General features: G+C 45.1%; 1 protein-coding gene and 1 pseudogene across 1 annotated transcript; both read right to left on the minus strand.

The window, feature by feature from the left end:
- Window positions 1-29,854: 29,854 nt before the first annotated feature.
- Window positions 29,855-35,473, minus strand: LOC137360599 (histone H2A.J-like). Its single transcript, XM_068025991.1, has 3 exons — window positions 35,099-35,473; window positions 31,611-31,785; window positions 29,855-30,051 (listed from the first exon to the last, which is right to left on the minus strand). Exons 1-3 carry the CDS (start codon window positions 35,471-35,473, stop codon window positions 29,855-29,857), a joined length of 747 nt encoding a protein of 248 aa, XP_067882092.1.
- Window positions 35,474-50,141: 14,668 nt separating this feature from the next.
- Window positions 50,142-50,276, minus strand: LOC137360619 (U2 spliceosomal RNA; annotated as a pseudogene).
- Between the last annotated feature and the right edge of the window lie 21,813 nt (window positions 50,277-72,089).

Consider the following 72,089-nt stretch of genomic DNA (forward strand, 5'->3'; position numbering starts at 1 on the left):
TAATAATCATTATGAACGGCCACAAAGGAACCCCAGGGATACAAACATTATCAAATATTTGACTCCACTGCAGTACTGCAGCACTCAGGGTCTGTATCCTTGGAGTATTGGGCGCGATGACAACAATGTAATGATATGTAGACAGAGCCCAAACCCTGCACTGTTCCATGAATGGAAATATCCGATGGAGCAGAGACGTTTGCACTGGTCAGATTTCCATTTATTGCTCCCATGGCATTAACCTGTTTAAAATGAGCCTGTCTTAGGTCTCACCTGGCGACTTACAGATGCTCTTTGTATAACTCCCCACATTCTTCCTCTCTGGCTCTGTTTCCGCTCTTCACTGTCAAATAGCAACAAACCGGCTGAGACTGGAACTAAACCAGGAATATTCACTGCTGGTCTGGGGAGAGGAAGCAGCATTGAATTTCAATAACAAATTCTTCCCATTCTGTCTCCATCCCCTTGTCCACACACGCTGAGAATGGTCTCTCCCTTCCCCCACTCACTCCATGTTCCGGGACCAGTTCCTGCTCCATTCCGCCTCTTACAAACAGCCCCCGCCTCTCCCTGAACTTGACCCCGGACTCGATGCTGATCTCTGAGTCCATCTGCGGATACGGTCCCAAAGCGATGTGCTGCTGTTTGCTCCCTTCCCCCGGGACCTGGATCTTTTCATTCGCGGCTGTTTTAAACCATCTTCTTCCGCTCACAGGCAGTGCTGGGGGAGGGGAGCGCAGGCGCAGATTTCTGCAACAATTCCGCAAACAGAAACATGGAAAATTTGGGGCAAACAATGAGTCCATTCGGCCCATCCTGTCCACGCCAGCGCAAAGGGAGCGATTCATCCCATAGTTGTTGTTTTTGGACCGTGAAGTGTGGAAACAGAAGCGGACAGTCAGGATGTGGGGAGTTACACAAAGAGAATCTATTATCAGCACCAGGTGAGAAGTGTGAAGGACACATTTTAAACAGTGGCTGTTTGGTTTCATTTGAACGGTTAGACCATGGGAGCGGGAACTGGAAATCTGACCTGTGTAAAAGTCCCTGTTCCGTCGGTCAGTCCCATTCATGGCCCAGTGGATTGTTTCTGGATGTCATTAAATTGTTGTAAAATGGCCAAAGCCCCTGGTATGCAGTAGCTGGGGGCTGCAGGACTGCAGTGGAATCAGACACTGACTCTGTTTGCATTGCTGGGTTTCTTTTGTGATTGTTCATAATGATTATTCATTGAAAAATTGTTTTGGTCACTTTTGTATCTTCTACCACATCTCTTCCTGAATTATAATAAATACCTTTTCTTTCTACAGGCAAATACTTGAAGGAAGTAAAATAAATGTAATGATTCCTCGACACAAGGGGAAGTGCAGCCAGCTCCTCACACACAGTAAGTACAGGATCACTCACAGAGAGCAGAGACATCAATTCCACAGTCACTGACAGCAGAAGTAGTCAGACCGGCACTGATCCCAAGTTCCAGAGACATTTACTCAATCCAACAGTCACACAGAGCAGGAAAGACTGAAGTTGTTTCCATTTCACCCCAACTCAGTCCTACTCACAGGTAGATACATCAATCCCAGTCCAAAATCACACCCACTATCAGATTGCAAGGCATTGTGTCACTCTTACAAGAGAGCAGCCTGAACTACAAATTCAATGTCAGATGGAACAGACAAACAGTACCTGATTGTAAAGTACAGAATTAATCTCAATAATGTACCCAGACTGCAGACTGAGCTCCATGTTACACACCACTCCACAAATCTCACAAATAGTCAGAGTGGAAGACACAGTATTCATTCCATTACTGCAAACTGAATGAACCTGATCTTACATACAACAGATTATAAGATGAACGGCCACAGACCTGAGAAATTAACTCTGCTTCTCTCTCAACATATGCTGCCTGACGTGCTGGGTATTTTCAGTATTTTATGTTTTTATTTCAGATTTCCAGCATCTGCAGAATTTTGCTTTTATTTTAGGGTTCAAGAAACATTGCATTGTGAGGTGAGAGTGACTGCCCTTGACATCAAGGCAGCCATTGACCTTGTATAGCATCAAGGAGCCCTAGCAAAACTGGAGTCAATGGGAATTAGGGGGAAAACATTTTTTTTAATTAAGAAAGTTAATACCAAGCATAAAGGAAGATGGCTGTGGTTGTTCAGGTCAGTAATCTCACTCCCAGGACATCACTGCAGTAGTTCCTCAGGGTATTGTCCAAGGACCAACCATCTTCAGCTGCTTCATTAATGACCTTCCCTCCATCAAAAGGCGAGAGGTGGGGATGTTGGCTGATGATTGCACAATGTTCAGCACCATTCATGACTCCTCAGATACTGAAGCAGCCCGTGTCCAGATGTAGCAAGACCTGGACAACATCCAGGCTTGGGCTGATACCTGGCAAGTAACATTCGTGCCACATAAATGCCAGGCAATGACCATCTCAAACAAGAAAGAATCTAATCATCTCCCCTTGATGTTCAATGACATTGCCATTGCTGAATCCCCCACTATTAACATCTTGGGGATACCATTGACCAGAAACTTAATTATACCAGCCACATAAATGCTGTGGCTGTAAGAGCAGGTCAGAGGCTAGGAATTCTTCAGCAAGTAACTCACCTCCTGTCTCCCCAATACCTGCCCACTATTTACAAGGCACAAGTCAGAAGTGTGATCAAATATTCTCCCCTTGCGTGGATGAATGCAGCTTTAACAACACTCAAGAAGCTCGACGCCATCCAGGACAAATTAGCCCGCTTGATTGGCATCGCATCCGCCACCTTAAATATTCACTCCCATTACCACTGATGCACAGTGACAGCAGTGTGTACCATCTACAAGCTGCACTGCAACAACTCACCAAGGCTTCTTGGACAGTACCTTCCAAACCCGCCACCTCTACCACCTAAAAGGACAAGGGCAGCAGACACATTAGAAAACCACCATCTGAAAGTTCCCCTCCAAGCCACACAGCATCCTGACTTGGAACTAAATTGCCAATCCTTCACTGTCACTGGGTCAAAATCCTGGTACTCCCTTCCAAACAGCGCTTTGGTTGTACATACACAGCAAGGACTGCAGTGGTTCAAGAAGGCAGCTCACCACCACTATATCAAGGACAATAAGGAACGGACAATAAATGCTGGCCTGGCCAATGATGCCCACAACCTATGAGCAAATGAAAGAAAGGTAAGGAAATGGTGAAGGGCTTTGATAGGGTACACGGAGATATGTTTCTACTTGTGTTGGTGTCCGAAACAAGAGCCAAAAATATAAAATCATCATTAATAAAACCATTGAGGAAATCTTGAAAACCCTATTTATGTAGTGAGTGGTGAGTGGAATCTGGAATTTGCTATCACAAGGAGAGGATGCGGCGGATAGTATTGACACATTTAAGGGGAGGTGGAACACGTGTATGGGGAGAAAGGAATTGTGGGATACACACATTGGGCTTTATTTTTCTTTCAATCATTCATATGAAGCAGGATGGCTGGAAATATGTGTGGAGCATAGCGCAGTTGGGATGTTCCCAGTGCAGTGTTTTGTCTGGATGGATCTGCCCAGAACACTTGTGTTGCAGGAGCTGGGAGCTTCAGTACTTCAGTGGAGGCAGACACTGACACTGGTTTTCATTTGTGGCTATTATTAATGATTATTCGTTGAGAGATTAAATTGATCACTTTGATATTTTACACATCACCTGTTCTTGAGTTATAAGATATACTTTTTCTTCTTCCAGGCAAATACTTGAAGGAATCATGATGAATGTGATGGTTGCTGCACTTGAGGCACAAGGAACAGTGCAGCCAGTTCCTCTCACACACAGTAGGTACATTATCACTCAGAATGCAGACCCACAGTTGGTTCATCAGTTCCACAGTGTCAGACTGCAGAAGTAGTCAGGCCCACATTGATCCCACGTTCCAGAGACATCATTTCAATCCAAGAATCAAACAAAGCAGGAGAGAAAGAAGTTGTTTCCATTTCACCCCACTTCAGTCCCACTGACAGTCAGGTACATCAATCCCAGGTCAAAATCACACCCACTAGCAGATTAAAATGTAATGTGTCAATCTACATATAATGCAGACTTAGCTATCAATTAAATATCAGATAGAATTGGCACATGGTACTGATTGGATGACACAGAATCTAACGTAATGGTATACCCTGACATTTAAATTAAATACCATAGGCAAAGTTCACATCGATTGATTATAAAGGATGTTTAAACATCCCCATAGTGTACCTGAAGATACAAGTTACATACAAGTCCAACATTCATTACAGTGAAATATTTAAAGCAGCTGAAAGATATTAGAACCTGAGACACAAATTAGATGCCAGTTCAGAACTCACCCACACTGTAAAATTGAAAGATACAGAATCAATTCCATTAGATCTAAACATTATATACCATTCTAAAAACTCAAACAATATCAAACTGAAAGACAGTATTGATTCCATTCATATAGTTTGATCTAAACAATACCAGTGCAAAAATCACATGCAGTATCAGATTGAGCAATGCTGATATGAAGTCTAAACTGTGATGTAAATTAGATGCCAGTGCAGAACTTACCCAGACTGCGGAATTGAAAAATACAGTAGACTGAGATACGGATTATTTACCAGCCAAAAACATCTCATACATTATCAGAGTGAAATAGATTATCAATTCCATTTGTGCAGACTGAGCTCCACTTTACAAAGCAGTATAAAAAAATCTCATATCAGGTTGTTTTAGTTATTATGCTACAAGACGAGTAATCCAGAAGTCTCGACTAATGATCCAGAGACATGAGTTCAAATTCTACGACAGAATCTGAGTAATTTAATTTCAGTTAATTAAAAAAATCTGGAATTAAAAAATCTAGTATCAATACTAGTGACCTTGGAACTACTAGATTGTTGCAAGAAAATCCATCAGATCCAGGAATGTCCTTAAGAGAAGGAAATCTGCCATTCTGACCCAGTCTGGCCTATAAGTGATTCCAGACCCACAGGAATGTGATACAATCTTAACTGTCCTCTGAAATGGCCCAGTAAACCACTCAGCATAATTGTAAGAGTAATTACTGATGGGCAATAAATACTGACCTTGCCAGCGATGTCAACATCCTGTGAATGAATAAACAAGCAGTATCAGACTGAGAAATAACATTATATATTCCATTGGAACAGACTGAAGTACAGATAACATAGCACGCCATAAATCTATAGTGTTCGAATGAAAGATACTGTCTCAATTATTTATTGCAGCCTGAGCTACACATTACATACCTTTTTTTTTAGAATTAGAACATTACAGCGCAGTACAGGCCCTTCAGCCCTCGATGTTGCGCCGACCTGTGAAACCATCTGACCTACACTATTCCATTTTCATCCAAATGTCTATCCAATGACCACTTAAATTTCTTTAAAGTTGGTGAGTCTACTACTGCTGCAGGCAGGGCGTTCCACGCCCCTACTACTCTCTGAGTAAAGAAACTACCTCTGACATCTGTCCTATATCTATCACCCCTCAACTTAAAGCTATGTCTCCTCGTGTTTGCCATCACCATCCGAGGAAAAAGACTCTCACTATCCACCCTATCTAACCCTCTGATTATCTTATATGTCTCTATTAAGTCACCTCTCCTCCTCCTTCTCTCCAACGAAAACAACCTCAAGTCCCTCAGCCTTTCCTCGTAAGACCTTCCCGCCATACTAGGCAACATCCTAGTAAATCTCCTCTGCACCCTTTCCAAAGCTTCCACATCCTTCCGAAAATGCGGTGACCAGAACTGCATGCAATACTCCAGGTGCGGTCTCACCAGAGTTTTATACAGCTGCAGCATGACCTCGTGGCTCCGAAACTCGATCCCCCTACTAATAAAAGCTTACACACCATATGCCTTCTTAACAGCCCTATTAACCTGGGTAGCAATTTTCAGGGATTTATGTACCTGGACACCAAGATCTCTCTGTTCATCTACACCACCAATAATCTTCCCATTAGCCCAGTACTCTGCATTCCTGTTACTACTTCCAAAGTGAATCACCTCACACTTTTCTGCATTAAACTCCATTTGCCATCTCTCAGCCCAGCTCTGCAGCCTATCTATGTCCCTCTGTTCCCTACAACATCCTTCGGCACTATCCACAACTCCACCGACCTTCGTGTCATCCGCAAATTTACCAACCCACCCTTTTATACCCTCTTCCAGGTCATTTATAAAAATGACACACAGCAGTGGCCCCAAAACAGATCCTTGCGGTACACCACTAGTAACTAAACTCCAGGATGAACATTTGCCATCAACCACCACCCTCTGTCTTCTTTCAGCTAGCCAATTTCTGATCCAAAGCTCTAAATCACCTTCAACTCCATACTTCCGTATTTTCTGCAATAGCCTACCGTGGGGAACCTTATCAAACACCTTACTGAAATCCATATACACCACATCCACTGCTTTACCCTCATCCACCTGTTTGGTCACCTTCTCGAAAAACTCAATAAGGTTTGTGAGGCACGACCTACCCTTCACAAAACCATGCTGACTATCGCTAATGAACTTATTCTTTTCAAGATGATTATAAATCCTGTCTCTTATAACCTTTTCCAACATTTTACCCACAACCGAAGTGAGGCTCACCGGTCTATAATTACCAGGGCTGTCTCTACTCCCCTTCTTGAACAAGGGGACAACATTTGCTATCCTCCAGTCTTCCGGCACTATTCCTGTCGACAATGACGACATAAAGATCAAGGACAAAGGCTCTGCAATCTCCTCCCTTGCTTCCCAGAGAATCCGAGGATAAATCCCATCTGGCCCAGGGGACTTATCCATTTTCACACTCTCCAAAATTGCTAACATCTTCTCCTTGTGAACCTCAATCCCATCTAGACTAGTAGCCTGAATCTCAGTATTCTCCTTGACAACATTTTCTTTCTCTACTGTAAATACTGACGCAAAATATTCATTTAACACTTCCCCTACCTCCTCTGATTCCACACACAACTTCCCACTACTATCCTTGATTGGCCCGAATCTAACTCTAGTCATTCTTTTATTCCTGATATACCTATAGAAAGCCTTAGGGTTTTCCCTGATCCTATCCGCCAATGACTTCTCGTGTCCTCTCCTTGCTCTTCTTAGCTCTCCCTTTAGATCCTTCCTGGCTAGCTTGTAACTCTCAAGCACCCTAACTGAGCCTTCACGTCTCATCCTAACATAAGCCTTCTTCTTCCTCTTGACAAGCGCTTCAACTTCTTTAGTAAACCACGGCTCCCTCGCTCGACAACTTCCTCCCTGCCTGACAGGTACATACTTATCAAGGACACGCAGTAGCTGCTCCTTGAAAAAGCTCCACATTTCGATTGTTCCCATCCCCTGCAGTTTCCTTCCCCATCCTACGCATCCTAAATCTTGCCTAATCGCATCATAATTTCCTTTCCCCCAACGAGAATTCTTGCCCTGCGGTATATACCTGTCCCTGCCCATCACTAAGGTAAACCTAACCGAATTGTGATCACTATCACCAAAGTGCTCACCTACATCTAAATCTAACACCTGGCCGGGTTCATTACCTTGTACCAAATCCAATGTGGCATCGCCCCTGGTTGGCCTGTCTACATACTGTGTCAGAAAACCCTCCTGCACACACTGGACAAAAACTGACCCATCTAAAGTACTCGAACTATAGTATTTCCAGTCAATATTTGGAAAGTTAAAGTCCCCCATAACAACTACCCTGTTACTCTCGCCCCTGTCGAGAATCATCTTTGCTATCCTTTCCTCTACATCTCTGGAACTATTCGGAGGTCTATAAAAGACTCCCAACAGGGTGACCTCACCTCTCCTGTTTCTAACCTCGGCCCATACTACCTCAGTAGACGAGTCCTCAAACGTCCTTTCTGTCGCTGTAATACTCTGCTTGATTAACAATGCCACCCCCCCCCCCCTTTTACCATCTTCTCTGTTCTTACTGAAACATCTAAATCCCGGAACCTGCAACATCCATTCCTGCCCCTGCTCTCCCCATGTCTCCGAAATGGCCACTACATCGAGATCCCAGGTACCAACCCATGCTGCAAGCTCACCCACCTTATTCCAGATGCTCCTGGCGTTGAAGTAGACACACTTTAAACCAGATTCTTGCTTGCCACTGCCCTCTTGCGTCCTTGTAACCTTATCCCTTACCTCACTACTCTCAACATCCTGTACACTGGAACTACAATTTAGGTTCCCATTCCCCTGCTGAATTAGTTTAACCCCCCCACCCGCCCCGAAGAGCACTAGCAAATCTCCCCCCCCCCAGGATATTGGTACCCCTCTGGTTCAGGTGAAGACCATCCTGTTTGTAGAGGTCCCACCTACCCCAGAAAGAGCCCCAATTATCCAGGAAACCAAAACCCTCCCTCCTGCACCATCCCTGCAGCCACTTGTTCAACTCCTCTCTCTCCCTATTCCTCGCTTCGCTATCACGTGGCACGGGCAACAACCCAGAGATAACAACTCTGTTTGTTCTCGCTCTAAGCTTCCACCCTAGCTCCCTGAATTTCTGCCTTAAATCTCCATCTCTCTTCCTACCTATGTCGTTGGTGCCGATGTGGACCACGACTTGGGGCTGCTCCCCCTCCCCCCTAAGGATCCCAAAAACATGATCCGAGACATCACTATCTAAAATCGCATACAGTTTCAGACTGAGATACAGTATTTATTCCATTACTGCAAACTGAGCTACTTGTTTCGCAGAAGTTCTAAATACTGAACAAGTCTGGTCTCTTTTGTTTGGAAAAGAGGAAGCTGAATGATCACCGAATAGAAGCACTGAATTATATGAAAGGATTTGATAGGGTAGAGGTAGAGATATTTCCCATTTGTGGTGGAGTCAAAAGCTGTAAATATGAAATAGTCAGGAATAAATCAAATAATTAATTCAGGAGAAACTTCTTTACCCTGCTTTGGACCTGGTTAGAATCTGGAACATGCAGCACTTGGGTTGATGAGAATTGTTACATTTAACATCAAATTAAATGATTGATAAATTAAATATGAGGCAGAAAAGATTTGAGGGATTTGCAGATACAATTAGAGGAGGTAAGGTGGGAGGAGGCTCATGTGGAACCAGCAGCACTTGGGCAGAATAGCTTGTCTCTGTGTTGTAAATTCTATGTAATTGTGTGTAGGATGAATTCTGAAATACAAACTATCCCAGAGATTAATGATTTCTGAATGCATCCCACACATAGAGTACCAGAGACTGACAGACACTGAACAAAACTCTCACTTATCGGCAGTACCAGAAACTGACAGATTCTGAATAAAACCCACACTCATAGGCAGTACCAGAAACTGGCACATACTGAATAAAACCCACACTCATAGGCAGTACCAGAGACTGACGGATGTTAAATGAGCCCAGATTCAAAGGTTTACAGTGGCAGAGAGGTACAACAGCAATCCTACTCTCACACACAGTACCAGAGGCTGACTGATACAGAATGAATCACACAGTTACATACTGCAACAGAGACGTATTGGCAGTGTCTGAATCCTAAGCTCACAAACAGAATTAGAGACTGACTGACGGCAGCATGAATTCCACATTCTCTTTCAGTAACGGAAACTGACAGATCGCCACAGATAAAGAATGATTCTTACTCTAAGGTACGGGACAACAGGCTCACTTATTTGGCACAGGGTCATCACTCATGTTTGAGCTAACTAAATGCAATAACAGCTCGTCTTGTTTCTTCGTATTTCTAAATCCCATCTGTCCAACAAAAGCTGAACAATTATTGCAGGTTGTGTCTGACTGTCTGATCTGTAAACTGCACTATATCACAAATTGCTGACGTTTTCTAGCTAAAAGTGAGAAATGCAACATAGGGGCAGAAATTGACATGGTCTGTCAGTGTTAAAGAAGCAGGTAATGTGAGGTAATAGATTTTTGTCTGTAAGTGCTACACTGATATTGCTTCATATATTTATATTGAAAATAAAGATAATTGATTCGTAATAAAGGCTGTCTTCGTTGATCCGATGATTGTAAATGTGCCCTGTTATATTTTACCAGTATTTACCATTGACCAGTATTTCTGTCTGTTTTTTCAGGATAGTATTTACATTACTTCAAATAAAGAATACATAACTACGCAAAGAACTGAGCAGAATGCTGAAAATTTCACAGCAAACAGTTAAAATAGAAAGCGATGAAATACAGAAAGATAAAAGCTAAAATACTGAAAACACTCAGCCAGTCCGGAAACAACTGTGGAGAAGTAAAGCTCGGGTTAATGGTCCAGTTCTGCGACCCTTCAATAAACCTGAAACGTTGCTCCTACCTTCCTCTCTCCACAGATGCTGCGGGAAGTGCTGAGTGTTTCCAGAATCTTCTGTTATTATCCAGATTTCCAGTGTGTGCAAAAAGTCTCTTTTTGAATAAAATATTCCCTGGGAAGGAATTGTAAGATTTAGGTTCTGTGTTCACAGATACACAAAGAAGCGGGTCGAGCTCATAATGTCGAGCTCATAATAGTTTATTAAGAAGCAACAGTTTAAATATAATATTAAGAAGTAACAGTTTATATATGAACAGTTTAATTATGGTAATGCATAAGCCAAACAGACAGAAAAGACAAACGACCCGTAACAGATTGAATGGATGACCGGTCCCGGATCATACAGTGGGGAAGAACAGTGTTGACAGTCTCCCCGACGATGAGGCAGGTGAGGTGTTGGTGTCCTCAGTCTTCTTGAGCCAACCAAAGTGTCAATCTGAAGGCGACTCTTTCCCTCCCGAGCACCCAAAAAAGTGGCTCAACTTAGAGAGGCCGGAATGTGAGAAACTGCTGAGAATAAGGGACCCTCGCAGCCAGGACACATTTCCCGGTGGATTTTCCAATAGAAACTGCGACTGGAGAGAGTCTTTGGGAAATGGAATTCCTGAATGGAGTGAAAGAGTTAGTGATTGGTTTGTAGATGTTAAATCTGATTGGATGGCTGAAGAGACCAATTGTAGTATTACAATATAAAACCGTTGTGACATCATTGCCAATCGCCCAATCACAATCTTAACTTTCCCCCATCCCTCATTTGCATAGAGCTGTGGGATTGTCTATTTAATCCGCACTCGGAAGGGGTTTGGTTTATTTCTCTGTCTGAAATTGAATCTGAAAATGCCTGAAGAGAAGAAAACAGCTGCTAAGAAGGGCGCCAAGAAAGCCTTAAATAAACCGTCAGCAAAGGGCGGCAAGAAGCGGAGAAAGTCGAGGAAGGAGAGTTACTCCATCTACATCTACAAAGTGATGAAGCAGGTTCACCCCGACACCGGCATCTCCTCCAAGGCCATGAGCATCATGAGCTCGTTTGTGAACGATATTTTAGAGCGCATCGCGGGTGAGGCTTCCCGCCTGGCCCATTACAACAAGCGCAGCACCATCAGCTCCCGGGAGATCCAGACCGCCGTGCGCCTGCTGCTGCCCGGGGAGCTGGCCAAGCACGCCATGTCGGAAGGGACAAAGGCGGTGACCAAGTACACCAGCTCCAAGTAAAACTGCACAATGGACTGAAAAACATCCCAAACACAACGGCTCTTTTAAGAGCCACCCACAATCTCTCTGAAAAGCTACATCATCTCAATGGTATCGATTTGTTTTTTTTTATGAAGAGTCTGGAACTTTCTAATTGCCTTTCTGATCTCTGTTTTAACCCCATGGATTCTGGGTGATTCACTTTCACTGTTGAGATCTTTGTGTCTCTACTTATTAATGCCGTGTAAATTAATTACTGATCACTGACCCCAAGTGCGCTTGGATCTTGGACGCGTTCATATTCGACCCCTTTCCTGTATCTCGTTAATAAAAGCTGACAGATCAGTTCTCAGTCACTTGTTTCCCTTGTTCAAGCTCGGCCTCAATAATTAATAAGTACATTATCTGGAAACCCCGCTGTTGTAGGAACCCTCAGTCTCACATTTCAACACCTGACAGTAAAAATCTTCTCTCCGCTTTTGTCTCCCACAAATAGGTTCAATCTAGAATCAGTGATGCGGTATCTTGACAAAGATTGATCTGAATTGTGTCAGCTTGCAGAATGCTGTGAATGAGACTTTCTGCCTCCGCTTACAGACTGTTTCAAAAAGGACTGAGAATAAACCCGAATAGATACCGGATTGTAAAAGTGTATCTGGAACTTGTGACAAAGTGTAGAATAATACAAGAGGAGAAAGATTTTAAATTTTTTTGCTGTGAAATGAAATTGCCTGTTAATGCGATATTCTATATTGAAGCTTCTCCTTGTTTTACAGATATATTAGCGGGCTTTTCAAATTAAAAAAATCGGTTGGAGTCTGACAATTTAGCGCCGTTATTTTCCGCCGTTATTCAGCGTGGAATCTCCGGATTGGTGAATTAAGCAGCTCTGGGATTGGAAACATGAACCACATCATGAGATGCAGTAACAGAGTGACCAATCAGCAGCCTCCACCACTAACATCCCAGCCCAGAGGGACCAATGTCAGCGGATTTCAGCATTCTTTGTGAAAGTATTTGTGAGATTGTGGCCTGAGCAGACTGCGAAAGTCATTTGGCAGAATACCTCATCACCAGAACTTTCAAACAAGCACCAAGATGTAGCTTGGCTGGTGGTGAGAAGAGCCCTCCCCGTCAGATCCTTCCTGCATGCCCGAAGTCTCACCCCCTCCACACAATGCCCTCGAGGTGGCTGTGGTGGGGAAGAGATGGTTGCCCAACTCCTCCTGGAATGTGTCTTTGCAAAGCAGGTGTGGAAAGAGATGCAATGGTTTTTGTCGAGGTTCATCCCAAGCAGCTCTGTAGCACAGGGGTCTGTGCTCCACGGGCTGTTCCCAGGGACGCACACCGAGATAAACATCAACTGCTGCTGGAAGACTATCAATTTGGTGAAAGACGCCCTTTGGTCTGCACAAAACTTGCTGGTCTTCCAGCGCAAAGAGTTGTCCAGGACCGAATGTTGCGGACTGGCACATTCCAAGGTCCAGGACTACGTGCTGAAGGACGCACTAAAGCTTGGGGCAGCCGCAGCAAAGGCTCAATGTGGAAAGATCACAGTGTAAGGTCCCCCCAGCAAAGTGAACGGAGGGGCTGGACCAATGGGAAACCCCTCAACTGTATCCAGAAAATATTTGGTTTGCTGTAAAATGTACATAGCATGTAAAATGAAATGGAAGGGTTGTGAGGCAACTCACTCCTGTATTGAAAGAAACTAATCTCATTTGCACTCCTTGTATTTTTCGACTTTGTGCTTTTTGGAACTGTTTGGTAATCTATTTTTTTAATAGTTTTTTATGAATAAAGTATACTTTGGAAATTTAAAAAAAGTGTCTGGAAGAGGGGCAGCCACTGCAAAGTCTCAATGAGGTATAAACACTGTGTAAGGTTCTCCCACCAAAGTGAACTGAGGGGCTGGACCCATGGGAAACTCCTCGGGCTGTATACACTGAATATGGGTTTGCTGTAAAATGGAAGGGTTGTGAGGAAACTCACTCCTGCATCAAAGAAAACTGATTTCCTTTGCACTTTTTGGGATGTCAACTTGGTGTTATTTTGAACTGTTTTGTACTGTATTTTTTTACAGATTTTTATGAATAAAGTATATTTTGGGGGAAAAGAGGAAGAAGAAAAGACCAGCGGGAAAGCTCGGGCCAGGGCCAAGGCCAAGTCTCACTCCTCCCGGGCTGGACTGCAGTTCCCGGTGGGCCGTGTTCACAGGCTCCTGAGAAAGGGCAACTATGCTGAGCGTGTGGGTGCCGGAGCCCCGGTCTATCTGGCTGCTGTGCTCGAGTATCTGACCACTGAAATCCTCGAGCTGGCCGGTAACGCGGCCCGGGACAACAAGAAGAGCCGCATCATCCCCAGGCACCTGCAACTGGCCGTCCGCAACGACGAGGAGCTCAACAAGCTGCTAGGAAGGGAGGCCACCGCTCAGGGCGGTGTGCTGCCTAATATCCAGGCCGTGCTGCTACCCAAGAAAACCAGCGCTCAGAGCTCCCAGAAAAAGTAAAGCGGCCAAAATGTCATCTAATAAACCAAAGACTCTTTTCAGAGCCACCCACAGTCTCTGTGAAAGGGTTGGTTACTGTCAGGAGGGAGTCAGAGATGGAGTTATTGTAATGGTGCATTGACCAGTTTCACATCTGTCCAGGTGTGTTTTCCGTTCCCTCTCTGGATTTCGCTCTGCTCCTCTGCTCACACATCCCCCTGCACCCTTCCCCCCACCCCCAATTAAATGAAGAACTGAACTACATGATGTCAATCAACAATTTAATAAATGCCGCCACCTTCAATTTCATAAATTTGGAGACCCTCCCGGTGCATTGATGATAAGTGGTTTGGTGCTGATGAATTTATTTAATCATGGAAGTATCTGGGTCAATTCTGGTCTGTTTTTCATTGAGACAGTTTGAATTCTTTTTTCTCTCTCCGGTGATCAATGAGAATCTGCTCCCGGAACAGAGCAAGTGCAGGAAGGAAGAGGCCATTCTCGGGCTGTGTGTGGACAAGGTAAGGGAGACAGAACGGGAAGAATCTGCTATTGAAAATCATTGTTGTTTTCTGTCCTCAAACATGTAATGCACGTTCCTGGTTTGGCTTTAGTTTCACACTGTTTGTTGTTCTTGAACAGTGAATAGAGGAAATAGAGCCGGGCAGTAGGGATGTGGGCAGTTATGCGAACAACAACTATTGCTGTCACTCGGTGAGAAGTATCGAGGAAATATTTTAAACAGCGGCTGTCGATTTCGGTTGAATGGTTGGTCCAATGAGAAACAAGGAAATGGCAGAGACTTTGAACAAGTATTTTGACTCAGTCTTCATGGTAGAAAACACTAAAAGCATCCAAAGAATAGTATAAAATCAAGGGGAAAAGGAGGGAAGGAACTTGAAACGATCATTGTCGCTGGAAAAAATGTATGAGGAAAACTAATGGGACTAAAATCTGACAGATCCCCTCGACCTGATGGCCTGCATCCCAGAGTTTAAAAGAAATGGCTCCAGCCATAGTGGATGCGTTGGTTGTAATCTTCGTCAATTCACGAGATTCTGGAACAGTGCCAGTGGATATTAAAACCACAAATGTAAAACCCCTATTCAAAAAGCAGGTAATGATAGGCCTGCCAGCCTAATGTCTGTCATTGGGAAAATGCTGGAATCCATGATTAAGTAAGTGGTAGCAGAACATTCAGAAAATTAAAGTACAATCATGCAGAGTCAACATGGATTTATGAAAGGGAAACCATGTTTGACAAAATTATTAGAGTTCTTTGAGGATGTAACAAACAGGGTATATGAAGGGGAACCAGTAGATGTAGTGTATTTGGATTTTAAAGGCGTTCGATAAAGTGCCATGTAAAAAGTTACAACACAAGATAAGAGCTCATGGTGTTCAGGTGTAATATGTTAGCACGGATAGAGGATTGGCTAACTAACAAGAAACAGAGAATTGGGTTAAATGGGTCATTTTTCAGGTTGGCAAACTAACTAGTGGGGTGCCACAGGGATTGGTGTTGGGGCATCAACTACTTACAATCTATATTAATAACTTGGATGAAGGGATCGAGTGTATTGTAATCAAATTTGCTGGGGATACAAAGATAGGTGGGAAAGCAAGTTGTGAGGAGGACACAATGAGTTTGCAAAGGGATAAAGACAGGTTAAGTGTGTGGACAAAAATTTGGCAATGAAGTATAATGTGGGAAAATGTGAGGTTATCCACTTTGGTATGACGTATAGAAAAGCAGAATATTATTTAATTAGAGAGAGAATGCAGAATACTGTGGTACAGAGGGATCTGGGTGTCCTCATATATGAATCACAATATGTTAGCATGAAAACACAGCAAGTAATTAGGAAGGCAAATGGAATGTTGGTGTTTATTGCAAGGGGGATGGGGTATAAATGTGCAGGTTGTTGGTTCGACCACACCTTAAGTGTTGCATGCAGTTTTGGTCTCCTTATTTAAGGAGAGATATATTTGCATTGGAGGTAGTTCAGGTAAGTACCACTAGGTTGATTTCTGGGATAAAGGTGTTGTGTTATGTGGAAAGGTTGACCTGGTTGTGGTGCACTCATTGGAGTTTAGAAGAATGAGAGTCAATCTTATTGAAATACATAAGATTCTGAGGGGGCTTGACAAGGTATTTGCTGAAATGATGTTTCCCCACATGAGGGAATCGAGAACTATGGGGGAACAGTTTCAAAATAAGGAGTCTCTCATTTTAGATGGAGTTGAGGAGGAATTTCTTCTCACAAAGGGCTGCTATTCTTTGGAATTATCTACCCAAGAGGATGGTGGCGGTTAGTCATTGAATATATTCAAGGTTGAGTTCGACTGACTTTTGATCTACAAGGGAATAATTGGTTATAGGGGCAGGCAGGATAGTGGAGTTGAGGCCATGATTAGATCTGCCATGATCTTATTGAATGGTGGAACAGGCTCGAGTGGCAGAATAGCCTAATCCTGCTCTTAGTTATTATGTTCTTATGCTATAATGCCAGATGGAAATAAAAATCTGACAGAGACTGCAATCTGAAGACAACAGAAGGCAGGTCTCTCTCTCTCTCTCACACACACATGCAGAGTCCCAGAGACCCATGGGAGTAGCTCAACCCTCAAGACAGAAGACCAGCGAAACAAGTTTGAAAGTGTGCACTGGTCCCCAACAAGAACTGCAAGCCATAACAGCAATCAAAGACTTTCCATCAAACCCAAAGAAAGCAACTGAACTCCAGCTATTGCTTCAAATCTTTTCCCCTTTTCCGTTTCTATTTGTGTGTCTGTTTATCACATATGCACGCTAGCGTGGTTGTGCTGCCTATCTTTATTCATTTTAACTGAATTAGATTTTTAAGGTTAATAAACTTACACTGTTCTTTTTTAAATCTGAGAAAACATGCCTGGTTGATTTCTTTGCCATTAGAATTAGGGAGTAGTGAAGCTAAAACATGGTGTTTTAAAAAGTTAAACCCTGTTACAGGTAAGGAAGAGGCTGAGAGGGGGAGCCTTTCTCACCTGGTCGTAACAATGACTTTTCTAGCTAGTACCTCAATTGATCTTGAGTTACAGAGATATGTTTCTTTCTCCCTGTAGGCAAAAGCTTGAAGGAACCTGAAGGAAGGTGGTGATTCCCCAGCACAAGGAAAAGTGCAGTCCACTCCTTCTAACACAGAATAGGTACATTATCACACCCAGAGCACAGAGACACAGACAGGCCATGAGTTCCACAGGCACAGAGAGCAGAAGTAGTCAGACTCGCACTGATCCCAAGTTCCAGAGACACATTTTCAATCCAGCAGACAATCAAACAATGCAGGAGTGGCAGAAGTTGTTTCCAATTCACCCCAACTCAGTAATGCTGAAAGGTAGGTCTATCAATCTCAGTTCAAAATCACACCCACCATCAGATTGAAAGGCACCGGATTAATCCCACAAAAGTGCAGCCTAAGCTACAAATTAAATATCAGGTAGAGAAGCTGATGGAAAGGTACAGAATGAATCCTTAGCATGTAGCCCAGACTGCATACTCAGTGACAGATTACAATGTAGTACAAACATCTCATACAGTATCAAAAATAAAGTTATAGTATTATGTCAATTAGTGCACACTGCACTACTCATTTCATACCAGTCCAATAATCTCTGTAAGAGCTGTAACGAAAGATAGAGTATCAATTCAATGATTCTAATTGTACTGAGCACACCATTTGTGAGTTTGAAATATATGCCATCATTCACAAATGTGTTCAGTTACAGACTAAATATTCGTCCAAAACAGATAGCAATGAGGAAAAACCTCTTTACTCAGAGTGTTGTTAAACATTTGGAATTCTGTACCCCAGAGGGCTGTGGAAGCTCAGTCATTGAGTATGTTTAAAGCAGAGAGTGACAGATTTCTAAATACAAATGACATAAGGGGAAATGAGGATAGTGTGTGAAAAAGGCATTGAAGTGGATGATCAGCCATGATCCTATTGAATGGCAGAGCATGCTCAATCGGCTGAATTTCCTGCTCCTATGATCCTATGTTCCTAAAATTCTCACACCACAACTCAATAAAACACACAGTTAAAATGTGATCCATATTTTGAAATACAAATGAGGCAAGCAAATCGTGACACATTATGGCATTAAACAAATAGTTCTCAATACCATCACTGAGATACATATTAAGTGCAGATACAGAGGAATCCTCTACCAGAATTTCATAGATACACAATGTATCACATTTGCAGACAATGGCAGTAGCTGAGAGATACAAAATTAATCCCACTGTAACTGACTGTCTGAGAAACAGACACATAAAAAATGAATTGTAACACACATTCAGTACCAGAGACTGCCAAATGCAGAATGAGCCCTGGATGTGCACATGCAGAGTGTACCAGAAATTGACTGATACTGAATGAGACCCAGACTCATATGCAGTACCAGAGACTAACAGCTGAAGAATAAAACCAACATTCACTTCCAGTACCAGAAAATAATATATGCATAACAGATATCACTCATGTACAGTAGCAGAGATTGACAAACAACAGAATGCAGTTTGACAGTCGGGAAGGTGCGAGAGCGAGCTTACAGCTGGGAAGTCAATTTCAGTGGAAGTTTAAAAGTTAATTCCCTTTTGTTTTCGGAGGACCAGGGGACTGCTGGGTAAGTAAAAACTATATATTTGGGTGGTTTATAATCTCTTTCTTTTAGTTTTGGTGACTGCAGCTTGACAGTAGCGAAGGTGCGAGAGCGAGCTTGCAGCTGGGAAGTCAATTTCAGTGGGAGTTTAAAAGTTAATTCCCTTTTGTTTTCGGAGGGCCAGGGGACTGCTGGGTAGGTAAAAACTATATATTTGGGTGGTGCCTGTACCCGAGACACTACACGTGTAGTGTCTCCCACCCACCCTCCTCCTCTAACAAATAAAAAGGACTCTGTTGTGTTGATAAGGTAAACTTTTTATTTAAGAAGTTCTGTCCGTTGGATTGCTAACCTAACAAGTTTTGACAGTGTTTTGGTTTTTCAGTAGATTTGTTGGGAATTTAGAATAGAGGGAATGGAAGTGAAGGCAGTTGTATGGTCCTCCTGCGGAATGTGGGAGGTCAGGGTCGCCAAGAGTGTCCCTGCTGACTGCATCTGCGGGAAGTGCACCCAACTCCAGCTCCTCGAGAACCGCGTTAGGGAACAGGAGCTGGAGCTGGATGAACTTCGGATCATTCGGGAGGCGGAGGGGGTTATTGAGAGGAGTTATGGGGAGGTAGTCACACCTCAGGTAAAAGTAGGTAGATGGGTTACCGTCAGGGGAAGGAGAGGGAACCAGCAGGCAGTGCAGGGATCCCCTCTGGCCCTTTCCCTCAACAACAGGTATACCGTTTTGGATACTGTTGCGGGGGACGACTTACCAGGGGTAAGCAATGGTGTACAGGTATCTGGCACAGAGTCTGTCCCTGTTGCTCAGAAGGGAAGGGGAAGAGGAGCAGAGCTTTAGTCATTGGGGACTCCATAGTTAGGGGAACAGATAGGAGGTTCTGTGGGAACGAGAGAGACGCACGGTTGGTATGTTGCCTCCCAGGTGCCAGGGTTCGTGATGTCTCGGATCGTGTTTTTGGGATCCTTAAGGGGGAGGGGGAGCAGCCCCAAGTTGTGGTCCACATAGGCACCAACGACATAGGTAGGAAGAGAGATGGGGATTTAAGACAGAAATTCAGGGAGCTAGGGTGGAAGCTTAGGGCGAGAACAAACAGAGTTGTTATCTCTGGGTTGTTGCCCGTGCCACGTGATAGCGAAGCGAGGAATAGGGAGAGAGAGGAGTTGAAGATGTGGCTGCAGGGATGGTGTAGGAGGGAGGGTTTTGGTTTCCTGGATAATTGGGGCTCTTTCTGGGTAGGTGGGACCTCTACAAACAGGATGGTCTTCACCTGAACCAGAGGGGTACCAATATCCTGGGGGGGGAGAATTGCTAGTGCTTTTCGGGGGGGTTTAACCTAATTCAGCAGGGGAAGGGGAACCTAAAATGTAGTGCCAGTGTGCAGGATGTGGAGTAGTGAGGTCAGGGATAAGGTTACAAGGACGCAAGAGGGCACTGGCAAGCAAGAAACTGGTTTAAAGTGTGTCTACTTCAACGCCAGGAGCATCCGGTACAAGGTGGGTGAGCTTGCAGCATGGGTTGGTACCTGGGATCTCGATGTAGTGGCCATTTCGGAGACATGGGGAGAGCAGGGGCAGGAATGGATGTTGCAGTTTCCGGGATTTAGATGTTTCAGTAAGAACAGAGAAGAGGGTAAAAGAGGGGGGGGGGGGGGTGTGGCATTGTTAATCAAGGAGAGTATTACAGCGACAGAAAGGACGTTTGAGGACTCGGCTACTGAGGTAGTATGGGCCGAGGTTAGAAACAGGAGAGGTGAGGTCACCCTGTTGGGAGTCTTTTATAGACCGCCAAATAGTTCCAGAGATGTAGAGGAAAGGATAGCGAAGATGATTCTCGACAGGGGCGAGAGTAACAGGGTAGTTGTTATGGGGAACTTTAACTTTCCAAATATCGACTGGAAATACTATAGTTCGAGTACTTTAGATGGGTCTGTTTTTGTCCAGTGTGTGCAGGAGGGTTTTCTGACACAGTATGTAGACAGACCAACCAGGATGCCACATTGGATTTGGTACTGGGTAATGAACCCGGCCAGGTGTTAGATTTAGATGCAGGTGAGCACTTTGGTGATAGTGATCACAATTCGGTTAGGTTTATCTTAGCGATGGGCAGGGACAGGTATATACTGCAGGACAAAAATTATAGCTGGGGGAAAGGAAATTATGATGCGATTAGGCAAGATTTAGGATGTGTCGGATGGGGAAGGAAACTGCAGGGGATGGGAACAATCGAAATGTGGAGCTTATTCAAGGAGCAGCTACTGCGTGTCCTTGATAAGTATGTACCTGTCAGGCAGGGAGGAAGTTGTCGAGCGCGGGAGCCGTGGTTTACTAAATAAGTTGAAGCGCATGTCAAGAGGAAGAAGAAGGCTTATGTTAGGATGAGACGTGAAGGCTCAGTTAGGGCGCTTGAGAGTTACAAGCTAGCCAGGAAGGATCGAAAGGGAGAGCTAAGAAGAGCAAGGAGAGGACACGAGAAGTCATTGGCGGATAGGATCAGGGAAAACCCTTAGGCTTTCTATAGGTATATCAGGAATAAAAGAATGACGAGAGTTAGATTAGGGCCAATCAAGGATAGTAGTGGGAAGTTGTGTGTGGAATCAGAGGAGGTAGGGGAAGTGTTAAATGAATATTTTGCGTCAGTATTTACAGTAGAGACAGAAAATGTTGTCGAGGAGAATACTGAGAATCAGGCTACTAGGCTAGATGGGATTGAGGTTCACAAGGAGGAGGTATTATCAATTTTGGAGAGTGTGAAAATAGATAAGTCCCCTGGGCCAGATGGGATTTATCCGAGGATTCACTGGGAAGCTAGGGAGGAGATTGCAGAGCCTTTGTCCTTGATCTTTATCGTCATTGTCGACAGGAATAGTGCCGGAAGACTGGAGAATAGCAAATGTTGTCCCCTTGTTCAAGAAGGGGAGTGGAGACAGCCCTGGTAATTATAGACCTGTGAGCCTTACTTCGGTTGTGGGTAAAATGTTGGAAAAGGTTATAAGAGACAGGATTTATAATCATCTTGAAAACAATAAGTTCATTAGCGATAGTCAGCACGGTTTTGTGAAGGGTAGGTCGTGCCTCACAAACCTTATTGAGTTTTTCGACAAGGTGACCAAACAGGTGGATGAGGGTAAAGCAGTGGATGTGGTGTATATGGATTTCAGTAAGGCGTTTGATAAGGTTCCCCAAGGTAGGCTATTGCAGAAAATACGGAAGTATGGGGTTGAAGGTGATTTAGAGCTTTGGATCAGAAATTGGCCAGCTGAAAGAAGACAGAGGGTGGTGTTTGATGGCAAATGTTCATCCTGGAATTTAGTTACTAGTAGTGTACCGCAAGGATCTGTTTTGGGGCCACTGCTGTTTGTCATTTTTATAAATGACCTGGAAGAGGGTGCAGAAGGGTGGGTTAGTAAATTTGTGGATGACACGAAGGTCGGTGGAGTTGTGGATAGTGCCGAAGGATGTTGTAGGGTTCAGAGGGACATAGATAGGCTGCAGAGCTGGGTTGAGAGATGGAAAATGGAGTTTAATGCAGAAAAGTGTGAGGTGATTCACTTTGGAAGGAGTAACAGGAATGCAGAGTACTGGGCTAATGGGAAGATTCTTGGTAGTGTAGATGAACAGAGAGATCTTGGTATCCAGGTACATAAATCCCTGAAGGTTGCTACCCAGGTTAATAGGGCTGTTAAGAAGGCATATGGTGTGTTAGCTTTTATTAGTAGGGGGATCGAGTTTCGGAGCCACGAGGTCATGCTGCAGCTGTACAAAACTCTGGTGAGACCGCACCTGGAGTATTGCATGCAGTTCTGGTCACCGCATTATAGGAAGGATGTGGAAGCTATGGAAAGGGTGCAGAGGAGATTTACTAGGATGTTGCCTGGTATGGAGGGAAGGTCTTACGAGGAAAGGCTGAGGGACTTGAGGTTTGTTTCGTTGGAGAGAAGGAGGAGGAGAGGTGACTTAATAGAGACATATAAGATAATCAGAGGGTTGGATAGGGTGGATAGTGAGAGTTTTTTTCCTCGGATGGTGATGGCAAACACGAGATGACATAGCTTTAATTTGAGGAGTGATAGATATAGGACAGATGTCAGAGGTAGTTTCTTTACTCAGAGTAGTAGGGGCGTGGAATGCCCTGCCAGCAACAGTAGTGGACTCGCCAACTTTAAGGGCATTTAAGTGGTCATTGGATAGACATATGGATGAAAATGGAATAGTGTAGGTCAGATGGTTTCACAGGTCAGCGCAACATCGAGGGCCGAAGGGCCTGTACTGCGCTGTAATGTTCTAATTCTAATTCTAAGAATGAATCCCACAATCTCATTCAGTGCCAGATACTGACAGGTACAGAATTAATCCCACCCGTACACACTGTACTAGGCACTGAAAGACATTGGAAGCATTGCACATTCACATACAAGAGCAAACATTGACAGATATTGTAGGAGTCACATGCTCACAGTCAGTACCAGATACTGTTGAAAAGAGAATTAATCCCACACTTGCATTCATTGCAAGAGACTGACAGTTACATAAAGGTTTTCCCACACTCACATAGAGTAACAGAGACTGACATGCAGAACTTGATCCACACCCATATATAGTACCAAAACCTGAAAGATATTGAGTCAATACCACAATCAGATACAGTGTCAAAGACTGACAGCCATATTATAGAGTTCACTTCCATAGAATACCAGTTATTTACATGTGCAGAATGCATCTTGTTTCACATTCAGTCTGGATACTGACAGATACACAATGAATCACGACAATCATACTCAATACCAAGTTCAGACAAACACCATATATATCCCCCAATTATTCACAGTATCATAGACTGACAGACACAGAGTGAATCACAAAATCAATTAATTTCATAGACCAGCAGATAGAGATTTAATCTCACTGTCACGGAAAGAACCAGAGAGTGACAGATATACAATGAGACCCAAGCTCACATAAAGTGACACACATAATTAATACCACGCACATACATAGTACCTTATATTGACACATTGAGAATGAATCAAACACATTCTGACAATAAGATTGATGCATACACAATGAAGCTCACACTCACATTTAGTTCCAGACATTGACAGATACAGAATGATATCCACATTCAGCCACAGTAGCAGATAGATACAGAAGCTGCCCCACATTCCCATACAACACTCATGAATGACATACAGAATGAATCAAACAATCACATTTAGTTCCATAGACTGACACTCAAATAATCTCACACTCAGACACAGTACCACAGAGATATATTTAGAATTAAATTCACTGTCATATAATGTACCAGAAAGTGTGGCAAAATTAATCTCATACAGTACAAAGGATGGATGGAATTTGTCCCACACTCAATGTAATAGGTTTTAAGTAAGTGAAGTGGGGTTGTCGGAGGGATGGGGGTGGAGGTGGGGAAGAGAACAAAATGGAAGGTATGTGTTAGGGCAGAGGGCAGGAGAGATTAACTGACAAATAGGTCATGCGGTAAAGGGAGAGTGCTAAGGGTGCAGTGAAAGGCAAAACATTAGTATCGAGAGAGTGTTAATGACAGAATAATGAACAGTTCTGTCCAAAAGCACAAACTTGAAAAATCAAGATTAAGGCAGACACATGGTGACAAAAAATGATAAAATAAAATAAAATAATCTAAAAGAGCCAGTCATGCTCTGAAATTATTGTACTCAATGTTCAGTCCGGAAGGCTGTTGAGTGTCTAATCAGAAAATGAGGTTCTGTTCCTGGAGCTTGCTTCACTGGAACACTGCAGCAGGCCGAGGACAGAAATGTGGGCATGAGAGCAGGGTGGTGAACTGAAATGGCAAGCAACCGGAAGCTTGGGTTTATGCTTGCGGACTGAGCAGAGATGTTCCGCAAAGCAGTCACCCAATCTATGTTTGATCTCCCCAATGTAGAGGTGGCTGCATTGTGAGCAGCGAATACAATGTATTAAATTGAAAGAAGTACAAGTAAATCACTGTTTCACCTGGAAGGAGTGTTTGGGGCCTTGGATGGTGAAGAGAGGGGTGGTAAAAGGACAGGATCTATGCCTCCTGCAATTACATGCAAAGATGTCATGGGAAGGGGACAAGGTGTCAGGGGTAATGCAGGAGTGGACAAGGGTGTCACGGAGGGAACAGTCCTTTGGATTGCTGACAGGGGAGGGGAAGATGGGTTTGGTAATGGCATCACGCTGGAGGTGGCAGAAATGGTGGATAATGATCCTTTGGATGTGCAGGCAGGTCGGGTGGAACTTGATTGCAGTTCTGGAAGGGAGGAGAAGGGATGAGGGTACAAGTGCAGGAAATTTGTCAGACACGGTTGAGGGCCCTGTCAACCACAGCTGGGGGGAAATCCTCGGTTGAGGAAAAATGAAAACACATCAGAAGTGCTGTTGTCGAAGGTTGCATCATCAGAAATGATGTGTCTGAGATGGAAAAACTGGGAGAATGGAATGGAGTCCTTACAAGAGGAAGGGTGTGAGGAAGTGTAGTTAAGGTAACTGTGGGAGTCAGTGGGCTTAGAATGAATATTAGTGGACAGCCTTATCCTCAGAGATGGAGACAGAGAAGTCACAAAGGGAAGGGAAGTGTCGGAGATAGATCATGTGAAGGTGAGGGAATGGTGGAAATTGGAAACAAAGTTGATGAATTTTTCCAGTTCGGGGCAGGAGCAGGAAATGACACTGACACAGTCATCATTCTACCAGAAAAAGAGTTGGGGGGTGGGGTCCTGAGTAGGACTGGAGAAAGGAATGTTTGACATACACCACAAAAAGACAGGCATAACTAGGACCTATGCGGGTATCCATAGCAAAGCCTTTTATGTTATTCTCTGAGTAACATACCTTCTGACTCACCAAACCCTGTCCATCATCTACAAGGCACAAGTTAGGTGTGTAATGGAATACTCTCCACTTGCCTGGATGAATGCAGCTCCAACAACACTCTGGAAGCTCGACTCCATCCAGGACAAAGCAGTTCACTTGATCGACACCCCGTCCACCACCTTAAATATTCACTCCCTCCACCACTGGTGGACAGTGGCAGCAGCGTTTAACATCCTAGACATCACCTTCCAAACACCCGACCTCTACCACCATTTTTTTTACAAGATGCACTGCAGCAACGCACCAAGGGTCCTTCGACAGCACCTTCCAAACCCGCAACCTCTACCAACTAGAAGACAAGGGCAGCAAATGCATGGAAACGCCACCAACTGCAAGATCCCCCCAAGTCACACACTATCCTGACTTGGAACTATATCGCAGTTCCTTCACTGTCACTGGGTCAAAATCCTGGAACTCCCCTCCGAACAGCACTGTGAGTGTACCTACCTCACATGGACTGCAGTGGTTCAAGACAGCAGCTCACCATCACCTTCTCAAGGGCAGTTAGAGATGGGCAATAAATGCTGGCCGAGCCAGCGACGCCCACATCCCATGAATGAATTTTAAAAAGGTGCACACTGCTGCCACTGTACATCAGTGGCGGAGGGAGTGAATGTTTGTGGATAGGGTGCCAATCAAGTGGGCTGTTTTGGCCTGGATGGTATCGAGCTTCTTGAGTGTTGTTGGAGCTGCACCTATCCAGCAAGTGGACAGTATTCCATCACACTCCTGACTTGTGACTTGTCGATGGTGGACATGCTTTGTGGAGTCAGGAGGTGAGTTAATTGCCGCAGGATTCCTAGCCTCTGACCTGCTCTTGTAGCCACATTATTTATTTGGCGACTCCAGTTCAATTTCTGGTCAATGGTAGCCCCTGGGATGTTGATAGTGGGGGATTCGGCGATGGTAATGCCATTGAATGTCAAGGGGAGATGGTTAGATTCTCTCTTGTTGGAGATGGTTATTGCTGGCACTTGTGTGGCATGAATGTTACTTGCCACTTATCAGCCCAAGCCTAGATATTGTCCAGGTCTTGCTGCATTTCTACACAGACTGCTTCAGTGTCTGAGCAGTCATGAATGCTGCTGAACATTGTGCAATTATCAGCGAAAATCCCCACTTCTGACCTTCTGATTGAAGGAAGGTCATTGATGAAGCAGCTGAAGATGGTTGGGCCTTGGACACTACCCAGAGGAACTCCTGCAGTGATGTCCTGTAGCTCAGATGATTGACCTCCAACAACCACAACCATCTTCCTTTGTGCTAGGTATGACACCAACCAGCGGAGAGATTTCCCCCTGATTCCCTGGAAGGACAATAGAGCAGATACATGGGAACACTGCAACCAGCAACCTCCCCTCCAAGCCACACAACATCGTGACTTGGATCTATTTTGCCGAGGGCATATCAAAATCCAGGAACTCCCTCCCTAATAGCACTGTGTGTGTACCTATAACATGTGGACTGCAGTGGTTCAAGTAGGCAGCTCACCAAAACCAGGGCAATTAGGGATGGGCAATAAATGATGGTCTTGCCAGCGATGCTTACATCCCATGAAAAAAATAGCAAAAATGAAATGGAGTTAAAATCTCTATGAAAGAAATCTTTATAAAATTCTGCAATCAGTCCATGTGACCAGGAGATCCCCACCCCCTTCATTCCAGTTCCTGCTAATTTTACTTGCATTGATTCCACTTCATTGTCACACACGATTCTCTCATCCTCCTTTAAACCCTCTTCAATAAAACCACTCACTTTCAATAATTTGCAAATGGATTCATTTGCACATAACTCCTAATAAATAGGAGATACTGGAACGGCTGGCTGTACTTCATGTTGATAAGTCATTAGGACTGGATGGGATGGAACCAAGACAGCTGAGAGCTGTCAGGGTGGAAATTGCCAGAATCTTCTGAATTTTATTTTTTGGATTGACAGCTGCCAGCCATTTGTTTGTCCCAGGACACAATAACGAACTAAAATGAATCTGCACCGAGCAAATATTAACGTCGCACATCTGCAGGTTTCTTCCAAAACATCAGGAATTTCAGTTTCAATCCTCGGACCTTTTATGTTCTGTTCCATTGATATTTTGTCCCCTGATTAAAATTGATCCTGGGAAGTCTGTCCTCTGAGCGGCCTGGCACTCCGAGTTCCTCTGCAGACATCCGGTTGCTGTTGGTGGACCAAAAGATCCCGAAAACCCGAGAAGAAACGTCTCCCAAACCCCTCCGAGTGTGTCTCCATTAGACCATGCAACCACTACCTGTATAATGGATAGCAATGGTGAGGAGTATGAGTTATTTCAGTGCCTGCGTTTTGTGGAAATAGAGGATTAAAGATTTAAAATAATTAAAATCACTGAATAGATCTTCTGTGAGCAGGACTTAAACCAAACTGGGATAAGTCCAGTGGATTTCAATGTTGAAATCTTTAACCACTGGACCATGGCAGCTGAAATCACACCCCTTTTATACAGACCGAGAATCATCCTACACTGATCCACTTCTGTTCATTTTTGTGTCCTGGGACAAAAAGTTATTCGTAGCTGTCAATCAAAAAATGGTTGGAAGGAACTTCATTTTTTCAAATACCAGCAGTCGCCAGTTGTCAATGAACTCAATCCCTTCAGCAATAGACAGGGATAAAGAGAGAGAGAGACTGTTAGAGAACTTCCTGCATTCAGTCCTGACCCTGTCACACTCAGCAGTTTCTCACCCAGACCCTACTCTCATCAACACTGAACATTGTTACTGAGACCCTTCAAATACTGTTTATAAAATGAATAAAGGTTCAAAGTTTATGACAGCTGGATTGAATGGAACCAAGTTTAATAAACTTTTCACTCTGACTTGATAACCACATTAGACAGTCCTTCAATTGGTAGCAAAGTTATCAGCTGTAAGAATGTTTTTACTGAGTTGAATAATTTCTGTGTGAGGAATGTTCCAGCATCATAAACCAGGGGAACGTGCTGACTGAGCTGTGTCTTCATCACTTCTGGGCAATCAGACAGTTCATCCTTCATTCTGTTCTGATTCACTTTCCCAACGTGGATCTCCAGATTCTCAAATCTGGGGACAAGGATTTCTTATTTGCTTCTTTTCAGTTTTTATCATTCTCAACTGACAATATAATCCAAAACTCGGACAAATCCTCCACCTTGCATCGTGTCCCAGACTCAGTAGAAAGCAGCACATAGTGACGTGAACACACTGACAGATACAATCCGTCACCCTCTGATTCAGTGAGATTAATGTCAAGAGTGGTTTCCAGATCAAATGCAATGATGAACAAATTTCTCTCAAAGGAGGTGTGGTTGACTGAGGTACCTTTATAGTATTTGCAGTGAATTTCTGTACAAGAAGGGACAATCGTCAAACATCCATTCCGAAATCCTTCGCTCAGCAAAGACAGATCGAGTCCTGTTTTAAATAAAAACAGAAAGTGCTGGAAATATTCAGCAGGTCTGGTAGCATCTGTGCAGAGAGGAGCAGAGTTAACATTTCAGCAGTTCTGATAAAATGTCACAGACCTGAAAGGTTAACTCTGCTTCTCTGTCCACAGATGCCACCAGACCCGCTGAGTATTTCCAGCACTTTCTGTTTTCATTTCAGATTTCCAGCATCTGCAGTATTTTGCTTTTGTTACTGTCCTGTCTTATTGTGCTGCTCAATAAAGTAGTTGGAAAACCAAGTTACAGTCAGGCTGAAAGGGGATTTGAATCCAGGATTGATCTGTTCATTAAAGAGGTACTTCGACCAAGTAAGTCAAAGGGTCAAAATACAGTGTTTGAGTTTTTTGAGCTACAGATTAGTGCAGATCTTTCTAGCTGTGCTGAACATTGATTTCCATCTCCGGGTTCTTTCTGAATCTGTGAGTTTGCAGTTCTTTGCGAGTGAGTGGGAGACATGGAGATATGTTTAGACGATTTCCTGGCAAATCATTTGCAACTCCATATTTTTCTGAAATTTGTACGAACACATTAATGACATACGTCACGCCGTGAAATTTCTCCACAAAACACTGAAAGGTGACATTGTTAATTGTGAGGGGGGTTTTTCACTTATTCAGACATACATTTGGAAGGAGTGATCAGAACGTGATTCACACATGACGTGATGACGTAATGGCGTGAAGAAACACTTCCTTGAACTGGCCATATTTGGTATCCATTTTTTCTGCTCGACCCACCTGAATATTATAGAGAAAATGGCAACAAGGGGAAGATAAAGTCTGTAAATATAGGCAGAAAACAGCAGCAGGGACTGCAGAAAACAAGATCAGCCAGTTCCTGGTGACTTCGTTGCTCGGATAGTGAAGAATTTAGATGGGTTGTGGACAGCCTGAGCCTCAGACCGTCTCCTGAGTTGAATAGGATACCGCACGGTCTTCGTGCTCATTGAGGAAATTTGGCTGTACTCATGGGATACAGCTGAAAGATGGCAACGAATGAGAGGGTTTGAGCAACATTCTGTTCCTGTATTGAAAGAATGGGCATGTTTTTAGAGTTAAGAATATTTTGGGACTGGAAGGTGAGGCGGTCAAGACTCAGAATAAGGCAATTCCTGAGCAAAAGAAAACAATTTTGCTTGTGGAAATTGGCCTGGAATTGGTATGACATGCTAACAAAGCTTCCTGCTCTGAACAAAGCAAAATATGTGCCAGTCAAAACAAAATCACCAATTTGGAGGAACATTTCAATCCTAAGCCACTAGAGATAGCAGAATGCTATAAATTTGGAACCAGAAATTAGAAAAGTAGTGAAGCAGTATGTGAGTATATTGTGGCACTGAAGAATTTTTATTACGTTGCAACTTTGGCACATTCTTAGACCGGGCATTATGAGACATATTTGTGTGTGGATTTGTGAACAAAAGAATCCAATCGAAGCTACTAAACACACAAAATCTTACATTTGAGATCGTGTGTAAGATTGCTGTTTCCATGGAGATGGCATCAAAGAATGTTAGGGAATTTTGTCCTATGCAGGTAACTAGTACAGGCTTCTGTCCACTGTTAAAGTGCTTCAGCCAAGTCTAAAGTGGACAGACATAGCCAGAAGAGTGCCAATGACAGCAGTTTAGTGTCGTTATCACCATCAGGGCAACCACACAGCCCAATCATGTCAGTACAGAAATGCAAAATGTTTCAATTGTCAAGCAGAGGCCAAAGAAGGAAAGGGAACTAATTCCAGTGGTAATGGAAAACGGTGATGTTATAAGGGTGGAGTTCACAATCTTGAAGTGAATCCAGAGTGCCTAACCAAAGAGGAGCAAGGGCTGTACAGCATTTATGCCACTAGCAATCACTCAAATGATGGAGACTTTTGTATAATGTTGTTGGTAAATAAACAGTCCATTGCTACGACCATGGATTGCTCCATCATGAGTAGAGAAATGTATGGGAGCAAAGTCAGTGATGTCCGTCAAACTGAGAGCACCAGTCAATTGAAAACCTACTCTGGTGAGGTGTGAGAAATGTGTGGGCAAATGGAGTGCAATATCCAACATAAGGGCAGGCCCCTCAAGTTACCCATTGTTTAAAAAATTAGGTCAGTGGAAGTAGGCATCACTGGCAAGGCCAGCATTTATTGCCCATTCCTAATTGCCCTTGACAACTGAATTGCTTGCTAGGTCATTTCAGAGGACAGGTGAGAGTAAACCAAATTGTTGTGGGCCAGCATCACATACAGGCCAGACCAGGTAAGCACAGCAGATTGCCTTCTGTGAAGGGTATGAGTGAACCAGATGGTTTTTAATGAAAATCAATTATAGTTGCTTGGCACCACTGCTCAGATTTTATATTATTCATTAATGAATTGAATCTGAATTCCACCAGCTGCCATGGTGGGATTTAAACTCATATCCCCAGGGCATTAGTCTGAGTCGTGAGATTATTAGTTCAGTGACATTACTGCTATGCCAGCCTCTCCCCTACAAGGTAGTGAGATATGTCAACAAACCAATAATAATGGGGAAAGACTGGCTTTGAAAGCTGAAGTTAGACTGGAAGCATGTTTTTTCAAGTTGAAACAACCAAGGAGCTTGATCAGGCATTGAATTGTTACAGGAACACTTTCGAGGACAGCTATGAAGGCATAATCAGTGTGAAAGCTCACATCTGAACCAGGCCTGATACCAAACCAGTATATTGCAAAGTTTGGCTGCTTCCTTATGCTTCCAAAACCCAGGTTGAAGAGGAGCAAAAGAATCTGGAGAGATATGGTGTGCTGGTGAAAACTGATCACTGTGATTGGGCAAACCCAATTGTCATTGTGCCCAAGTCAGACAAAACCATCAGTCTATGTGGGGACGACAATGTCACAATGAACCAGGCAGTGGATTATGAGAAGTATCCACTCCTGATCTCGAGATTTGTATGCGGAGTTAGCAGGATCCAAGCTATTCACAAAGTTGGATTTATTCCATGCTTATGCACAGCTCAATGTGAATCAAGTGAATCTGCAGTATCTCACGATAAACACACACATGGCGTTATACTCCTACATAAAGCTGCCGTACGGTGTGAAGCCTTCTCCAAACTTCTTCCAAGTTACAATGGGTAAGATTTTACAAGGAGTGCTACATTGCTTGTGCAATCAGGATGATGTGTTGATCATGACTGTAACAAATGAAGAGAATTTTCAAGTGTTGGATGAAGTGTTAAAAAGGCTCAATGATCACAATGTGTCAGTTGAAAAAGAACAAGTGTGCCTTTGTACAATCTGAGGTGGTGTACCTTGGCCTGATAATCAATGAAAAGTACTACAGCCAGTGAAAGAGAAGATAGAGGCTATGGTCAAAGCCCCGAAGACAAAAAGATGTGTCTGAGCTTAGATCTTTTCTACGCATGGTCCAATACTACTTGCAATTTCTGCCTGAGCATGCAATGGTGTTAGCTCCACTACATGAGTTGTTGAAGAAAGATGTGAAATGGAAATGGTCTAAAGCACAACAAGATGCTTATGATGCATGTAAGAGAAGCTTGACCAGTGACACACTACACATTCATTACCACACAAATGGTGAACTGAAGCTAGCTTCAAAATATGGAGTTGGAGCAGTAATCAGTCATGTTGTGGATCATGGTCAGGAGAAGCCCAGAGCATTTGTGTCACGTACCCTGACCAAGAGTGACTGGAACTACACACAGATAGGAAAGGAAGTGTTTGGAATCATCTTTGGAAACAAAAAGTTTCACCAGATTTTGTTGGGTGGAAACTTTACGCTAGTAACAGATCATAAACCACTAATAGCTATTCTGGGACCAAAGTCTACAATACTGACAATGGCAGTATCAAGGATGCTGCAGTGGGCTGTACTTCTCTCACTGTTTGACTGTAACATTGAATATCGTAGTTCAAAGGAGAATGCTATCGCTGACGCACTGTCACATTTACTGCATGAAGATTTAGATGTAGACTGTGAAGGTGCAATCTTCATAATAGAAATTGTGGCCATGGCTGAGTCGACCAGTCGGCAGGTTCACTGTGAGCCGATAACACTGCCGGGTAAAGGCCGCTTTCCAACTCCAATCTTAACACAGGACATTCCCCAAACAGCTGTAATAAGGTGTTTGCAAACTGCTGGAAGCGGATGTGTGTGGAAATGGTGATGTTACTGAGGAGGTTTCTTAGTATCGAATGGATTGTGTTTCGGTGGGAACATTACTGAGTGTCAATTGTAGCGGGACCATATTTAAAAGCTCCGGCTTTCTGGAAGGCTTTGACTACGAATGCCGAGTCTGGAAGGGTTTGTGTGGAGAGCTGGGTTTCGGTTCTACTGTTAATAAAGGGTTTGAAATTGGCAGCCCGGAGGAAACTGGAGGTGGATCTGAAAGATGAGGGGCCGTTCTCTCTCTGTCTGTCACTCTGGGTGTCTCCTCCCTCTCGCTCTCTGTTTAATCCTCACTCTGTCTCCTCCACTCCCTGCTCTCACTCTGCCTTTCTCAGCCAGGTCCAGGGGGTCTGTATACAAAGGATCCTGAAGGATTCTGTTACTCATGTACTGCAGTGATCTGAGTGAAGAATCATCATGTCTGGCAGAGGTAAAGGAGGCAAAGGACTGGGCAAAGGCGGAGCAAAGCGGCACCGCAAAGTGCTTCGTGATAATATCCAGGGCATCACCAAACCAGCAATCCGCCGCCTGGCTCGCCGTGGCGGGGTCAAGCGAATCTCGGGTTTGATCTGTGAGGAGACTCGCGGGGTGTTGAAGGTTTTCCTGGAGAATGTGATCAGGGATGCGGTCACCTACACTGAGCACGCCAAGCGCAAGACGGTCACTGCCATGGATGTGGTGTACGCTCTGAAACGGCAGGGCCGCACTCTCTACGGATTCGGCGGTTGAACAACTTGACCCTTTCCAGCAAACGCACAACAAAGGCTCTTCGAAGAGCCACCCACCACCTCACAGAGAAAGCAGTGACCTGGAAATGGGAGCTGGGATAGGCTGTTCAGAACAGTTCAATCAATCTGCTGTGTTCGGGATACAAAACTGGAATCCCCGAGTTTGATATTTCAGTTGTAGCAAGGATGTGCAGTGGATTTGATTTTGTAAACGCGCTGTGTAAACAGTGCCCGAGACTCTCCAGTTAGTTATTTCCCCAGTCGACACATGCCCTCAGTTAAAAGCCACATCACTCCTCCAGAATCACTCATTGTTTTCATAGAATTTCAAAATGATTTCGATGCAATGAGAGAATCCGGGAGTTTTGCAGCAGCCGTTGAATCGGTCACTGGAACCAGACCCACTTGTGATGTTATTTCTCCCGAGACGGTGTTTCCTGCACTGAAACTGACAGGGTTTGTGAAACTGATCAGTTTCAGCTCAATCATTCAGGGACCTGGAATTCCCGCAGTTTGAGCCCGAGCCCACTTCTGATTGGTCACCCTCTTCCCATTCGTATGTCTTAACCAATCGCAGAGCTTCGAATTGGAAAATGCAGCAAATCATTGGCTTAAATTGTCGACCTGACAAAGTTTGAATTCGAAAAAGCCGCCAATTTCAGTATCGGAAAGAAGCGATTACTGGAAAATCTATCCAAAGCTGACCGTTTTATATATATATATATATATATATATATACATGTATGAGCATTAAAAAACATTTATATTCCGCTTTTATCAGCAAATTCCTGGCACCATTTTAAAGCTGTTCGTAAAATAGCGCCAGGAAATTGTGCTGATAAAAGCGGAATAAAAAATAAGATTTTGGATGGTTATGTCCATATTTTACGAACAGCTTTAATCTGTAATATTATTGGTTACTCATCTGTAACTGCCGGCAAAATGTAACGGGACAAATAACTCAAATTCGGTGTGGAAGTAATACATTGGACAGGGTTTCGGGGGACAGTGAGAAGTCACTGAAATAGTTGCTTGAACATTGTAAATAAATCTGATTCGGTCCTGTTACTGACATTCTGGAATCAGACAGTAATCAGCCCTTTCACAGAGACTGTCGGTGGCTCTGAAAAGAGCCTTTGGTTTATTCGATGATATTTTGGCCGCTTTACTTTTTCTGGGAGCTCTGAGCGCTGGTTTTCTTGGGCAACAGCACGGCCTGGATATTAGGCAGCACCCCGCCCTGAGCGATGGTCACCCCTCCCAGCAGCATGTTGAGCTCCTCGTCGTTGCGGACGGCCAGCTGCAGGTGCCTGGGGATGATGCGGGTCTTCTTGTTGTCCCGGGCCACGTTACCGGCGAGTTCGAGGATTTCAGCGGTCAGATACTCGAGCACAGCAGCCAGATAGACCGGGGCTCCAGCATCCACACGCTCAGCATAGTTGCCCTTTCTCAGGAGCCTGTGAACACGGCCCACCGGGAACTGCAGTCCAGCCCGGGAGGAGCGAGACTTGGCCTTGGCCCGAGCTTTGCCGCCGGTCTTTCCTCTTCCAGACATTTTCACAAATTCTTTCACGAAGAATGGATATTTTCCACTGCATTTACTGTACTTACAGACTGAAAACTCTCCTCATTGGTCGGTACTTAATTCACCTTATTTGCCTATATTCATCACCAATCAGGTCACTGACAACAGAAGAGGGCGGGATTTACCCACCACAACCTCAGAAACAGAATTTGTCAATTTCAAAAAGCCCGCCAATTTCATTTTCGGAAAGGAGCGGTTTAAAATAAATGTCATCCTTCGTCAAAGATTTAAAATCCCTTCTCTTTATTTTCTTTTATTCAACTCCTTTCATCACCAATCAGAGACGCGGGTTTAAAATGTTGTTTAAATTGTGGATCTTCCCACAATCGCTTTCAAACTGTCCCGGGAGGTACTAAATCCCTGTTCACAGCATTTCCCTGAAGCGAAACGTTCAGTTTATCTTCAATCAGAGCCCAGTGTCCTTCTCTGAAAAGAGGGAGCCGGATCGAATCCTCAAACTGCCCTTAATCTGCTCTCTAATGATCCTATTCCGGGCTGTTACACTGCGGAGAGTTACTGTTAATAAAATGATGAATCAGTTCACATTTCAGGAATAGAGTGAAGGAACGGAGGTCTGACTCTTCCCGCTGAAAGCAGCTGTTAAAGCGGTCATTCAGGGGCTGTGCAAAATAAATAACAGCTTAAAGCAAAAAAGGAAAGGCGAATGAGCGCATTATGGGTTCATGGGACAGGAGACACAAACACAGTATATTATACATTATCTTAAAATGATTTAATTGAGATGTTCGGATGCAGCTTTTTCAGAGAGATTGTGGGTGGCTCTTCAAAGAGCCGTTGTGTTTGGGATGTTTTTCAGTCCATTGTGCAGTTTTACTTGGAGCTGGTGTACTTGGTCACCGCCTTTGTCCCTTCCGACACGGCGTGCTTGGCCAGCTCCCCGGGCAGCAGCAGGCGCACGGCGGTCTGGATCTTCCGGGAGCTGATGGTGCTGCGCTTGTTGTAATGGGCCAGGCGGGAAGCCTCACCCCCGATGCGCTCGAAAATATCGTTCACAAACGAGTTCATGATGATCATGGCCTTGGAGGAGATGCCGGTGTCGGGGTGAACCTGCTTCATCACTTTGTAGATGTAGATGGAGTAACTCTCCTTCCTCGACTTTCTCCGCTTGTTGCCGCCCTTTGCTGACGGTTTATTTAAGGTTTTCTTGGCGCCCTTCTTAGGAGCTGCTTTCTTCTTCTCTTCAACCATCTTCAGTCTCAATTTCAGACACAGAAATAAACCAAACCCCTTCCGAGTGCGGATTAAATAGACAATCCCACAGCTCTATGCTAATGAGGGATGGGGGAAAATAAAGATTGTGATTGGGTGACTGGCAGTGATGTCACAAAGGTTTCATATTGTAATTCTCTAATTGGTCTCTTTCGCCATCCAATCAGATTAAACATTTGCAACCAATCACAAACACCCTTCCTGCAATCAGGAAGTATATTTCCCAAAGACTGTCTCCAACCCCAGTTTCTGTTGAAAGAGCCGCTTCTTATGTAAAGCTCCCTGGAAATGTCCTGGCTGTTGTTGGGAAGACACATATTGGCTGATTCTGTGTCCTTGTGTCTCTGCTATTGCATGTGAGCGTGCAATTAATTTCATTTCTTTTTTCTCTGATCCTGTGTTTGAGCGTGTTGTGTAATTCGGTAGCTCTCAGTCTCTGGTGCAGTAGGGATTCATTCTGTATATTACAGACTCTGGTACTGTGAGTGTGACATCCATTCTGTATCTGTCAGTCTCTGGTACTGTGTTTGAGTGTGAGGAGATGAGGTGGAATGTTGCAGGGAGGAAGATGGAAAAGAGCTTTGGTGCGATGACACAGCCTTGCTTGAGCCCAGTTTACATTGGGATTAGGTCAGTGCTAGGTCCGTTGCCAATGATTACATGTCATGCAGTCGGCAGACGATGGTGCCGAATTTCTCCGGGCAGCCAAATTTGAAGAAGATGTTCCATAATCCCTCCCAGTTTGGAGAGTTGAAGGCCTTTGTCAGGTCAGAGAAGGCCATGTAGAAAGGTTGCTGCTGCTCCCTACATTTTTCTTGGGAATGTCTTGCTGTGAATATTATGTTCACTGTGCCTCTTGATTGACAGAATCCACATTGTGATTCCAGTAGGAGCTCTTCAGCCATGGGGAGGAGGCGGTTGAGAAGGACTCTTGTGATGACCTTCCCTGTGACGGACAGCAGGGCTGCCCCTCTGTAGTTACTACAGTCGGGGTTGTCACCTTTTTTGAAGATGGTCACAATTACGGCATCTCGGAAATCCCTGACATGCTCTCTTCCTTCCACATGAGAGACGTGAGACGATGTATTTGTGTCAAGAGTGCTTCTCTGCTGTATTTTCGAATTTTGGTGGGAATTCCATCTATGCCGGTGGCCTTATTTTTTTTTTAGCTGTCAATCTCTGTCAGTCTGGGATTGTGCTGACGTCATGGTGGGTAGCATGCTGTGGAATGTAGTCAAGGGCACTCACATCAAAGACGGCATCGCAATTGAGGAGATATTCAAAGTGCTCCTTCCAATGAGTGCTGACTGCCTCTCTGTCCTTGATCAGTGTCACTCCATTTTTTGCTCTCAGTGGGGTAGGTCCTTTGATACTTGGGCCGTGAATGATCTTGACAGTGCCGAAGAAGCCACATATGTCGTGGCTTTCAGCAAGTTTTTGTAGTTCCAGCGTTCTTTCAGCCCACCAGCTGTTGTGTCAGTCGATCTACTCTATAGTACGAGTTGGAAACTATTGAACTGACTTTGCCTCCAGTCCAGAAGCAAGGCCATTCCAACATCTGTCATCTAGCTGCAATACGCTGACAACGCCTGCGGGTGCGCACACCCAGTGACCAAGCTTCAAACCCTGATCGATGCATTCATTGAGGCATATGAAAGAATTGGCCTTAAGCTAAATATCTGGAAGACAAAGGTCCTCTGCCAGCCTGCTCCCCGACACTGCCCCTCTATATCAAGATCCATGGCGAACCACTGGACGATGTGATCACTGCTCATCCCTAGCGAGCATTGTCTCATCAAGGGCAGCCATCGACAACAGGGCAGCACAGTGGTGCAGTGGTTAGCACTGCAGCCTCACAGCTCCAGCGACACGGGTTCAATTCTGGGTACTGCCTGTGTGGGGTTTGCAAGTTCTCCCTGTGTCTGCGTGGGTTTCCTCCGGGTGCTCCGGTTTCCTCCCACATGCCAAAGACTTGCAGGTTGATAGGTAAATTGGCCATTATAAAAATTGCCCCGAGTAGAGGTAGGTGGTAGGGAAATGTGGGGATGTGGTAGGAATGTGGAATTAGTGCAGGATTAGTATAAATGGGTGGTTGATGGTTGGCACAGACTCGGTGGGCCGAAGGGCCTGTTTTAGTGCTGTATCTCTAAACTAAAGACAATCCAACATCCCAGGAATCAGCCTTGTGAACTTTCTCTGAACTGATTCAAATGCATGTGCACCCCTCCTTAAATAGGGAGACCAAAACTGTGTGGAGTCCTTTAGTTGGGATGTCACTAATGCCCTGTACAGTTATAGCAAAACTTCCCTACTTTTATACTCCATTCCCCTTGCTAAAAATGCCAATATTCCATTTGCCTTCCGAATTACTTGCCTTAGCTGCATGCTAACGTTTTTGTAATTCATGTACCTGGACACCCAGATCCCTCGGTACAGCAGCATTCTGCAGTCTCTCTGATGCAAGTAATATTCTGCTTTTCTATTCTTCCTGCCAAAGTAGACAATCTCACATTTTCCCGTATTATACCCCATCTGCCAAATTTTTGCCCACTGACTTAACCCATCTATATCTCTTTGCAGACACTTTGTGGCCTCCTCACAACTTGCTTTCCAACCTATCTTTGTACCGTCCATAAATTTGGCAACAAAACACTCAGTGCCTTCATGCAATTATTAATATAGGCCATAAATAGTTGAGGCACCAGCACTGATCCCTGTGACACTCCATTAGTTACAGTTTGCCAATCTGAAAATGCCCCATTTATCCCCACTCTCTGTTTCCTGTGAGTTAGCCAATTCTATATCCATGTGTGTGTAGTTTTCAGATTGTGTCTGTCAGTGTCTGGTACTCTGAGTTTTGGACTCTTTCACAATCTCTCAGTGCTACTATTTGTGTGTTAGGTTCCTTTAGATGACTCAGGCTGAGATACTGTGAGTGTAGAAATCAACCTATACAGTGGCGCAGTGGTTAGCACCGCAGCCTCACAGCTCCAGGGACCCGGGTTTGATTACGGGTACTGCCTGTGTGGAGTTTGCAAGTTTTCCCTGTGTCTGCGTGGGTTTTCTCCGGGTGCTCTGGTTTCCTGCCAAAAGACTTGCAGGTTGGTAGGTAAATTGGCCATTAGAAATTGTCGCTAGTATAGGTAGGTGGTAGGGAAAGGTGGGGATGTTTGGTAGGAATATGGGATTAGTGTAGGATTAGTATAAATGGGTGGTTGATGTTCGGCACAGACTCGGTGGGCCGAAGGGCCTGTTTCAGTGCTGTATCTCTAATCTAAAAAAAAAACCTTTCAGCATCTGGCACTTAGCATGTGTTTCAGACGATAGAGGTCGAGGTCAAGGAGGACCTCCATGAGGTGAAGAGTCAGGAGGCCTCACTCTTTGCCACAGAGGCCTCCAAAATCATCTTCCGGTCCAGAGTCCACTCCATCGAACAGGATGAGATGTGTTTGCACTACCTCTTCCAAAAGCTTCACACAGCTTCATCAGAAGCCTGAAGGAAGAGGATGGCTCGGTAACGTCTTCGCAGTCCGACATACTAAGAATTAGCAAATCCTTTTATGCCGGGCTGTCTGACGCGAAGCGCACAGACAGCAGAGCTTCCTGTGATCTATCACAGCTGTCTTAGATGATAGCATGAGGGAGAGACTGGACATGCCGCTAACTCTGGACAAGCTGACAAAGGCCGTCAAGTCCTTTGAGACGAGTAAAACTCCCGGAAGCGATGCCTTACTGGTTGAGTTGTATTCGGCCCTGTGGGACTGGATCGGCCCAGACCTGCTGGAAGTATACGAGAGTATGCTCCTGGCCGGCAGCATGTCAGAATCCATGAGGAAAGGCATCATCACCCTCATCTCCAAGCGGAAGGGGGAGAGGGCAGGAATCAGAAATTGGCAGCCCATCTCACTACATAATTTTGACTACAAGATGCTGTCCAAAGTCATAGCCAGTCGAGTCAAGTCTGCTCTGGAGTTGGTGATTCACCCTGATCAAACCTGTACTGTACCCAGCAGGAAGATCTCTGATAGTCTCGCGTAACTCAGGGATACGATCGCCTATGTACGGGACAGGAGGGTGTACACCTGCCTCATCAGCCTGGACCAGGAGAAGGCTTGTGACAGGATATCGCACACCTTCATGATGGATGTGCTTTCCAAAATGGGGTTTGGGGAGGGAATCTGCAATTGGATCAAACTGCACTTCACAAATATCAGGAGCGCTGTCTCAATCAATGTGTGGGAATCAGAAAGTTTTCCGATCCAATCTGGAGTCAGACAGGGCTGTCCTCTCTCCCCGGTCTTGTTTGTTTGCTGTTTGAACCCTTTGCTGAGTATATTAGGAAGGATGTGATCATAAGAGGGGTGACAATCCCAGGCAGCAGAGCCACTCAGGTTAAAACCTCCCTGTACATGGATGACGTCGTCGTCTTCTGCTTGGACCCGCTGTCTGTGTGCATCTGCAACCAGTTCGAACTGGCCTCCGGGGCCAGAGTTAACCAGGGCAAGAGCGAGGCCATGTTCTTTGGGAACTGGGCTGACCAATTCTTTGTCCCCTTCACCATTAGGTCACAGTACCTGAAGATGCTGGGGATATGGTTCGGAAGGGCCGGGGCGTGCACCAAAACCTGGGAGGAGTGAGTAGCCAGGGTACAACATAAGCTGAGCATGTGGGAGCAGCGATCTCTCTCCAATATGGGTAAGAACCTGGTCATCAGATGCGAGGTGCTCACGTTGTTGCTGTATGTGGCGCAGGTCTAGCCCATACCCCACTCCTGCGCTCTGGTGGTCACCCAAGTCATTTTCCACTTCATCTGGGGATGCAAAATGGACCGGGTCCGGAGGGACACGATGTTCAAACCTCTGGATAAGGGCGGGAAAAATGTACCCAACGTTGCCCTCATCCTGATGACTACCATCGTGTGCGGCGGCATCGAGCTGTGTGTAGATCCCCAGTACGCAAACACCAAGTGTCACTATGTGCTGAGGTTCTATCTGTACCCGATGTTGAGAAGGATGGACTTCGTCACATTGCCGCGGAACGCTCCATCCTGTTGGGCCGTGCCGTACCACCTATCCTTCGTGGGAAAATTTCTGCAGAAAAACACCTTTGACCACCAACCCATCAGGCAGTGGTCTGCATGGAATGTCCACAAGGCCCAACGGGAAAAGGAGATGGTGGATCCTGTTGGATGGTTCCCCAAGCAGACTGCCAAAGTCATTAGACAGAATGCCTCATCACCAGAACTTTCAAACAAGCACCAAGGTGTAGCTTGGCTGGTGGTGAGAAGAGCCCTCCCCGTCAGATCCTTCCTGCACGCCCGAAGTCTCACACCCTTCGCACAATGCCCTTGAGGTGGCTGCGGTGGGGAAGAGACGGTTGCCCACCTCCTTCTGGAATGTGTCTTTGCAAAGCAGGTGCGAAAAGAGATGCAGTGGTTTTTGTCGAGGTTCATCCCAAGCAGCTCTGTAACACAGGAGTCTGTGCTGTATTGGCTGTTCCCAGGGACATACACAGAGATAAACATCAACTGCTGCTGGAGGACTATCAATTTGGTCTGCCCCACGAAACTTGCTGGTCTTCCAGCACAAAGAGTTGTCCACGACCGAATGTTGCAGACTGGCACATTCCAAGGTCCAAGACTACGTGCTGAGGGACGTACTAAAGCTTGGGGCAGCCGCAGCAAAGGCTCAATGGGGAAACACCACTGTGTAAGGTCCCCCCACCAAGCTGAACTGCAGGGCTGGATCCATAGAAAACCCCTCGAACTTTATCGGGAAAATATTTGTTTGATGTAAAATGTACATGGTACGTAAAATGAAATGGAAGGGTTGTGAGGCAATTCACTCCTGTATTGAAGGAAACTGATCTCCTTTGCACTCTTTGTATTTTCTGACTCGATGATGTTTGGAACTGTTCTGTATTGTTTTTTCTTACAGATTTTTATGAATAAAGTATATTTTGGAAATAAAAAAAGTCAGGAAGAGGAAAGACCAGCGGGAAAGCTCAGTCCAAGGCCAAGTCTCACTCCTCCCAGGCTGGACTGGAGTTCCCAGTGGGCCGTGTACACAGGCTCCTGAGAAAGGGCAACTATGCTGAGCCTGGCTGCTGTGCTCGAGTATCTAACCACTGAAATCCTCGAGCTGGCCGGTAATGCGGCCCGGGACAACAAGAAGATCCGCCTCATCCCCCGACACCTGCAACTGACCATCCGCGACAACGCAGAGCTCAACAAGCTGCTGGGAGGGGTGACCATTGCACAGGGCGGGGTGCTGGCTAATATCCAGGCCGTGCTGCTGCCCAAAAAAACCAGCGCTCAGAGCTCCCAGAAAAAGTAAAGCGGCCAAAATGTCATCTAATAAGCCAAAGGCTCTTTTCTGAGCCACCCACAGTCTCTGTGAAAGGGCTGATTACTGTCTAATTCCAAAACATTTGTAACAGGAATGGCAACTATTTAAAATGTTTAAGCAACTATTTCAGTGACTTCTCACTGTCTCCCTGAAGCCTGTGTGAAGGGGAATTACCAATTGTCCATAATTTATTAATTCCAAAGGATGTAGGTGCTTTGGAGAGGGTGCAGAGGAGGTTCACCAGGATGTTGCCTGGTATGGAGGGCGCTAGCTATGAAGAGAGGTTGAGTAGATTAGGATTATTTTCATTCGAAAGACGGAGGTTGAGGGGGGACCTGATTGAGGTGTACAAAATCGTGACAGGTATAGACAGGGTGGATAGCAAGAAGCTTTTTCCCAGAGTGGGGGATTCAATTACTCGGGGTCACGAGTTCAAAGTGAGAGGGGAAAGGTTTAGGGGGGATATGCGTGGAAAGTTCTTTACGCAGAGGGTGGTGGGTGCCTGGAACGCGTTGCCAGCGGAGGTGGTAGACGTGGGCATGATAGCGTCTTTTAAGATGTATCTAGACAGATACATGAATGGGCAGGAAGCAAAGAGATACAGACCCTTAGAAAATAGGCGACATGTTAAGAAAGAGGATCTGGATCGGCGCAGCCTTGGAGGGCCGAAGGGCCTGTTCCTGTTCTGTAATTTTCTTTGTTCTTCGTTCTTTGTTCCACACGGAGTTTGAGTTACTTGTCCCATTATAGATTGCTGAACAGAGTTGTTTCCCGCCAGTTCGAACAGTTGACAACAATTGACAAATTAAATCTGCTTGTGAAATAGCGCCCGGAATTTGTGACAGTAAAAGTGGAATATGGAAACAGGTTTTTAACTTGTTACTGGACTTTTTTTTATTATTTCCAAAATATGCATTATTCATAAAAATCTGTAAAAAGTACATGACTAAACAGTTCTAAACAGCACCAAGTCGAAAATTACAAACAGTGCAAAGAAGGTCAGTTTCCTTCATTGCAGGAGTGAGCTGCCTCACAAGCCTTCCATTTCATTTTCCATGCCATATACATTTTACAGCAAACGAAAATTTTCCTGATACATTTCGAGGGGTTTTCCATCGACCCAGCCCATCCGTTCAACTTGGTGGGGGGACCTTACACAGTGGTCTTTTGTCATTGAACATTTGCTGCGGCTGCCCCAAGCTTTAGTGCGTCCCTCAGCACATAGTCCTGGACCTTGGAATGTGCCAGTCTGCAACATTCGGTCGTGGCCAACTCTTTGTGCTGGAAGACCAGCAAGTTTCGGGCAGAACAACGGGTGTCTTTCACCGAATTGATAGTCCTCCAGCAGCAGTTGATGCTTATCTCAGTGTGCGTCCCTGGGAACAGCCCGTAGAGCACAGACTCCTGTGTTACAGAGCTGCTTGAGATGAAGTTAGACAAAAACCACTGCATCTCTTTCCACACCTGCTTTGCAAAGACAAATTCCAGAAGGAGGTGGGCAACCATCTCTTCCCCACCACAGTCACCTCGAGGGTGTTGTGCAGAGGGGGTGAGACTTCGGGTGTGCAGGAAGGATCTGACTGGGAGGGCTCTTCTCACCACCAGCCAAGCTTCATCTTGGTGCTTGTTTGAAGGTTCTGGTGATGAGGCATTCCGCCAAATGACTTCGGTGGTCTGCTTGGGGAAGAGGATCCACCATCTCCTTTTCCTGTAGGGCCTTGAGGACATTCTGTGCAGACCACTGGCTGATGGACCGATGGTCAAAGGTGTTTTACCGCAGAAACCGCTCGACGAAGGATAGGTGGAATGACACAGTCCAACTGGATGGAGCATTCCGCGGCAATGTGACAAGGCTTCGCAACACCGGGGACAGATAGAACCTCAGCACGTGGTGACACTTGGAGTTTGCGTCTACACACAGCTTGATGCAGCCACACACGAAGGTAGTCATCAGGATGAGGGTGATGTTGGGTACATTTTTCCCACCCTTATCCAGAGGTTTGAGCATCGTGTCCCTCCGGACCCGGTCCATTTTGGATCCCCAGATGAAGCGGAAAATGGCTCGGGTGACAGCCACAGCGCCGGAGTGGGGTATGGGCCAGACCTGCGCCATGAACAGCAACAACGTGAGCGCCTTGCACCTGATGACCAGGTTCTTACCCACATTGGAGAGAGATCGCTTCTCCCACATGCTCAGCTTGTGTTGTACCTTGGCTGCTCGCTCTTCCCAGATTTTGGTGCACACCCCGGCCCTTCTGAACCATATTCCCAGCACCTTCAGGTAGTCTGAGCTGACGGTGAAGGGGACAAAGGATCGGTAAGCCCTGTTCCCAAAGAACATGGCCTCTCTCTTGCCGTGGTTAACTTTGGCTCCCGAGGTCAGTTTCAACTGGTCGCAGATGCTCATCAGTCTGCACACAGACAGCGGGTCCGAGCAGAAGACCGCGACGTCATCCATGTAGAGGGAGGTTTTAACCTGAGTGCCTCCTCTGCCTGGAATTGTCACCCCTCTTCTGCTCACATTCTTCCTAATAGACTCAGCAAATGGTTCAATACAGCAAACAAACAAGACAGGGGAGAGAGGATAGCCCTGTCTGACTCCAGATTGGATCGGGAAACTTTCCGATTCCCACCCATTGATTGAGACTGCGCCACTGATGTTTGTGTAGGGCAGTTTGATCCAATTGCAGATTCCCTCCGCAAACGCCATTTTAGAAACACGTCCATCATGTATGTGTGTGATATTCTGTCAAAAACCTTCTCCTGGTCCAGGCTGATGAGGCAGGTGTCCACCCTCCTGTCCCGTACATAGGCGATTGTATCCCTGAGTAGTGCGAGACTATCGGAGATCTTCCTGCCAGGTGCAGTACAGGTCTGATCAGGGTGGATCACCAACTCCAGAGCAGACTTGACTCGACTGGCTATGACTTTGGACAGAATCTTGTCGTCAACATTAAGCAGTGAGATGGGCTGCCAATTTCCAATTTCTGCCCTCTCCCCGTTCCGCTTGTCAATGAGGGTGATGATGCCTTTCCTCATGGATTCTGATATGCTGCCGGCCAGGAGCATACTCTCGTATACTTCCAGCTGGTCCAGGCAAACCCAGTCCCACAGGACACAATACAGCTCAACCGGTAAGCCATCGCTTCCGGGAGTTTTATTCATCTCGAAGGACTTGACGGCCTTTGTTAGCTCATCCCGAGTTAGCGGCTTGTCCAGTCTCTCCCTCCTGCTGTCATCTAAGACCTCTGTGATAGATGACAGGAAGGACTGGGAGGCTCTTCTGTCTGTGGGCTTCGCGTCATACAGCCCAGCATAAAAGGATTTGCTGATCCTTAGTATGTCGGACTGCGAAGATGTTACCGAGCCATCTTCTTCCTTCTGGCTGCTGATAACAGAGCTCTCTCTGTGTACCTTTTGGAAGAAGTAATGCAAGCACATCTCATCCTGCTCAATCGGGTGGACTCTGGACCGGAAGATGATATTGGAGGTCTCCGTGGCAAAGAGCGAGGCCTGCTTTCTCTTCACCTCTTGGAGGTCCTCCTTGACCTCAACCCCCATCGACTGTAGCCGGAGCAGATTTTGCATACTTTTCTGGAGTCAGGACATTTCCCTCTGTCTCTCTCTCGCTCTCTGAACACCTTTTGAGGAGAAAGAACCTCTTGATGTTCTCCTTGATCGCGTCCCACCTGTGAACTGGAGACTCAGGAGGGGTTTCACGGTTCTCCAACCTTTGTAATCCCTTTTAAGTTCCTCAACGTTCTCTGGGTTTAGCAGTGTAGCATTGAGCTTCCACGTCCCTCTGCCAACCCGCTAGTCGTCCTGTAAGTGACAGTCGGCCATTACGAGGCAGTGGTTCGACAAGAACACCGGCTTGACGTCAATGGATCTGACCGTGACGGCATGGGCCACAAACAGGAAGTCAATCCTGGAATGGGCAGACCCGTCCAATCTTGACCATGTCTATCTACGCTGCACTCCGTCTGCAGGTTTGCTGAATACGTCGTGCAGTTTTGCATCTTTTACTGTTTCTATTAGGAATCTGGACAGAGCGTCCAGTTTGCTGCCGTCTCTGCCAGATCGCCCAGCTGCATCGATGATGCAGTTGAAGTCACCGCCTAGGATGACTGGCCTGCACGTTGCCAGCAGCAATGGTTGATGGCAAATGTTCATCCTGGAGTTGAGTTACTAGTGGTGTACCGCAAGGTTCTGTTTTGGGGCCACTGCTGTTTGTCATTTTTATAAATGACCTGGATGAGGGTGTAGAAGGGTGGGTTAGTAAATTTGCGGATGACACGAAGGTTGGTGGAGTTGTGGATAGTGTCGAAGGGTGTTGTAGGGTACAGAGGGACATAGATAGGCTGCAGAGCTGGGCTGAGAGATGGCAAAGGGAGTTTAATGCGGAGAAGTGTGAGGTGATTCACTTTGGAAGAAGTAACAGCAATGCAGAGTACTGGGCTAATGGGAAGATTCTTGGTAGTGTAGATGTACAGAGAGATCTTGGTGTCCAGGTACATAAATCTCTGAAGGTTGCTATCCAGGTTAATAGGGCTGTTAAGAAGGCATATGGTGTGTTCGCTTTTATGAGTAGGGGGATCGAGTTTCGGAGCCACGAGGACATGATGCAGCTGTACAAAATTCTGGTGAGGCCGCACCTTGAGTATTGCGTGCAGTTCTGGTCACCGCATTATCGGAAGGATGTGGAAGCTTTGGAAAGGGTGCAGAGGAGATTTATTAGGATGTTGCCTGGTATGGAAGGAAGGTCTTACGAGGAAAGGCTGAGGGACTTGGGGTTGTTTTCGTTAGAGAGAAGGAGGAGGAGAGGTGACTTAATAGTGACATCCAAGATAATCAGAGGGTTAGATAGGGTGGATATTGAAAGTCTTTTTCCTCGGATGATGATGGCAAACACGAGGGGACATAGCTTTAAGTTGAGGGGTGAAAGATATAGGACAGATGTCAGAGGTAGTTTCTTTACGCAGAGAGTAGTAGGGGCGTGGAACGCCCTGTCTGCAACAGTAGTAGACTCGCCAACTTTAAGGGCATTTAAGTGGTCATTGGATAGACATATGGATGAAAATGGAATAGTGTAGGTCAGATGGTCGGCGCAACATCGAGGGCCGAAGGGCCTGTACTGCGCTGTAATGTTCTAGTTCTAATTCTAATTCTAATTCTAAAGACGGTCAACCGTTCGCTGCATTGAAACGGGGCGTACATGCTGATCAACCAGAGCGAAGCATTGTTGTACATTACATCTGCGATGAGGAGGCGACTGCCCACCACCTCCTTAACTTCGGAGATGGTGAAGTTACCTCCCCGCAGCAGATGACCCAGGCCGGAGGAATGGCAATCATTACCCCCTGACCAGATCGATGGCCCGTGGGACCACCATTGCGACCACTGCCTGTCGGTGCTGAGATGTGGTATTCCACACTCCTGCAGAAACAGGGGGTCGGCTTTGACCTTGGCGAGGTAATCCATCGCATAGTGGATTTAATGCTGCGCACATTAATTGAAGCAATCCTTATACCCATTTTTTTAAAGTTAGTTGTTGCTTCCCATACCATTTGTCCTTGCTAGTCCCAGTCCTTCAGGATGTTCCTGTATACCCATAGTGTACGCAAGCTGTTTCACACTCGTTGGGCTCAGAAACCCCTCCTGGTTTTTCATGCAGGGTTTCTTCCACTGAGGTGACATCGGTGGGGGGGGGCGGGGGTCTTGTTGGCAGCAGGGATTGGGCTGTTCTCTGCTGTTCCCCTCTGTTCCTCCTCGAAAACATCACTGCTGCCGGCTTCCCAGAGCTGAAGTGCGCCAGATGTGTCTTTGCTCTCAGTGTCCCAGAGCTGGGATGTGTTGGCCATGTCGCTAGGTGTGGCGCTTTGGGTTTGGGGCTTGACAGGCCCATCACAGCTTCCAGTGCCCGGGGGCTGGGGGGTTTTATCTTCCAGCTCCTTTTGAGTTCTGCCGCTTCTTTTGAAGGTGCTGTCGCTCCGGCACTTCCTCATCCAGTGAAGAGGAGCTGCTGTAGTCTGTCTCAGACGGTAGCCTCCTCTTGCCACTGGTTTGGGTGGTGGCCTGTTCCGCTTTTGGAGGTCTTTTCTTTGTGGTTTTCCTTTGGACAAACTGCCACTGACCTGTTTGTCCATCTGCTGCCTCCTCCTCCATTGATTCTGTCTGTGGAGGAGGGGTTTCCGGGTGCAGGGTAGGTGCCGGGTTGCTGGTTTCAGTTGCCTTCCCTTTCTTCTCCTTCTCAGGTAGAAGTTCCTCACTGCAGAGAAGGTTGCTTGTCTCCTTTCCAACACCGGACGCCTTCGTCGAACCTTCTCCCGGCCTTTCCTTGGACCTTGCCGCCTGAGCATAACTGAGGCAGCGTTTGGGGCAGGTTTTGTAGAGATGGCCTGCCGCATCGCACAGGTTGCAACACTTACTCTGCTTACAGTCCTTGGTCTGATGGCCTTCCTTCTTGCAGACAACCGTGCTGCAGTTAGCTGCCACGTGACCAGATTTGCCACAGGTGCTACAAACTTTGGGCTGCCCAGCGTAGACCAAGAAGCCTCGACTTCCCCTGATAGCGAAGCTGGAGGGAGGGTGGATGATGGCTCCATTGGCATCGACCGTCAAGGTCACCTTGACTTGCCGCTTATTGGTCCAAATCCCAAAGGGGTCTTTGACATCAGTGCTGGCCACCTCGACGTACCTGGCGAGAAAGGTGAGTACATCCACCACAGGAACATGGGGGTTGGAGAGGTGAATTGTCACCACCCGGTCATGTTGTGACGGAAGCGTGAAGAGCGGCTCCACTGGGAGGATCGACAGCGGCGCCCGGTCCCCTTTCTCCTTGAACGCCTTCAGGAACTTGATGCACCCCGCCACATTCTTGAATGTCATGTCGATATACCCACTGCTGGGGAAATCCTGCAGGCAGAAGATGTGCCTAGCTTGAAATCCACAGCAATCGATGAGGATTTTCTTGATGAAGAAGGTGCGATCGACCAGTGCATCTCCTTCCTTGTCCTTCACCACCACCCGAATGGTGTTCCGCACTCCCTGGCCTGAAGCTCAAAGATTGGTTATAGCCATTTTACTCAAAGCCTACCCAGGATCAAAAGCCACTGATCATGGTTTCTCCTCTGCCAAGTAAGTACTGATAAGAACAGATACTACACTTGATCTTAGCCAAAAGGCTGAGAAGCTCCACCACTGGCGGTCCTGCCTTCAGTTGCCTGGACCCCAAGCTACTGGACATAGATTTTCCAGGAATTCGCTTCTTTACTGCACTGAAATTGGAGGCTTTTTCGATTTAAAATATTCTGTCAGGTCGACAATTTAACCCAATGCTTGGCTGCATTTTCTAATTCAAGGCTCTGCGATTGGTTAAGACATGTGAATAAGAAGAGGGTGACCAATCAGAAGTGGGTTCGGGTAAGCATGGGCTCAAACTGTGTGAATTCCAGGTCCCTGAATGACTGAGCTGAAACTCTGTCCAAAGTCATAGCCAGTCGAGTCAAGTCTGCTCTGGAGTTGGTGATTCACCCTGACCAGACCTGTACTGTACCCGGCAGGAAGATCTCTGATAGTCTCGTGCTACTCAGGGATACGATCGCCTATGTACGGGACAGGAGGGTGGACACCTGCCTCATCAGCCTGGACCAGGAGAAGGCTTTTGACAGGAAATCGCACACCTACATGATGGACGTTCTTTCCAAAATGGGGTTTAGGGAGGGAATCTGCAATTGGATCAAACTGCTCTACACGAACATCAGTAGCGCAGTCTCAATCAATGGATGGGAATCGGAAAGTTTCCTGATCCAATCTGGAGTCAGACAGGGCTGTCCTCTCTCCCCTGTCTTGTTTGTTTGCTGTGTTGAACCCTTTGCTGAGTCTATTAGGAAGGATGCGAGCATGAGAGGGGGTGACAATCCCAGGCAGCAGAGGCACTCAGGTGTGGTGGTCACCCGAGCCATTTTCCGCTTCATCTGGGGATCAACAATGGACTGGGTCCAGAGGGACACGATGTTCAAATCTCTGGTCAAGGGCGGGAAAAATGTACCCAACGTTGCCCTCATCCTGATGACCACCTTCGTGTCCGGCTGCATCAAGCAGTGTGTAGATCTCCAGTATGCAAACTGCAAGTGTCACTACGTGCTGAGGTTCTATATGTTCCCAGTGTTGCGAAGGATGGGCCTGGTCACATTGCCGCGGAACGCTCCATGTAGTTGGACCGTGCTGTACCACCTATCCTTCGTGGAGCAGTTTCTGCGGGAAAACACCTTTGACCACTGATCCATCAGGCAGTGGTCTGCACGGAATGTTCTCAAGGCCCTACGGGAAAAGGAGATGGGGTATCCTGTCGGATGGTTCCCCGAGCAGACCACCAAAGTCATTTGGCAGAATGCCTCATCACCAGAACTTTCAAACAAGCACCAAGATGTAGTTTGGCTGGTGGTGAGAAGAGCCTTCCCCGTCAGATCCTTCCTGCATGCCCGAAGACTCGCCCCCTCCGCGCAATGCCCCCATGGTGGCTGTGGTGGGGAAGAGACGGTTGCCCACCTCCTCCTGGAATATGTCTTTGCAAAGCAGGTGTGGAAAGAGATGCATTGGTTTATGTCGAGGTTTATCCCAAGCAGCTCTGTAACACAGGAGTCTGTGCTCTACGGGCTGTTCCCAGGGACACACACCGAGACAGACATCAACTGCTGTTGGAGGACTATCAATTCGGTGAAAGACGCCCTTTGGTCTGCCCGAAACTTGCTGTCTTCCAGCGCAAGGAGTTGTCCACCACCGAATGTTGCAGACTGGCACATTCCAAGGACCAGGACTACGTGCTGAGGGATGCACTAAAGCTTGGGGTAGCCGCAGCAAAGGCTCAATGAGGAAAGACCACTGTGTAAGGTCCCCCCACCAGGCTGAACTGAGGGGCTGGATCCATGGGAAACCCCTCGAACTGTATCGGGAAAATGTTCATTTGCTGTAAATGTAAAACTGTAATTGGCATGACAAATGTGAAATGGAAGGGTTGTGAAGCAACTCATGATTGTGTTGAAGGAAACTGATCTCCCTTGCAATGTTTGTATTTTTTGGTGCTGTTTGAAACTGTTTGGCAATGTAATTTTTACAGATTTTTATGAATAAAGTATATTTTGGAAATTGGTCAGTTTCACAAACCCTGTCAGTTTCAGTGCAGGAAACACCGTCTCGGGGGAAATAACATCACAAGTGGGTCTGGTTCCAGTGACCGATTTAACGGCTGCTGCAAAACTCCCGGATTCCCTCATTGCAGCGAAATCATTTTGAAATTCTTTGAAAACAATGAGTGATTCTGGAGGAGTGATGTGGCTTTTCACTGAGGGCATGTGTCGACTGGGGAAATAACTAAGTGTGGAGCCTCGGGCACTGTTTACACAGCCCGTTTAGAAAATCAAATCCACTGCACATCCTTGCTGCAAATGAAATGTCAAACTCGGGGATTCCAGTTTTATACCCGAACACAGCACAGATTTATTCCAGTCAGTTCTGAACAGCCTATCCCATCTCCCGTTTCCAGGTCACTGCTCTCTCTGTGAGGCGGTGGGTGGCTCTTCGAAGAGCCTTTGTTGTGTGTTTGTGGGAAAGGGGCTGGTTTCTCAGCCGCCGAATCCGCAGAGAGTGCGGCCGTGCCGTTTCAGAGCGTACACCACATCCATGGCAGTGACCGTCTTGCGCTTGGCGTGCTCAGTGTCAGTGACCGCATCCCTGATCACATTCTCCAGGAAACCTTTCAACACCCCGCGAGTCTCCTCATAGATCAAACCCGAGATCCGCTTGACCCTGCCACGGCGAGCCAGGCGGAGGATTGCTGGTTTGGTGATGCCCTGGATATTATCATGAAGCACTGTGCGGTGCCGCTTTGCTCTGCCTTTGCCAGGTCCCTTGCATCCTTCACCTCTGCCAGACACTTTTTCCCAAAAGTATACTCCATTCATAAAAATCTGTTTAAAAAAATCTTTACAAAACAGTCCAAAACAGCACCAAGTTGACATTCCAAAAGCGCAAAGGAAATCAGTTTTCTTCGATACAGGAGTGAGTTGCCTCACAACCCTTCCATTCCATTTTACATGCCATGTACATTTTATAGCAGACCCATGTTGGTGTAGACAGCCAGAGGGGTTTCCCATGGGTCCAGCCCTTTAGTTCACTCTGGTGGGAAGACCTTACACAGTGTTCTTTCCCCATTGAGCCTTTGCAGCGGCCATGATCCACAACATGACTGATTACTGCTGCAACTCCATATTTTGAAGCTAGCTTCAGTTCACCATTTGTGTGGTAATGAATGTGTAGTGTGTCACTGATCGAGCTTCTCTTACATGCATCATTAGCATCTTGTGTTTCAGACCATTTCCATTTCACATCTTTCTTCAACAACTTATGTAGTGGAGCTAACACCATTGCATGCTCAGGCAGAAATTGTGAGTAGTATTGGACCATGCCGAGAAAAGATCTAAGCTCAGACACATCTTTTTGTCTTTGGGGCTTTGACCATAGCCTCTATCTTCTCTTTCACTGGCTGGAGTTCTTTTCATTGATTTTCAGGCCAAGGTACACCACATGAAAAAACATGCTTCCAGTCTAACTTCAGCTTTCAAAGCCAGTCTTTCCCCATTATTATTGGTTTGTTGACATATCTCACTACCTTGTAGGGGAGAGGCTGGCATAGCAGTAATGTCACTGAACTGATAATCTCACGACTCAGACTAATGCCCTGGGGATATGGGTTTAAATCCCACCATGGCAGCTGGTGGAATTCAGATTCAATTCATTAATGAATAATATAAAATCTGAGTAGTGGTGCCATGCAACTATAATTGATTTTCATTAAAACCCATCTGGTTCACTCATACCCTTTACAGAAGGCAATCTGCTGTGCTTACCTGGTCTGGCCTGTATGTGATGCTGGCCCACAACAATTTGGTTTACTCGCACCTGTCCTCTGAAATGACCGAGCAAGCAATTCAGTTGTCAAGGGCAATTAGGAATGGGCAATAAATGCTGGCCTTGCCAGTGATGCCCGCCTCCCATGAAATAATGAATAAAAAACAGGTATCTTGAGGGGCCTGCCCTTATGTTGCACATTACACTCCATTTGCCAACACATTGCTAACACCTCACCAGAGTAGGTTTTCAATTGAGCTGTGCTCTCAGTTAGAGGTACATCACTGACTTTGCTCCCATACATTTCTCTATTCATGATGGAGCAATCCATGGTCGTAGCAATTTGCTGTTTATTTACCAACAACATTGTACAAAAGTCTGCGTCATTTGAGTGATTGCTAGTGGCATAAATGCTGTACAGCCCTTGCTCCTCTTTGGTTAGGCACTCTGGATTCACTTCAAGATTGTGAACTCCACCCTCATAACATCACTGTTTTCCATTACGACTGGAATTAGTTCCCTTTCCTTCTTTGGCCTCTGCTTGACAATTAAAACATTTTGCATTTCTGTACTGACATGATTGTGCTGTGTGGTTGCCCTTATGGTGATAACAACACTAAACTGCTATCATTGGCACTCTTCTGGCTATGTCTGTCCACTTTAGACTTGGCTGAAGCACTTTAACAGTGGACAGAAGCCTGTACTAGTTACCAGCATGGGATAAAATTCCCTAACATTCTTTAATGCCATCTCCATGGAAACAGCAATCTTACACACGATCTCAAATGTAAGATTTTGTGTGTTTAGTAACTTTGATTGGATTCTTTTGTTCACAAATCCACACACAAATATGTCTCAAAATGCATGGTCTAAGAATGTGCCAAAGTTGCAACGTAATAAAAATTCTTCACTGCCACAATATACTCACCAATTGCTTCACTACTTTTCTGATTTCTGGTTCCAAATTTATAGCATTCTGCTATCTCTAGTGGCTTAGGATTGAAATGTTCCTCCAACTTGGTGATTTTGTTTTGACTGGCACATATTTTGCTTTGTTCAGAGCAGGAAGCTTTGTCAGCATGCCAGACACTTCCAGGCCAATTTCCACAAGCAAAATTGTTTTCCTTTGCTCAGGAATTGCCTTATTCTGAGTCTTGACCGCCTCACCTACCAGTCCCAAAATATTCTTAACTCTAAGAACATGCCCATTCTTTCAATACAGGAACGGAATGTTGCTCAAAGCCTCTCATTCGTTGCCAGCTTTCAGCTGTATCACATGGGTACAGCCAAATTTCCTCAATGAGCACGAAGACCCTGCGGTATCCTATTCAACTCAGGAGACAGTCTGAGGCTCAGGCTGCCCACAACCCAGCTAAATTCTCCACTATCCGAGCAACTAAGTCACCAGGCTGATCTTGTTTACTGCAGTCCCTGCTGCTGTTTTCTGCCTATATTTACAGACTTTATCTTCCCCTAGTTGCCATTTTCTCTAATATTTTCAGGTGGGTCCAGCAGAGGAAATGGACACCAAATATGGCCAGTTCAAATAAGTGTTTATTCACGCCATTACATCATCACGTCATTACATTATTAGCATAATATACAAATACACTACATATGTGAATCACGTCCTGATCACTTTTACTAGATATGTGTCTGAATAAGTGGAAACCCCTCACAATAAACACTGTCACCTTTCAGTGTTTTGTGGAGAAATTTCACGGCGTGACTTATGTGATTCCCTCATTTAATGTGTTTGTACAAATTTCAGAAAAATATGGAGATGCAAATGACTTACGAGAAATCGTCTAAACATATCTTCATGTCTGGCACTCACTCGCAAAGAACTGCAAACTCACAGACTCAGAAAGAACCCGGAGATGGAAATCAATGTTCAGCACAGCTAGAAAGATCTGCACTAATCTGTAGCTCAAAAAACTCAAACACTGTATTTTGACCCTTTGATTTAGTTGGTCGAAGCACCTCTTTAATGAACAGATTAATCCTGGATTCAAATCCCCTTAAAGCCTTACTGTAACTTGGTTTTCCAACTACTTTATTGAGCAGCACAATAAGACAGGACAGTAACAAAAGCAAAATACTGCAGATGCTGGAAATCTGAAATGAAAACAGAAAGTACTGGAAATACCCAGCGGGTCTGGTGGCATCTGTGGACAGAGAAGCAGAGTTAACCTTTCAGGTCTGTGACATTTTATCAGAACTGCTGAAATGTTAACTCTGCTCCTCTCTGCACAGATGCTACCAGACCTGCTGAATATTTCCAGCACTTTCTGTTTTTATTTAAAACAGGACTCTATCTGTCTTTGCTGAGCGAAGGATTTCGGAATGGATGTTTGACGATTGTCCCTTCTTGCACAGAAATTCACTGCAAATACTATAAAGGTACCTCAGTCAACCACACCTCCTTTGAGAGAAATTTGTTCATCATTGCATTTGATCTGGAAACCACTCTTGACATTAATCTCACTGAATCAGAGTGTGACGGATTGTATCTGTCAGTGTGTTCATGTCACTATGTGCTGCTTTCTACTGAGCCTGGGACACGATGCAAGGTGGAGGATTTGTCCGAGTTTTGGATTATATTATCAGTTGAGAATGATAAAAACTGAAAGGAAGCAAATAAGAAATCCTTGTCCCCAGATTTGAGAATCTGGAGATCCGCTTTGGGAAAGTGAATCAGAGCAGAATGAAGGGTGAACTGTCTGATTGCCCAGAAGTGATGAAGACACAGCTCAGTCAGCGCGTTCTAATAAATAGGAGATACTGGAACGGCTGGCTGTACTTCATGTTGATAAGTCATTAGGACTGGATGGGATGGAACCAAGACTGCTGAGAGCTGTAAGGGTGGAAATTGCCAGAATCGTCTGATTTTTATTTTTTGGATTGACAGCTGCCAGCCATTTGTTTGTCGCAGGACACAATAACGGACTAAAGTGAATCTGCACCGAGCAAATATTAACGTCCCACATCTGCAGGTTTCTTCCAAAACATCGGGAATTTCAGCCTCAATCCTCGGACCTTTGATGTTCTGTTCCACTGATATTTTGTCCCCTGATTAAAATTGATCCGAGGAAGTCTGTCCTCTGAGCGGCCTGGCACTCCGAGTTCCTCTGCAGACATCCGGTTGCTGTTGGTAGACCAAAAGAGTCCTAAAACCCGAGAAGAAACCTCTCCCAGAGCCCTCCGAGTGTGTCTCCATTGGACCATGCAGCCACTACCTGTATAATGGATAGCAATGGTGAGGAGTATGAGTTATTTCAGTGCCTGCGTTTTGTGGAAATAGAGGATTAAAGATTTAAAATAATTAAAATCACTGAATAGATCCTCTGTGAGCAGGACTCAAACCAAACTCGGATAAGTCCAGTGGATTTCAATGTTGAAAACTTTAACCACTGGACCATGGCAGCTGAAATCACACCCCTTTTATACAGACCGAGAATCATCCTACACTGATCCACTTCTGTTCATTTTTGTGTCCTGGGACAAAAAAGTTCTGTGTAGCTGTCAATCAAAAAATGGTTGGAAGGAACTTCATTTATTCAAATACCAGCAGCCGCCAGTTGTCAATCAACTCAATCCCTTCAGCAATAGAGAGGGAGAAAGAGAGACAGAGACTGTTAGAGAACTTCCTGCATTCAGTCCTGACCCTGTCACACTCAGCAGCTTCTCACCCAGACCCCACTCTCATCAACACTGAACATTGTTACTGAGACCCTTCAAATACTGTTTATAAAATGAATAAAGGTTCAAAGTTTATGACAGCTGGATTGAATGGAACCAAGTTTAATAAACTTTTCACTCTGACTTGATAACCACATTAGACAGTCCTTCAATTGGTAGCAAAGTTATCAGCTGTAAGAATGTTTTTACTGAGTTGAATAATTTCTGTGTGAGGAATGTTCCAGCATCATAAATGAATCCATTTGCAAATTGTTGATGGAAAGTGAGTGGTTTTATTGAAGAAGGTTGAAAGGAGGATGAGAGAATCGTGTGTGACAATGAAGTGGAATCAATGCAAGTAAAAACTGGAATGAAGGGGGTGGGGATCCCCTGGTCACATGGACTGATTGCAGAATTTTATAAAGATTTCTTTCATAGAGATTTTAACTCCATTTTATTTTTGTTATTTTTTTTCATGGGATGTTAGCATCGCTGGCAAGACCATCATTTATTGCCCATCCCTAATTGCCCTGGTTTTGGTGAGCTGCCTACTTGAACCACTGCAGTCCATATGTTATAGGTACACACACAGTGCTATTAGGGAGGGAGTTCCAGGATTTTGATATGCCCCAGGGAAGGCACGGCAAACTAGTTCCAAGTCAGGATTTGGATTGGAGGGGAGGTTGCTGATTGTAGTATTCCCATGTGTCTGCTGCTCTTGTCCTTCTAAGGAATCAGGGGGATATCTCTCCGCTGGTTAGAGACATACCTAGCAAAAAGGAAGATGGTTGTGGTTGTTGGACGTCAATCATCTGAGCTCCAGGAGATCACTGCAGGAGTTCCTCAGGGTAGTGTCCTAGGCCCAACCATCTTCAGCTGCTTCATCAATAACCTTCTTCAATCATAAGGTCAGAAGTGGGGATTTTGGCTGATAATTGCACAGTGTTCAGCACCATTCGTGACTCCTCAGATACTGAAGCGGTCTGTGTAGAAATGCAACAAGTGCTCGACAGTATCCAGGACTTATCCAATGACCACTTTCAACAAGAGAGAATCTAAGCATCTCCCTTGACATTCAATGGCATTACCATTGCCGAATCCCCCACTATCAACATCCTAGGGGCTGCCATTGACCAGAAATTGAACTGGAGTAGCCACAAAATACTGTGGCTACAAGAGCAGGTCACAGGCTAGTAATCCTGCAACGAGTAAGTCTCCTCCTGACTCCCCAAAGCCTGTCGACCATCTACAAGGCACAAGTCAGGAACGTGATGGAACACTCTCCACTTGCCTGGATGGATGCAGCTCCAAGAACATGCAAGAAGCTTGATACCATGCAGGACAAAGCAGCCCACTTGATTGGCACCCCATCCACAAACATTCACTCCCTCCACCAGCGCGCACAGTGGCAGCAGTGTGCACCATCTACAAGATGCACTGCAGCAACGCACCGAGGATCCTTAGACAGCACTTTCCAAATCCACAACCTATACCAACTAGAAGTACAAGGGCAGCAAATGCATGGGAACACCACCACCAGCAAGTTCCCCTCCAAGTCACACACTATCCTGATGTGGAACTATATTGTCGTTCCTTCACTGTCACTGGGTCAAAGCCCTGGAACTCCCTTCCTAACGGCACTGTGAGTGTACCTACCTCACATGGACTGCAGCGGTTCAAGAAGGCAGCTCACCACCACCTTCTCCAGGGCAATTAGGGATGGGCAATAAATGCTGGCCTAGCCAGCAACACCCACATCCCATGAATGAATTTTTAAAAATGGTGGTAGAGTTAACGTGTTTGGAAGGTGCTGTCTAGGATTGTAAACACTGCTGCCACTGTGCACCAGTGGTGGAAGGAGTGAATATTTAAGGTGGTGGACGGGGTGTTGATCAAGTGCGCTACTTTGTCCTGGATGGGGTCGAGCTTCCAGAGTGAAGTTAGAGCTGAACTCAGCTAGGCAAGTGGAGAGTATTCCATTACACACCTCACTTGTGCCTTGTAGATGGTGGACACGGTTTGGTGAATCAGGAGGTGTGTTCCTCAGAGAATAACATAAAAGGTGTTGCCATGGTTACCCACATGGGTCCTAGTTATGCCTGTCTTTTTGTGGTGTATGTCAAACATTCCTTTTTCCAGTCCTACTCAGGGCCCCACACCCCAGCTCTTTTTCCGGTAGAATGATGACTGTGTCAGTGTCATTTCCTGCTCCCGCCCGGAACTGGAAAACTTCATCAACTTTGCTTCCAATTTCCACCCTTCCCTCACCTTCACATGATCTATCTCCGACACTTCCCTTCCCTTTGTGACTTCTCTGTCTCCATCTCTGAATTTAAGGCTGTCCGCTAATATTCTTTCTAAGCCCACCGACTCCCACAGTTACCTTGACTATACTTTCTCACACCCTGCTTCCTGTAAGGACTCCATTCCATTCTCCCAGTTTCTCCATCTCTGACACATCATTTCTGATGATGCAACCTTCGACAACAGCAGTTCTGATATGTCTTCCTTTTTCCTCAACCGAGGATTCCCCCACACTGTGGTTGACAGGGCCCTCAACCGTGTCTGACCTATTTCCTGCACTTCTGCCCTCATCCCATCCCCTCCCTCCCAGAACTGCAACCAAATTCCACCCGACCTGCCTGCACATCCAAAGGATCATCCTCCACTATTTCTGCCACCTCCAGCATGATGCCATCACGAAACACATCTTCCCCTCCACTGCCCTGTCAGCATTCCCCTTCCCATGGCCTCTTCCCATATAATCGCAGGAGGCATAGATCCTGCCCTTTTACCTCCTCTCTCCTCACCATCCAAGGCCCCAAGCACTCCTTCCAGGTGAAGCAGCGATTTACTTGTACTTCTTTCAATTTAGTCTTCTGTATTCGCTGCTCACAATGCGGCACCTCTACAGTGGGGAGACCAAACGTAGATTGGGTGACTGCTTTGCGGAACATCTCCGGACAATCTGCAAGCATGAACCCAAGCTTCCGGTTGCTTGCCACTTCACTTCACCACACTGTTCTCATGCCCACATTTCTGTCCTCGGCCTGCTGCAGTGTTCCAGTAAAGCAAGCTCCAGGAACAGAACCTCATTTTCTGATTAGACACTCAACAGCCTTCCGGACTGAACATTGAGTAAAATAATTTCAGAGCATGGCTGGATCTTTTTTTATTATTTTATTTTATTTTGATTGATAATTTTTTGTTACCATGTTCCTGCCTTAATCTTGGTTTTTCAAGTTTGTGCTTTTGGAGCGAGCTGTTCATTATTCTGTCATTAACACTGTCTGTACACTAATGTTTTGTCCTTCACTGCACCATTAGCACTCTCCCTTTGTCTTTGCCGCATGACCTGCTTGTCAGTAATTCTCTCCTGCCCTAACACTTTTTTTAAAATTCCAAAATATATTTTATTCATAAAAATCTGCAAAAAATACATTACAAAAATACAAACAATGCAAAGGAGATCAGTTTCCTTCAATACTGGAGTGAGTTGCCTCACCACCCTTCCATTTCATTTTACATTTTTTCGCAAACAAAAATTTTCCAGATTCAGTTCAAGGGGTTTTCCATGGATCCAGCCCCTCCGTTCATCTTGTTGGGGGGACCTTACACATTGGTCTTTCCCCATTGAGCCTTTGCTGCGGCTGCCCCAAGCTTTAGTGCGTTCCTAAGCACGTCGTACTGGACCTTGGAATGTGCCAGTCTGCAACATTCGGTGGTGGACAACTCTTTGCGCTGGAAGACCAGCAGGTTTTGTGCAGACCAAAGGGCGTCTTTCACCAAATTGATAGTCTTCCAGCAGCAGTTGATGTTTGTCTCGGTGCGCGTCTCTGGGAACAGCCCGTAGAGCACAGACTCTTGCGTTACAGAGCTGCTTGGGATGAATCTCAACAAAATCCACTGCATCTCTTTCCACACCTGCTTTGCAAAGACACATTCCAGGAGGAGGTGGGCAACTGTCTCCTGCCTGAACACACACCTTCCCTTTTGTTCTCTTCCCCACCTCCACCTATCCTCCCCACCCCTCCGCCATCCCCACTTCACTTACTTAAAACCTATTACATTGAGTGTGGGACAAATTCCATCAATCTTTTGTACTGTGTGAGATTAATTTTGTCACACTTTCTGGTACATTATATGACAGCAAATTTAATTCTAAATCTATCTCTGTTGTCCTGTATCTGAGTGTGAGATTATTTGAGTGTCAGTCTATGGAACTAAATGTGATTGTGTGATTCATTCTGTATGTCAATCATGAGTATTGTATGTGAATGTGTGGCTGCTTCTGTATTTATCTGCTACTGTGGGTGAATGTGGATATCATTCTGTATCTGTCAGTGTCTGGAACTAAATTTAAGTGTGAGATTCATTCTGTATGCACCAGTCTTACAGTCAGAATGTGATTGTTTGATTCATTCTCTATGTGTAAGTCTAAGGTATTATGTATGTGTGTGGTTTTAATTAAGTGTCTGTCACTTTATGTGAGCTTGGGTCTCATTGTATATTTGTCAGTCTCTGGTTCTTTCTGTGAGAGTGAGATTAATTCTCTATCTGCTGGTCTCTGAAATTCATTGATTTTGTGACTCACTCTGTGTCTGTCAATCTATGATACTGTGAATAAGTGGGGGATATATATGGTGTCTGTCTGAACTTGGTATTGAGTATGATCGTAGGATTCATTGTGTATTGGTCAATAACCAGACTGAATGTGAAATAAGATGCATTCTGTCCATGAAAATCTCTGCTATTCTATGCAAGTGACCTCTGTCAGTCTTTGACACTGTTTTATTGAATGTGTAAGATACTGATTGTTTTATTGATTTAATACCTTTAAGGTTTTGGTACTATGTATGGGTGTGGTTCAAGTTCTGCATGTCAGTCTCCGATGTGAGTATTGATATCATTTATGTATCTGTCAGTCTCTTGCAATGAATGCAAGTGTGGGATTAATTCTCTTTTCAACAGTATCTGGTACTCACTGTGAGCATGTGACTCCTACAGTATCTGTCAGTGTCTGCTATTGTATGTGAATGTACAATTCCTCCTATGTCTTTCAGTGCCTAGTACAGTGTGTATGGGAGTAATTCTGTACCTGTTAGTATCTGGTACTGAATGAGATTGTGGGATTCATTCTGTTGTCTGTCAATCTCTACTCGTGTATGTGAGTGATATCTGTTATGCATATATTATTTTCTGGTACTGGAAGTGAATGTTGGATATATTCTTTAGCTGTTAGTCTCTGGTACAACGTATGAGTGTGGGTCCCATTCAGTATTAGTCAATTTCTGGTACAGTCTGCATGTGCACATCCAGAGCTCATTCTGCATTTGGCAGTCTCTGGTACTTAATGTGTGTTGCAATTCACTTTTTATGTGTCTGTTTCTGGGACAGTCAGTTAAAGTGGAATTAATTTTGTATCTCTCAGCTACTGGTATTGTCTACAAGTGTGGTACATTCTGTATCTATGAGACTCTGGTGCAGGATTCCTCTGTACCGGTACTTAATATGTATCTCAGGGATGGTATTGAGAACTATTAGTTTAACGCCATAATGTATCACAATTTGCCTCATTTTAACTGTGTGTTTTATTGAGTTGTGGTGTGAGAGTTTATGGAACATAGGAGCAGGACACCCAGCATGCTCTGCCATTCAATAGGATCAGGACTGATCATCCACTTCAATGCCTTTTTCCCACACTATCCTCATATCCCCTTATGTCATTTGTATTTACAAATCTGTCAATCTCTGCTTTAAGCATACTCAATGACTGAGCTTCCACAGTTCTCTGGGGTAGAGAATTCCTAATGTTTAACAACCCTCTGAGTAAAGAAATTTCTCCTCATCTCTGTTTGTTTTGGACTAGTATTTAGTCTGTAACTCTGAACACATTTGTGAATGATGACATATATTTCAAACTCACAAATGGTGTGCTCAGTCTAATAAGAATCATTGAATTGATACTCTATCTTTCATTACAGCTCTTACAGAGATTATTGGATGGGTATGTAATGTGTAGTGCAGTCTGCACTAATTGGCATAATACTGTAACTTTCCTTTTGATACTGTATGAGATGTTTGTACTACATTGCAATCTGTCTCTCAGTCTGCACTCTGGTCTACATTCTTGGGATTCATTCTGTACCTTTCCATCAGCTGCTCTACCTCATATTTAATTTGTAGCTTAGGCTGCACTTTTGTGAGATTGATCCGGTGCCTTTCAATCTGATAGTGCATGTGATTTTGAACTAAGATTGATGGACCTACCTTTCAGCAATACTGAGTTGGGGTGAATTGGAAACAACTTCTGCCTCTCCTGCATTGTTTGATTGTCTGCTGGGAGAGTGGAGTGTGGTGGTGCGTGGGGGGAGGGTTGCGTGGGGAGGGGGGAGCGTAATGCAGTATCTTACACATTCAATGTCTCTTGATCATCTCTATTGACAACCCCATCTGGCTAATTGAATCAGGGAGCACTCCCACTGTCTTGTTTAGTCTTTTAGAATGCAAATGTGCAGCCATATTTTCAGCCATTGTTGTGGTCTTTTTAAACAAGGTATTTCAAGTCCATAACAGTTCAAAAAATAATGTTCCATATGACAAATTAATATGTCTCGTTTTTGGCAGGTGTGGTTTTCGGCATAACGTGAATGTAATATTTCAATTAATAATCATTATGACCAACCACAAAGGATGATCAGTAATACAAAGAGCGTCAGTGTCTGATTCCACTGCAGCACTCAGCTTCTGCTGATCAGGTTTTCTTTGGTAGTTTTACAACAAATTAGTGACATCCAGGAACAACCCAACATCTGCACTGCTCCATGAATGGGAATACCTGCTGGAGCAGGGATGTATGCATAAGTCAGGATTTTATTTCCATCTGGCATTATAACATAAGAACATAATAACTAGGAGCAGGATTAGGCCATTCCACCAATTGAGCCTGCTCCACCATTCAATCAGATCATGGCAGATCTAATCATGGCCTCAACTCCACTGTCCTGCCTACCCCTATAACCCTTCACTCCCTTGTATATCAAAAGTCAGTCTAACTCAGCCTTAAATATATTCAATGGGTCGAGAATTCCAAAGAATAGCAGCCCTTTGAGAGAAGATATTCCTCCTCACCTACATCGAAAATGAGACCCCTTATTTTGAAACTGTTCCCCCGAGTTCTTGATTCCCTCATGAGGGGAAACATCATCTCAGTAAATACCCTGTCAAGCCCCCTCAGAATCTTATATATTTCAATAAGATTGACTCTCATTCTTCTAAACTCCAATGAGTGCACCACAACCAGGTCAACCTTTCCACATAACACAACACCTTCATCCCAGAAATCAACCTAGTGGTAATTGCCTGAACTACCTCCAATGCAAATATATCTCTCCATAAATAAGGAGACCAAAACTGCATGCAACACTCAAGGTGTGGTCGAACCAACAACTTGCACATTTCCCCATTGGAATAAAGGCCAACATTCCATTTTCCTTCCTAATTACTTGCTGTACTTTCATGCTAACATTTTGTGATTCATATACAAGGACCCCCTGATTCTCTGTACCACAGCATTCTGCAGTCTCTCTCAATTTAAATAATATTCTGCTTTTCTTTACATCATACCAAAGTGGATAACCTCACATTTTCCTGCATTATACTTCATTGCCAAATTTTTGTCCACACACTTAACCTGTCTTTATCCCTTTGCAAACTCTTTGTGTCCTCCTCACAACTTGCTTTCCCACCTATCTTTGTATCACCAGCAAATTTGGTTACAATACACTCGATCCCTTCATCTAAGCCAGTAATTATAGCTTGTAAGTAGTTGAGGCCCCAACACCGATCCCTGTGGCACACCATTAGTTAGTTTGCCAAACTGAAAAATGACCCATTGAACCCAATTCCCTGTTTCTTGTTAGTTAGTCAATCCTCTATCCATGCTAATATATTACACCTGAACACCATGAACTCTTATCTTGTGTACCTTTTACATGGCACTTTATCGAACGCCTTTTAAACTCCAAATAAACAACATCTACTGATATAAAAACAGGAAATGCTGGAAATACTCAGCAGGTCTGGCAGCATCTGTGGAAAGAGAAGCAGAGTTAACGTTTCGGGTCAGTGACGCTTCTTCGGAACTGGCAAATATTAGAAATGTCAAAGGTTATAAGCAAGTAAAGCGGGGGTGGGGCAAGAGATAAGAAAGGAGAAGGTGTAGATAGGACAAGGTCACAGAGAATAACTGACCAGAAGGTCATGGAGCAAAGGCAAACAATATGTTAATGATGTGTTGAAAGACAAAGCATTAGTACAGATTGGGTGTTAACGGACTGAAAATTGAATAGCAGCAAGTACAAACCTGAAAATAAACAGTGGGTAAGCCAATTGAACAGACTAAGATGAAATAAAATAAACAGACAAAAAAATGTAAAAAGAAAAAATAACTAAAAATGAAAGTAAAATGGGGGGCTGTCATGCTCTGAAATTATTGAACTCAATGTTCAGTCCGGCAGGCTGTAGTGTGCCTAATTGGTAAATGAGATGCTGTTCCTCGAGTTTCGTTGATGTTCACTGGAACACTGCAGCAATCCCAGGACAGAGATGTGAGCATGAGAGCAGGGGGGAGTGTTGAAATGGCAAGCAACCGGAAGCTCAGGGTCCTGCTTGCGGATTGAGCGGAGGTGTTCCACAAAGCGGTCACCCTGTCTGCGTTTGGTCTCCCCAATGTAGAGGAGACCACATTGTGAGCAGCAAATACAGTATACTACATTGAAAGAAGTACAAATAAGTTGCTGCTTAACCTGAAAGGAGTGTTTGGGGCCTGGGATAGTGAGGAGAGAGGAGGTAAATGGGCAGGTATTACAGCTCCTGCGATTGCAGGGGAAGGTGCCATGGGATGGGGACGAGGTGGTGGGGGTAATGGAGGAGTGGACCAGGGTGTGGTGGAGGGAAAGATCCCTTCAGAATGCTGACAGGGGAAGGGAGGGGAAGATGCGTTTGGTAGTGGCATCATGCTGGAGGTGGCGGAAATGGCGGAGGATGATCCTTTGGATATGGAGGCTGATGGGGTGGAAAGTGAGGGCAGGGGGAACCCTGTCACGGTTCTGGGAGGAAGGGGAAGGGGTGAGGGTAGAGGTGCGGGAAATGGGCCCGACACGGTTGAGGGCCCTGTCAACCACGGTGGGGGGAATCCTCTGTTGAGGAAAAAGGAAGACATATCAGAAGTGCTGACATGGAAGGTAGCATCATCAGAGCAGATCACTACATCTACTGGTTCCCCTTCATATACCCTGCTTGTTACATCCTCAAAAATAATTTTGTCAAATATGATTTATTTTTCATAAATCCATGTTGACTCTGCATGATTGTACATTAATTTTCTGAATGTTCTGCTACCACTTACTTAATCATGGATTTCAGCATTTTCCCAATGACAGACATTAGGCTAGCAGGCCTATCATTACCTGCTTTTTGAATAGGGGTTTCACATTTGCGGTTTTAGTATCCACTGGGACTGTTCCAGAATCTCGGGAATTTAAAATTACAACCAATGCATCCACTGTCGCCATTTCTTTTAAACTCTAGGATGCAGGCCATCAGGTCCAGGGGATCTGTCAGCCTTTAGTCCCATTAGCTTTCCCCATACATTTTTTCTCGCGATAGTGATAGTTTCAAGTTCCTTCTCTTACTCTGCACTCACTCTGTTCCATGAGCAGATTCTCATTGAGAAGCGGCGCTCAGATCACCGGAGGAAAAAAAAACAGAATTCAAACTGTCTAAATGAAAAACAGACCAGAATTGACCCAGATACTGTCATTATTAAATTAATTCATCAGCGCCAAACCACTTATCATTAATGCACCAGGAGGATCTCCGAATTTATGAAATTGAAGGTGGCGGCATTTATGAAATTGTTGATTGACACCCTGTAGCTCAGTTCTTCATTGAACTGGGGGTGGGTGGGTGCAGGGGAATGTGTGAGCAGAGAAACAGAGCGCAATCCAGAGAGGGAACGGAAAACACAGCTTTAGTTTTAGTTTAGAGATACAGCACTGAAACAGGCCCTTCGGCCCACCGAGCCTGTGCCGACCATCAACCACCCATTTATACTATTCCTACACTAATTCCATATTCCTACCACATCCCCACCTGTCCCTATATTTCCCTACCACCTACCGATACGAGGAACAATTTATAATGGCCAATTTACCTATCAACCTGCAAGACTTTGGCATGTGGGAGGAAACCCACGCAGACACAGGGAGAACTTGCAAACTCCACACAGGCAGTACCCAGAATTGAACCCGGGTCACTGGAGCTGAGAGGCTGCGGTGCTAACCAATGCGCCACCCCAGATGTGAAACAGGTCAATCCACTGTTACAATAACTCCATCACTGACTCCCTCCTGACAGTAACCAGCCCTTTCACAGAGACTGTGGGTGGCTCTGAAAAGAGCCTTTGGGTTATTGGATGACATTTTGGCTGCTTTACTTTTTTTGGGAGCTCTGAGTGCTGGTTTTCGTGGGCAGCTGCACGGCCTGAATATTAGGCAGCACCCTGCCCTGAGCGATGGTCACTCCTCCCAGCTGCTTGTTGAGCTCCTCATCATTGCGGACCGCCAGCTGCAGGTGTCTGGGGATGATGCGGGTCTTCTTGTTGTCCCGGGCCACATTACCGCCCAGCTCAAGGATATCAGCGGTCAGATACTCGAGCACAGCAGCCAGATAGACTGGGGCTCCGGCACCCACATGCTCAGCATAGTTGCCCTTTCTCAGGAGCCTGTGAACACGGCCCACCGGGAACAGCAGTCCAGCCCAGGAGGAGCAAGACTTGGCCTTGGACCAAGCTTTCCCACCGCTCTTTCCTCTTCCAGACTTTTTTTATTTCCAAAATATACTTTATTCATGAAAATCTGTAAAAAAATATACATTACCAAACATTTTCAAACAGCATCAAGTCAAAAAATACAAACAGTGCAAAGGAAGTCAGTTTCCTTCAATAAAGGAGTGAGTTGCCTCACAACCCTTCCACTTCATTTGTCATGCCAGATCCATTTTTACATTTTACAGCACACAAAATTTTCCCGATAAAGTTCGAGGGGTTTTCCATGGATCCAGCCCCTCCGTTCAACTTGATGTGGGGAACTTACACAGTGGTCTTTCCCCATTGAGCCTTTGCTGTGGCTGCCCCAAGCTTTAGTGCGTCCCTCAGCACGTAGTCCTGGACCATGGAATGTGCCAGTCTGCAACATTCAGTCATGGACAACACTTTGTGCTGGAAGACCAGCAAGTTTCGGGCAGACCAAAGGGCGTCTTTCACCGAATTGATAGTCCTCCAGCAGCAGTTGATGTTTATCTCGGTGTGTGTCGCTGGGAACAGCCCGTAGAGCACAGATTCCTGTGTTACAGAGCTGCTTGGGATGAACCTCGACAAAAACCACTGCATCTCTTTCCACACCTGCTTTGCAAAGACACATTCCAGAAAGAGGTGGGCAACCGTCTCTTCCCCACCACAGCCACCTCGAGGGCATTGTGCGGAGGGGGTGAGACTTCAGGCGTGCAGGAAGTATCTGACGGGGAGGGCTCTTCTCACCACCAGCCAAGCTACATCTTGGTCACAATAAAAACAAGAAATGCTGGATTCACTCAGCAGGTCTGGCAGCATCTGTGGAAAGAAAAGCAGAGTTAACGTTTCGGGTCAGTGACCCTTCTTCGGAACTGCATCTTGGTGCTTGTTTAAAAGTTCTGGTGATGAGGCATTCTGCCAAATGACTTTGGCAGTCTGCTCGGGGAACCATCCGACCGGATCCACCATCTACTTTTCCCGTAGTGCCTTGAGGACATTCCGTGCAAACCACTGTCTGATGAATTGGTGGTCAAAGGTGTTTTCCGCAGAAACCTTCCCACGAAGGATAGGTGGTACGGCACGGTCCAACTGGATGGAGCGTTCCGCGGCAATGTGACCAGGTCCATCCTTCTCACCATCGGGTACAGAAAGAACCACAGCACATAATGACACTTGGTGTTTGCGTACTGAGCAGAAGACGGCAACGTCATCCATGTATGAGAAAAGCTCGAGTAGACTATGCTAGAATTCCCCAGAATGTAGAAGAATGACAAGTAATCGTACTGACAAATAAAAATCTTAAGTGGTTTGACACAATAGATACTGGGAGGCTGTTTCCTCTGGCTGGCAAACCTAGAACAAAGGCTCATAGTCTCAGTGTGAAGGGCTCAGTCATTCAGGACTGAGAAGAGGTTTTTTTTTCACTCTAATGGTTGTTAATCTTTGGAATTCTCTTCCCCAGAGAGCTGTGGATGCTCAATCATTGCGTATATTCAAGAGAGAGATTAATAGGTTTTTGGACATTTAGGTGATCAAGGGATCTGTGCTAGTGTAGTGAGATGGAGTTGAGGTAGGAAATCAGCCCTGATCTTATCGAATGGCAGAGCTATTTCGAAGGGCCGAGTGGCCTCATCCGACTTCTTATGCAAAGTTCCATTCTGGAAGAAATGGGACCTTTAATAACTGGTTCTTCTCATAATAATGTAGAATGCTTATATCGATATGTTATATCGGCTCAGTGGTGCAGTGGTTAGCACTGCAGCCTTCCAGCTGCAGCGACCCCGGTTCGATTCTGGATACTGCCTGTACGGAGTTTGCAAGTTCTCCCTGTGACCGCGTGGGTTCTACCGGGTGCTCCGGTTTCCTCCCACAGCCAAAGACTTGCAGGTTTTTAGGTGAATTGGCCATTATAAATTGCCCCTAGTATAGGTGTGGGGATGTGGTTGGAATATAGGATTAGTATAAATGGGTAGTTGATGGTCAGCACAGACTCAGTGGGCCGAAGGGCCTGCTTCAGTGCTGTATCTCTAAATAAATAAAATGAAAGTTGCAGGCATAGCATGAGGCCACCCACAGAAAAGCTGTTTTTCTCTCTCCTAAGGGAGAGAGAAGCAGTTCTTAGCAGCCAGGTTCAGCACTGGTATAAACAAAGATCGGGGCTGAGGGGTATGCTGTTCCTGAGGGGGGTCATATAGAAGCCACTGGACACCATAGACATTCCTGAAATGATACAGGGAGTCTTCTAGCACTTTGTGTACCCTGTTATCAGTTCAAGTGTCTAGTGAAAGCTAAAAATGGGCTCCAGTATAAGATAAACTAAAACATGACCTTGAGCAAAAGTGATGGACAAAGTTGGGGGGGGTGGCCACCCTGATACTTCAGTTACCTGTCCTGTATTCATTGGTTAGAAGTGTTTGAACAAATGATTGACATAGGGTACCAGTCCCGAGAAATAAAGTATATAAACAGGTGCTCGACAGGGAAATAGTCAGTCTTATTCAGACAGGAGAGCTTCCCAAAGCTCGGCTTCAGCTGAGTGTTAGACTTTGGCCTAACACTTTGGTTGGCTGAAGAAGACTGAGGACACCAACATCAACATCTCGCCTGCTTCATCGTCAGGGAGACTGTCAACACTGTTCTTCCCCACTGTATGATCCGGATCGGTAATCCATTCAATCTGTTATGGGTCGTACGTCTAATTCATCTATTTAGCTTACGCATCATCATATTTAAACTGTTCATATTTAAACTGATACTTCTTAATATTACATTAAACTGTTGCTTCTTAATAAACTATTTTAAAATCACATTATGAGCTCGGTCCCCTTCTTTGTGTTATTGTGAAGACCGAACCAAAATCTTACAATTCCTTCCCAGGGAATATTTCATTCCTCAAAAACAGAAACTTGCTGGAAATCTGAATAACAGAAGATTCTGGAAACACTCAGCAGTTCCAGCAGTATCTGTGGAGAGAGGAAGGCAGGAGCAACGTTTCAGGTCTTCAGAAGGGTCACAGAACTGGACCATTAACCTGAGCTTCTCTTCTCCACAGTTGTTTCTGGACTGGCTGAGTGTTTTCAGTATTTTAGTTTTTTTTTGTATTTCATCCCTTTCCCTTTTGACTGTTTGCTGTGAAACTTTCAGCGTTGTGCTCAGTTCTTTGTGTAGTTATGTTTTCTTTATTTGAAGTGATGTAAATAGTATCCGAAAAAATCAGACAGAAATACTGCTCCATTTAGTGTAAAATATAACAGGGCACATTTACAAATATCTAATCAATTAAGGCAATTTTTTAAAATAAGAATTAATTACCTTTATTTTCAATATAAAAATATGAAGCAATATGAGTGCAGCACTTACAGACAAAATCTATTACCTCACATTACCTGCATCTTTAACCTTGACAGACTGTGTAAATTTATTCTCCTATGTTACAGTTCTCACTTTCAGCTAGCAAATGTCAGCAATCTGTGATGCAGTGCAGTTTACAGATCAGACCGTCAGTCACAACATGCAATAATTGTTCAGCTTATGTTGGACAGGTGGAACTTAGAAATATTGGGAATGG

This window comes from Heterodontus francisci, unplaced genomic scaffold (assembly GCF_036365525.1).
Source record: "Heterodontus francisci isolate sHetFra1 unplaced genomic scaffold, sHetFra1.hap1 HAP1_SCAFFOLD_59, whole genome shotgun sequence".
Classification (NCBI taxonomy): domain Eukaryota; kingdom Metazoa; phylum Chordata; class Chondrichthyes; order Heterodontiformes; family Heterodontidae; genus Heterodontus; species Heterodontus francisci.

Bases quoted from the DNA above. Each gene is read 5' to 3' on its own strand.
- LOC137360599 (XM_068025991.1), bottom strand. From the start codon at position 35,473: ATGTCTGGAAGAGGAAAGACCGGCGGCAAAGCTCGGGCCAAGGCCAAG. The intron at 31,786-35,098 runs TCCCAGAAAAAG...ATATCTCTCCAG, and splicing joins AGAAAACCAGCGCTCAGAGC to ATTCTTTTGCTCCTCTTCAA. The intron at 30,052-31,610 runs GTTGTTTCAACT...CTTTCAATACAG, and splicing joins ATGCCTGATCAAGCTCCTTG to GAACAGAATGTTGCTCAAAC.